Source organism: Phalangium opilio, unplaced genomic scaffold, assembly GCF_054372755.1.
Source record: "Phalangium opilio isolate 3A_F unplaced genomic scaffold, DU_Popi_V2 ptg000038l_1, whole genome shotgun sequence".
Taxonomy (NCBI): Eukaryota; Metazoa; Arthropoda; class Arachnida; order Opiliones; family Phalangiidae; genus Phalangium; species Phalangium opilio.
In genome coordinates, this window is record NW_028324161.1 from 4,068,234 (window position 1) to 4,140,322 (window position 72,089).

At 36.1% G+C, this 72,089-nt stretch overlaps 3 protein-coding genes and 2 long non-coding RNA genes across 5 annotated transcripts; 2 read left to right on the forward strand and 3 right to left on the reverse strand.

Moving 5' to 3' along the window:
* Positions 1-8,479: 8,479 nt before the first annotated feature.
* LOC149682711 (uncharacterized) lies at positions 8,480-10,338 on the reverse strand. The gene is made up of 3 exons (XR_016365517.1): positions 10,187-10,338; positions 9,319-9,408; positions 8,480-9,256 (listed from the first exon to the last, which is right to left on the reverse strand). It is a non-coding gene; the product is annotated as an uncharacterized LOC149682711 (long non-coding RNA).
* A 7,558-nt stretch (positions 10,339-17,896) lies between these two features.
* On the forward strand, positions 17,897-20,997 carry LOC149682712 (uncharacterized). The gene is made up of 3 exons (XM_089834367.1): positions 17,897-18,002; positions 19,872-20,214; positions 20,269-20,997. The coding sequence occupies exons 1-3, from the start codon at positions 17,897-17,899 to the stop codon at positions 20,468-20,470; spliced, it is 651 nt and encodes a 216-aa protein (XP_089690493.1). The 3' UTR covers positions 20,471-20,997.
* A 762-nt stretch (positions 20,998-21,759) lies between these two features.
* On the reverse strand, positions 21,760-24,246 carry LOC149682713 (uncharacterized). Its single transcript, XR_016365470.1, has 3 exons — positions 23,908-24,246; positions 23,694-23,843; positions 21,760-23,616 (listed from the first exon to the last, which is right to left on the reverse strand). It is a non-coding gene; the product is annotated as an uncharacterized LOC149682713 (long non-coding RNA).
* A 539-nt stretch (positions 24,247-24,785) lies between these two features.
* LOC149682714 (uncharacterized) lies at positions 24,786-31,298 on the reverse strand. Its single transcript, XM_089834368.1, has 5 exons — positions 31,275-31,298; positions 30,044-31,211; positions 29,410-29,566; positions 25,065-27,186; positions 24,786-24,967 (listed from the first exon to the last, which is right to left on the reverse strand). The coding sequence occupies exons 2-5, from the start codon at positions 31,038-31,040 to the stop codon at positions 24,935-24,937; spliced, it is 3,309 nt and encodes a 1,102-aa protein (XP_089690494.1). The 5' UTR covers positions 31,041-31,211; positions 31,275-31,298; the 3' UTR covers positions 24,786-24,934.
* A 25,811-nt stretch (positions 31,299-57,109) lies between these two features.
* LOC149682715 (uncharacterized) lies at positions 57,110-62,600 on the forward strand. The gene is made up of 2 exons (XM_089834421.1): positions 57,110-57,841; positions 62,528-62,600. Exons 1-2 carry the CDS (start codon positions 57,176-57,178, stop codon positions 62,540-62,542), a joined length of 681 nt encoding a protein of 226 aa, XP_089690547.1. The 5' UTR covers positions 57,110-57,175; the 3' UTR covers positions 62,543-62,600.
* Positions 62,601-72,089: the final 9,489 nt, after the last annotated feature.

Below are 72,089 nucleotides of genomic sequence, written 5' to 3' on the forward strand. Positions count from 1 at the left end.
GATCTGGGCGAATTGAAATATTATTTGGGCCTAGAGGTAGAACGCGACGTGAACGGTTTATTCTGTATTCATCAATCAAGCTATATTTCGAAAATCCTACAAAGATTTAAAATGCAAGACGCAAAGCCCGCAAAAACGCCCATGGAAACCGGATACATGAAGCAAAAATCACAAGAAACAAGTGGTGAACCCTTCAATACAGAAATCTACCATCAAGCAATTGGTTGTTTACTCTATGTTGCAACATGCACACGTCCAGACATCTCAGCGACAGTCTCTATTTTGAGTAGGAATATTTCTCACCCAACTCAACAGGATTGGACGGCTGTAAAACGCGTTTTTCGATATCTGAAAGGAAGCATCAATTTGAAGTTAAAATTGGGAACAGAAAAAGCGAAGAAAAATGTTTTGACCGGGTATGCCGATTCAGATTGGGCAGGAGATGTAGTAGACCGAAAATCAAACTCGGGTCTAGTGTTTCAATGGATGGGAGGTACAATAAGCTGGGCTAGTCGCAAGCAAACGCTGGTCACGCTTTCCTCAACAGAAGCCGAGTATGTGGCACTGGCAGAATCATGTCGTGAAGCGCTTTGGCTTCATGAGCTTCTGAAAGATTTACATCAAGACGTGATTGCAACGAGGATATATGAAGATAACCAAAGTTGCTTGAAAATGGTCAAAAATGAAGGTGTAACGCAGCGCACAAAACACATCGACACACGCCATCATTTTATCAAGGATCTAAAGGAGATGTTTGAGTTTACGTATTGCCCTACTGACGTAATGATAGCGGATTTGCTCACCAAACCTCTAGGAAGGTTGAAAACTAAAGAACTCACATCATCGTTAGGACTGTCATAATATGTTCCGTTTATCGCGGTAGACAAGTGTAACTAAGCCTTAAGGCCTGTAATATTACAGGGTGGAACCGATGTTCGAGAAGCAAGTTTTCAAGTATCAGGAACTAGCGTCAGATTACTCTATTGAACAGTTCATGTGGAAGAGACCATTGAAAAGCACTGAAGCCTTGGACCTGAGTAACGTCAGCGTTCCTTTCTATTTTCTTCTCATGCTGCTGTCAGGAACAGTAGCCGTTGTCATTACCGAAATAATCTTCTACTAGCTCCCAAAAACATGACTATTAGATTGTAACATGAAATGGAATTCTCTAAATAAGAAAAAACAATTTTTTTCCTCGAACTGTACTTAAAGGGTATGCGAATTTACAAATTCATGTCATATTTTAGCACGAAAGTGGTATTATATTACACTTTCAAGTCTCTACTTTCAAAATATCAAGTTTTTAATATACAGGGTGGCTTCGGTATTTGTGGCCAATAGCTTCTATGGGATAGTATTATTCCACTGAAAATAGTATGTTTCATACCATATTGTGTTGCAGGATTGATAACGTGAATAATAGATATGTAATGCAATAGACTGCTGTAATCGAAATAATGTTTAACGTATTGCCTACAGTTTAAAGGGAGGGTGAAGTAGAAAATCAAGTGATTTTTTATCGGTTTTCCTACTAATTATAAGACCAGTCTGCATAGTCAAACATCCAGGAAATACTTCCGAATGATTTTAAAATTCAAATTAGGTTCAGATTTTAAGGATAATTTTAAAGAAGGTCCTCCGACCAATCGCGTAATGCTTTGCCTTTTTATTAACAAATTTCTCGTGGCACGCCCCATGTCTCGCGCCATGATTATCACGTCGCGCGCGAATTTTATCAAATCTCGTCATAAATTTCATTTAACACGTAACATGCCACGAGAATTTTGTTAATAAAAAGGCAGGACGTTACGCGATTGACCGGAGGACCTTCTTTAAAATTATCCTTAAAATGTGAACCTAATTTGAATTTTAAAATCATTCGGAAGTATTTCCTGGATGTTTGACTATGCAGACTGGTCTTATAATTAGTAGGAAAACCGATAAAAAATCACTTGATTTTCTACTTCACCCTCCCTTTAAACTGTAGGCAATACGTTAAACATTATTTCGATTACAGCATTCTATTGCATTACATATCTATTATTCACGTTATCAATCCTGCAACACAATATGGTAGGAAACATACTATTGTCAGTGGAATAATACTATCCCATAGAAGCTATTGGCCACAAATACCGAAGCCACCCTGTATAATTGAACCAAAGTTTCCATTTTTAAAATCCATTGAAAAATCACGAAAACTCAATTTCTATATATCAATAGTTTTGTCTTGTTGAGCTTGTTCGCCCGTTTAATGACATCACTATGACGTGAGGAAAAAAGCGCGGGAATCCTATACGCGTGAGCTCGTCTTGAGCTACTCGTCAATCTTAACTCTGGGTCTGATAGCGGAGAGAGATCATTAGTAAATTTTTAGCAATAAATATGTCATGCACGTCTCCTCAATACCCTATGCTAAATATTCGAAGGAAGGACTCCCAAAAGGGGTTTTACATGGAAACGGCATGGGCAAGTACCAGGCCAGTCATATTAGTCGTGTATGTTAAATGAAACCGACTTTGACTACTACAATAGTGTTTGACACAAAAAACGCTGTTATGTTGTACTCAGAAACAAACCTTCATTATTGTATCTCATTTCGTGGTATTCTTTTGTTTTCAGCATGTTACTAATGGTAGATATAATGCTAATCTAGGCAGTATGCCATTCTAAGAAATAGAATCTGTTCCTTCAATATAGCCCGTTCAATTTATGTTTACTATCCATCATTTCTCGGTTAATTCTGAGATTTCTTGTAGACTTAAAATTTTAGAATGGATAAAATGGTTACAACTGTAATTTTGGTAACATTTTCCTGGCTCGTGAACTTGTACTAAGTTTGTCTTCAATTTGATTAAATGAAAAACCTGTATCTAAACAAAGGTTAAAGACACTCTCGCTTTATTGAACATTATATTTATTGTCTACTATAATTAATTTGACATTACTCCTTTATTGAACATGAAAATATATTGTGAACTATAACTATTTTGACACTACCACTTTATTGAACATGAAAATATATTGTGTACTATAACTATTTTGACACTACCCCTTTATTAAACATAAATATTTATTGTGAACTATAACTATTTGACACTAACCCTTTAATGAACATAAATATTCTTAATGTAATACAACGAAATTGTAAATCCACTTTTAAATTATAAAAAACCGTCTTGGTTTGGACCAAGGCCGAAAAAACAAACGATATGTTTGAGCTTTATCAATTGACTGAAGTTTCAGATATTGAAATTTTTTTCTAGTTATTTTTATCCACTCAATCCTTAATCAATATTTAATTCAGTCAACTGATTTTACTGTTAATCGATCTAGTCCCTCTAAATTAATTGAAAAAATTACATATCTACGCTTTTTCAAGAACAATTACATTTTCCGAAAACATTTTATCATGAAATTAATTATTTTGAAGGGAGTACGTGTTGAGGGATCAGTATTGAATATTTGAAATGTTCTACTGGATGTCTAAAAAGAGCAAGCGAACTTTGACATAACTCGAATGGAAAATGTAAATATTTAATTGATGCCAAACCAGGGTGTTGCGCGAATTTATACATTAAATTTCGTATATCGAAATGCTACATTTCTATTGTCGCCTCTATGAAGGTAAAGTTGCACTGGAACTTTATTTCCATACTTTAGAATTTCTTGGTCATAACTCAGTCTTCATTTGAAACGTCACCTCCCTACTTTACACCGGTTACGTATTACGCGTAATCATTTTAGCAAGCGTAAAGATCATTTCGGAAAACACAGGGGCGAGGCCACCATTGGGGTGTATTCTCCCTCGCACCAAGGGTCATCGCCAGACGGTGCCAAAGTTCACTACGGGCAGGAGGCTAGTCAACTAGCACTGCCTATAGCGGTGCTTCTAAGCGAGCGAGAAAATGAAAGAGAGAAAACACCCCAATGGCGGGATCACACCTGTGTTTTAGTTTCTCTGTATGTAATTTCCAAACTCACTTACAAATGTACTGTACACCGATTACACTGAGTGATCGGTCGTTCGGGCGCTAGCGAGTGTCAAGCCATAACCATAACCATTCATGTACACGAATGTTTTATAGTGTTAGGTTAATAAGGTTGGCGGGCAAGTCCGGAGTGTCATGTACCGTTTACTAATGTGAAAAGGTTTCGATCTATATGGTAATATAATATAGTGTGTTGCGACGGCCCTTTCAAAATAATTAATTTCATGATAAAATGTTTTCGGAAAATGTAATTGTTCTTGAAAAAGCGTAGATATGTAATTTTTTCAATTAATTTAGAGGGACTAGATCGATTAACAGTAAAATCAGTTGATTGAATTAAATATTGATTAAGGATTGAGTGGATAAAAATAACTAGAAAAAAATTTCAATATCTGAAACTTCAGTCAATTGATAAACCTCAAACATATCGTTTGTTTTTTCAGCCTTGGTCCAAACCAAGACGGTTTTTTATAATATCTGTCACTTCAGTCTTAATGTAATTAAATTTTGAATAATCATGTTTGCTTCACCGTCATACATTTGTACTCTAAAATATAACGGTGCATTCAAACACCATATATGCTGTTTTTTCCGGTGCCAAGAAAGACATCATTTAGGGTGTACTTTAACCCTATTTTTATGATCAATTAACGCCATTTGCTAATATTATTTGCAAGTATTAAGGAAATATTAGGCATTTATGCACCACTTACAGTGGTTTTTAACACCTTTGTTAGGCAATCTGTTGAACTTCTAATATTACTTAGTTTAATGGTGTTAAAAGTATGGAAAAAGTACGCTACCTCTGTCACATACGGTCACATTATTAAACCAAGTGAAGTGAAATAGTTGTTAAATATTTATTTTTTCCATATTTAGCATATGGTGTAAAACAAATCGGTCAATACACCATTTCAAGTCCCTGATTACCCATTTAAAGACCTGTTTACCCATTTAAAGACCCTATTTCCCCCGTTTTAAGGCCCTATTGACCCATTTCAAGTTAATTGTACTATGGTAATTAACTGCTTGCCTGCCTTACGACCGAATTCCAATTCGGCTGAAAACTACCGCAATTTGGCGGTTTTGGATTTGGTCTAATGGGACAAACATCTTGGCTTAAATTAAAATTCTATCTACGCCCGTTAACATCTGATTAACTTGAGTGGTTATGTAAAATGAGCAATAATCCCATCTATTTTGTAAAACATTAAGCAAAATTTATAGTTTAGAAGAATGAAATATTTTTAAATCGCAGAAATGCACCGTTATAAAGCGATTCGCTTATTTTAATTTTAAGTCAAATTACGTAACACTGTAACGAACTTAAACGAAGTTTGAACATAGAATAAGTTCCCAAAAATAATTTTCTAACGTAATATAGTGCCGATGAAAAACCACATATTATTAAAAGCAAATATTTTTATTTTTAAACGCTGTCAACGATAAAACGTTTGTTATTATTGAAACTTTTTTTATTAAATTTATAACATTTATAGGACAAATACGTCTACTATTAAGAGGTACAATGCTTGAAATTTGTGTCTCAATGACACGTAACCTAACTAACATATGCCTTACCTAACCCGACCTATAAAACAAGCAATATTTTCAACGTTTTTTGTTGAGGGACCTTGATAAATAAACGATTTTTTGGAAAAGGCCCGAGTTCATTAGTAATGACCTAATATTAATCTCGGTTTGTAAAATAAAAATAAAATTCTTATTCCATGAAATATTTTCCAATAAGCATGTATTTTTAAAAAATTGTGCATACAGACCTCAGAAAGGTTTTTAAATGATGTTTTAAAAAGTAAAACATGCTCATTATTAAAACCAATCTGACTCCATTACATTAGTTGTTGCCCAAAAGAGTTCATTTGGATAATTTTAACGGCATTAATATTTTTACTTAAAATCGTGTTCAGTCAGGATTGATATAATAAGAGAGTCTTCAACGTGTACAAACACAATAGGAAAGGTAGTGAAGTCAAACTGAACAAGACTATAAATATTCCTGTAAATCAGGCGCATGGTCCTGAAATTTGGTGAACAGGGGTTTGATATGAGATTAATAGGGGTTTTAAATTGGGACATGAAATGGGGTGAACAGGGGTTTGATATGAGATTAATAGGGGTTTTAAATTGGGACATGAAATGGGGGTAAATTGGGACATGAAATGGGTGTAAATTGGGACATGAAATGGGTGTAAATTGGGACATGAAATGGGTGTAAATTGGGACATGAAATGGGGGTAAATATGGACATGAAATGGGGGTAAATATGGACATGAAATGGGGGTAAACATGGACATGAAAGGGGGTAAATATGGACTTGAAATGGGGGTAAATATGGACTTGAAATGGGGGTAAATATGGACTTGAATTGGGGTAAATATGGACTTGAAATGGGGGAAATATGGACTTGGAATGGGGGTAAATATGGACTTGAAATGGGGTAAATATGGACTTGAAATGGGGGTAAATATGAACTTGAAATGGGTCTAAATATGGACTTGAAATGGGTCTAAATATGGACTTGAAATGGGTCTAAATATCGACTTGAAATGGGTCTAAATATCGACTTGAAATGGGGGTAAATATCGACTTGAAATGGGGGTAAATATCGACTTGAAATGGGGGTAAATATGGACATGAAATGGGGGTAAATATCGACTTGAAATGGGTCTAAATATCGACTTGAAATGGGTCTAAATATCGACTTGAAATGGGTCTAAATATCGACTTGAAATGGGTCTAAATATCGACTTGAAATGGGTCTAAATATCGACTTGAAATGGATCTAAATATCGACTTGAAATGGATCTAAATATCGACTTGAAATGGGTCTAAATATGGACTTGAAATGCGGTTAAATATGGACTTGAAATGCGGGTAAATATGGACTTGAAATGCGGGTAAATATGGACTTAAGTGCTCATTTAATTGTAAAGATTAAATAGGAAAATTGAGACTGGGTGAAAGATAAGTGTAGTGCTAATTTTAATTAAATAAGGTATCCATGAATTTAACCAAAAAAATCGTGTTTTGGGTTAATTTCACCTTAATTTTACTTACGTTTGAAGGCTTATCTCGATTAAGTTACGTTTAAAGGTTTATCTCCATAAAAATTTAGTTTAAAGGCTTATCTCGATTAAGTCTAATTTAAAGGCTTATCTCGATTAAGTCTAATTTAAAGGCTTATATCGATTAAGTCTAATTTAAAGGCTTATCTCGATTAAGTCTAATTTAAAGGCTTATATCGATTAAGTCTAATTTAAAGGCTTATATCGATTAAGTCTAATTTAAAGGCTTATCTCGATTAAGTCTAATTTAAAGGCTTATATCGATTAAGTCTAATTTAAAGGCTTATATCGATTAAGTCTAATTTAAAGGCTTATATCGATTAAGTCTAATTTAAAGGCTTATCTCGATTAAGTCTAATTTAAAGGCTTATCTCGATTAAGTCTAATTTAAAGGCTTATCTCGATTAAGTCTAATTTAAAGGCTTATCTCGATTAAGTCTAATTTAAAGGCTTATCTCGATTAAGTTTAGTTTAAAGGCTTATCTCGATTAAGTTTAGTTTAAAGGCGTATCTCGATTAAGTTTAGTTTAAAGGCTTATCTCGATTAAGTTTGGTTTAAAGGTTTATCTCGATTAAGTTTAGTTTAAAGGTTTATCTCGATTAAGTTTAGTTTAATGGTTTATCTCGATTAAGTTTAGTTTAAAGGTTTATATCGATTAAGTTTAATTTAAAGGTTTATCTCGATTAAGTTTAATTTAAAGGTTTATCTCGATTAAGTTTAATTTAAAGGTTTATCTCGATTAAGTTTAATTTAAAGGTTTATCTCAATTAAGTTTAATTAATGGTTTATCCGGATTAAGTTTAATTTAAAGGTTTATCCGGATTAAGTTTAATTTAAAGGTTTATCCGGATTAAGTTTAATTAAAGGTTTATCCGGATTTAGTTTAATTAAAGGTTTATCCGGATTAAGTTTAATTAAAGGTTTAACCGGATTAAGTTTAATTAAAGGTTTATCCGGATTAAGTTTAATTAAAGGTTTAACCGGATTAAGCTTAATTAAAGGTTTATCCGGATTAAGTTTAATTTAAAGGTTTATCCGGATTAAGTTTAATTAAAGGTTTATCCTAATTAAGTATAATTTAAAGGTTTATCCTGATTAAGTTTAATTTAAAGGTTTATCTTGATTAAGTGTGAAATAGAAATACGAGGCTTTATCAACAGCTATACAGTTTAAATATTAATCAAGTAGTCCATTTAAAATTTATTCGAGTTTTTATCCAAAATAGGTATATTTTGTAAGCCCTACAAAACTGGTAGGCTTACCCTAGAGTAATACAAGTACTTTTCTAATGAAACTTTATTTTCGACTCACCCAGCCATCTCTCAAAAATATTACAATGTAAAAACTTTTAAAGTAAAATAAACAAAAAGGTGCTCGGGCCTTCCTCCATCGTCGCTGGAGCCAAAAAGATATCTCTCGTCCCCTCGGTCCCTCCTTTTATAGACACAGGGTCTCGAGTCGGGTCTAAGGGTTCCTACCCCCTTTGATTTTTGGTCAAGGGGTTAAGTCTCTGTCGGGATTCCGACGAGGACAGTTGCGCGGTGCAATAGGACTTTCTTAGACCCCCCTGATAGTTTTACAAGCGTATGCTCGTTCCGCTGCTACCCAAGCTCGCTAATTTTAACGTTATGAGGAGCAACGGCCTACCAGGGGTAACGCCATTTCGCGTTTGCGATATGGCCGTTACAATTTTATGTTTAAATTCACCCTAATTATACTTAATTATGTTGAAATTAATGAAGGATTGTGGTTTGGCAGTATTGATTTAGCTTATAAATTGAGCTTCAAAAAATTATTAACCTTAATTTTAATGTTTAGATGAGTTTTTGATTAGTTCCAACACATTGCGTTCAATTTTTATCATGCCCCGTACTAAATTTGCGGTAACGTGAAGATTAACAATTAAATATGTTGTACCGGGGTACAAAGGTTACAATGTTAATGAATGATGTGATTCCATAGATTCGCTTAAATACCAGTAATTAAATCAAACACCTAAACAATTCATAGCAATTCTGACATATAAACAAACGGCAATAAGGACTGTGGAAATAGCGTACGTAAGACTCTGTTTCCCACGTGGTTACGTTGAAAAAATCTGCACATGGAATTTATTTGACTAATTACGTAAAGACAATGTTCTCCTGGATTAACCAGCACCACTGTTACTTATATTTCTAAATTAAACAATCAACTCTTGGTAACAAATAATTTATAAAACGTAATATCATATACGGACTGTTTCACCAGGAAAAAAATTGTTTTAACGAATCGTTTCCAACGTGGTTACGTTGAGAGAATCTGTGCTGGTGTAAACATGGAAATTCCTCTACATTGGTTCAGTTTAAGGAAATATATTACACACCTTCACAATACGCGCCGAGGATTGAGAGGTTAACTAACACGCAGCGCCTCTAGCGGACTGAATGGAAAACTCTTGGCGGGAATTTCGCCAATGGTAGATTGGCAGTTTAATAAATGGGGAGCGCTACAATTATAAAATACGTCGCGTTTTTTGCATAAAAAGGTTTACAAAATTATTTTAGGGATTCTACTCGTCAAAAAGTATAAAATCTATTAAAAACTAAACACATTTTCAACCAAACGAAGTTAATACCGTAGTCTCTGGAGAGTGTATCAGGGGAAACCTCTGTAACTAAGCAAATTTATGATATTACCATCTATGTAAGTGTTCGAATTAAATAAATATGTTTATATTGTAAGTTAATTAAATTAAATTGCAAGTGCTTCCAGACAGACACATTTTTGAGGTTAACTATACCTGTACATTTAATTTGGGTATTGGGATTAGATAAGATAAAGTCTAAAAACTTACTTTTTCTCTTTAAGCGCGTTAATTCATTCATTTCTTTAAATGCAATGAATTCTAGAACTTTGAAAACGGGTAAAATTTCACCCCTTCTGGCGAATTTCAGTAATAATTCCTACAAGTAACTACACAACAACCCTATGGCTTCATTTAAAGACGCGATCATTTTCCCGCCAATTTGTCCTTCTAAAATCCGCTAGATGGCGAACGCGGCGGCTCGCTCGGCGCGTATTAGTACCATTTTAGTGAGATTAACAAATAATGAAACCCTGTATACCTCATACGTAACCCTCCGTTTCCAACGTGGTTACGTTGAGAGAATCTGTGCAGATGTAAACATGGAAATTCCTCTACATTGGTTTAGTTTAAGGAAATATATCACACATCTTCACAATTAGTAGCATTTTAGTGAGATTAACAAATAGTGAAACCCTGTATACCTCCTATATTTGTTGGTAGCAGAAAACGAAGCAGACTGCGTATTTTTGAAATACAGAGCTGGAAATTAGCTTTTTTATCTTTAAAGGGGAAACCAGGCTTGGAAATAAGGTTTATTTCTGAACTAGTCCTCCGGACCAGTGACCCCTGATGTCTTAAATATGAAACTGGTCCCGGGGCCAGTGACCCTTCCCCTAATTATTTTTCTACTGGTCCCAGGACTTGTGGTCGTTCTCTATTCTAAAAAAATCTCTCTCGGCTTAGGGTTGTATACACAACTGGACTCATGGAGTCGAAATTTATGTTAAAATGAAATTAATTTAAGAGGTCCCCATATCAATTTTTAATAAAAGTAGGAATTAATAAACTAGTCATTGGGACCAGTGACCCTCACGTTTTGAATAAAAAAAGTGGTCCAAGCTATTAATAAACTGGTTTTTGACCTGTAAACCTGTCTTATTTCCTAGCCTGGGAAAGACACTATAAGTATAAAGACTATATTACATAGACAAACTAAAATACAACTTAAGCCTTGGCCGTAAAGAACGTTCAAAAACTTACTTTAAATGATATAAAAACCTCTGTTAACTGTAATTATTTACCTGAATTACTTTTCTAGACGAAAATTCGACCTGATAACGACGTATTTCTTATTAAGGGTGCTACAGTTAATTAGAAAATACATATAAAGGTGCTCAAGCTCGGATGAAATACCAAAGTAATTTGTCAGCGTCTACTGCTAGATAGTCTGACCCAAAAGTAATTTTTGACGTACTTTCAGAATTAACTAAAATTAACATACTTAGAGTTAATTTATTTAAATTAAACTAGCCGATAGCACACCTTGAATACTTAATTGTTAATTCAAGAGTATTCCGAAAAGTAACTTCGCTGTAGTTTTTCTGTTCGCGGTGGGGGTAAATCACGAAAAACGCCATGTTAATCTCCATAGGAAATTTAGTAAAAGCATGTGAATTTTGCTTTAACGTTACAAAAGGGTGTCAAGTCATATCTACAAGGGCCTACCGGCCCTGTAGAATATGTACACAAAGAGTCCTTAAAAATCGAAAATTTTACAAGCATTACTCTAATATTACTAGTAAAATTGAATGTAAACTTACCTTAACATTTTAGCTAAAAATAGGCCTTAAATATTCTAGTAATAATTAAGACTAAAAGTGGAGAAAATTAGCCTAAAAATTCAGAGTCAAATATAGAAAAATATAGTTTATAAAAACACAACCTCCAATTTTCTACACCGATGTAATCAATATTCAATAAAGCTCAAAACTTATCTTTGCGAGTTTGTATGAAATAAAGTTAGTTTGCTTTTACATATCTTTATAATCAAAACTTTCATCAATTATTCCAGTTATCTTTAAGGCTCAGTGTAAATTAAAGCCAAATTAACACGCCACAATTATTATTAAACTCAATTAAGTACCATTATTTTGTTTTAGTCCGGAACACAGATATTAACTTAACGCCCCGAGACAGCTTTCCACCAATTGAGCTGCTAGGACAATTACTTTCACGGTGCAATTTTTATTCATCGTGTTTATTCTCATTGTTACTCGCGTATCAGACCTTACCAAACGTTTTCATACCCGTTCGTAACCTAATTCGAAAATTCGAAAAATGAAATATTTTTGGTTGAATAATCGAAACGAAATTCGATTAATCATCTATTAAAACGATTAATCGATTAAAAAAACCTCTAGTAAATTATTGAGTTTGTCGACAGGGTAAAACTTATTATTACAAATGCTAAGAAAAACTCAAAAGCACAAAGTGGGAAAATAAGAATAAACAATTTAAGAATAGAAGAATAAGTTATTAAGAAATTTTAAGTTCATATAAAGCCATAAATATTTCCAGACTGAATTATATCATCTTGAATATTTACCCATTTGAAACTTGCTTGGCCTACTAGAAATATTTTTCGATTATTTGCTAACAATTTGGAATAGTTTTTAATTCAACCGTTTGGTAAGATTAGATTGCGGCAACCCTCAAGTTTTGGGTTAATTTGATGGACGACTCTATCAAGACGATTGATTAGAAAACGTATATAGGAGAAAATGTTTCTTTAGAATGACGAAAATAATTTTTTAGCCAGGTGTGGTAGGAACTTAATGTAACCCAACTGTTGGCCATCTCGAATATTATACCTTAAGTACCGAGTTAGGAAACATGAATACTACATTAGAACATACGAAACTAGCACGCCCTCCCCATCCCCAATCACACCTAGATACAACGGACATTATTTAAGTCGAATGTTTTAAATCATTTCATAATTCATTGCATTCATCCTGACTAGAGGGACGGTAGGGCCCGGGGTAGCTTTGATTTTTATCCGGTAATACTGAAAGCTCTAAATGTGCTTCCTTGGTTTTGGGCTGAAAGGCCCAGACGGAAAAATTTCAACAGTACATTTTCACCATTTTAAAAGAAAAGGTAGATTTAAATGAGAAGCGGCCAGAATGTTTCCTGGGACCTTAAATTGTAGCACGCAAACTAAAGCCTGGTTTTCACTGGCCCAAAACGCAGGAAAAACAGGGTTCCTCGCCGTTTTTTCAGAGGTAACTTTCCGCAAAATTTCGCGTTTTCTGGGCGGCAAGCACGGAATTGGTTTTCTATTTTTCCGCATTACGGAAAGGAAGGCGGTGGCCAATAGGAATCGACGAATGCGTGACCGCATAGGATTGTTTTTGGTCAGCTCGCGATGTTTTTCGACGCCATTTTTTTAATTGAAGGCGTTTGTGTTGTCGAGTTAAATTTCTAAAAATGTATAGTTAACGATTTGTTAAAGACGTTTGTCTTAATCGCTAGTTATATGATAAAAATGAACGTTTTTACGAAGACAAAAAAATCTAAGAAAATCGATTGGTTGCTATTGGTGCATTTTCAACATAACTGGTAAGCCTTGGTCTCCACGAGCTTGCACAGTCGCACTCTTTCTTTCATGATATTACAAGTTTTAGTGAAAACGATTTGCCCCCGTTTTTTTTAAGGAATTTTCCGCAAAATATTGCGGATTTTTTTACTGTTCCGTGAAATTTTGGGCAGTGAAAACCAGGCTTAAATAAGCTTTGGTTTCTGATATCGAATTTTCTTCGCAAAGTTTTGTAAGAAATGCTTATAAGATTATTAAATAAAGCGAGTCTATTATTCTGCATGCCATTTTAACTATTATTACGAGAACAATTACCTTAAGCTAAACAAACGTTTACTGAAAAACCAACCAAACGTAATGGTTCTTAAATGGTTTATAATATCAGGATAAGTATAGTAGAATTCAACCTCAGAAAGGGTAAGTATTCTCGTAGAAACCCGATTTTTTTCCATAGCGTGTCCAACTCTTTTAATGTTAGTTAGAAAAATTATTGATCAGACTCTACGGGTTTAAGTCGCTGCTAAATAATAGGTATAAAACTCCATTTTAATTTCTATAATTGCGTCAAGCTTCGTGATTTCTTTAAATTGCCCCATAATACTCTAAAATCCATTATAGTTTAAGAAAGTGGAGAGTGGTTAACAGAAAGCGCTGTTCACAGGATGCGTAAAGACGCGATGGCCAATGTCCGTATGGGGTAATTGCGCGTTAAATCCCGAGAAATACTCGAATAAAAAATGAAGTATTAAGGCCAGTATCAAATTTCCATATAAGTCGGTTCATTTTTTATCGCTTATGAATTTGAGAAACTCCCAAGTAACAGGCTGGTTTTTGGACTTAACCATAATGAATAGACCCTGAATATTTATAATATTCATATGCAACTTATCAATTGAAAGCTTTGATTGCTACCAATAATTGTAAACTAGATTAAACCCATGCCTTTAGAATGCTGACAGCTTGCTAGGAAATAAAAGCTTGCAAAAAAAAAATGTTTCCGTTTATGAAATCTTTTTGATCTTCCCAGATTTATCTTGCTTCAAAGCAAACTCTATTCTTCGACTGTTACTGAAGAACCATGAAATTACTCTCAACAACTCTTTGCAGGCTTTACCTTAACATTTTAGCTAAAAATAGGCCTTAAATATTCTAGTAATAATTAAGACTAAAAGTGGAGAAAATTAGCCTAAAAAAATTCAGAGTCAAATATAGAAAAATATAGTTTATAAAAACACAACCTCCAATTTTCTACACCGATGTAATCAATATTCAATAAAGCTCAAAACTTATCTTTGCGAGTTTTTATGAAATAAAGTTAGTTTGCTTTTACATATCTTTATAATCAAAACTTTCATCACTTATTCCAGTTATCTTTAAGGCTCAGTGTAAATTAAAGCCAAATTAACACGCCACAATTATTATTAAACTCAATTAAGTACCATTATTTTGTTTTAGTCCGGAACACAGATATTAACTTAACGCCCCGAGACAGCTTTCCACCAATTGAGCTGCTAGGACAATTACTTTCACGGTGCAATTTTTATTCATCGTGTTTATTCTCATTGTTACTCGCGTATCAGACCTTACCAAACGTTTTCATACCCGTTCGTAACCTAATTCGAAAATTCGAAAAATGAAATATTTTTGGTTGAATAATCGAAACGAAATTCGATTAATCATCTATTAAAACGATTAATCGATTAAAAAAACCTCTAGTAAATTATTGAGTTTGTCGACAGGGTAAAACTTATTATTACAAATGCTAAGAAAAACTCAAAAGCACAAAGTGGGAAAATAAGAATAAACAATTTAAGAATAGAAGAATAAGTTATTAAGAAATTTTAAGTTCATATTAAGCCATAAATATTTCCAGACTGAATTATATCATCTTGAATATTTACCCATTTGAAACTTGCTTGGCCTACTAGAAATATTTTTCGATTATTTGCTAACAATTTGGAATAGTTTTTAATTCAACCGTTTGGTAAGATTAGATTGCGGCAACCCTCAAGTTTTGGGTTAATTTGATGGACGACTCTATCAAGACGATTGATTAGAAAACGTATATAGGAGAAAATGTTTCTTTAGAATGACGAAAATAATTTTTTAGCCAGGTGTGGTAGGAACTTAATGTAACCCAACTGTTGGCCATCTCGAATATTATACCTTAAGTACCGAGTTAGGAAACATGAATACTACATTAGAACATACGAAACTAGCACGCCCTCCTCATCCCCAATCACACCTAGATACAACGGACATTATTTAAGTCGAATGTTTTAAATCATTTCATAATTCATTGCATTCATCCTGACTAGAGGGACGGTAGGGCCCGGGGTAGCTTTGATTTTTATCCGGTAATACTGAAAGCTCTAAATGTGCTTCCTTGGTTTTGGGCTGAAAGGCCCAGACGGAAAAATTTCAACAGTACATTTTCACCATTTTAAAAGAAAAGGTAGATTTAAATGAGAAGCGGCCAGAATGTTTCCTGGGACCTTAAATTGTAGCACGCAAACTAAAGCCTGGTTTTCACTGGCCCAAAACGCAGGAAAAACAGGGTTCCTCGCCGTTTTTTCAGAGGTAACTTTCCGCAAAATTTCGCGTTTTCTGGGCGGCAAGCACGGAATTGGTTTTCTATTTTTCCGCATTACGGAAAGGTAAGCGGTGGCCAATAGGAATCGACGAATGCGTGACCGCATAGGATTGTTTTTGGTCAGCTCGCGATGTTTTTCGACGCCATTTTTTTAATTGAAGGCGTTTGTGTTGTCGAGTTAAATTTCTAAAAATGTATAGTTAACGATTTGTTAAAGACGTTTGTCTTAATCGCTAGTTATATGATAAAAATGAACGTTTTTACGAAGACAAAAAAATCTAAGAAAATCGATTGGTTGCTATTGGTGCATTTTCAACATAACTGGTAAGCCTTGGTCTCCACGAGCTTGCACAGTCGCACTCTTTCTTTCATGATATTACAAGTTTTAGTGAAAACGATTTGCCCCCGTTTTTTTAAGGAATTTTCCGCAAAATATTGCGGATTTTTTTTACTGTTCCGTGAAATTTTGTGCAGTGAAAACCAGGCTTAAATAAGCTTTGGTTTCTGATATCGAATTTTCTTCGCAAAGTTTTGTAAGAAATGCTTATAAGATTATTAAATAAAGCGAGTCTATTATTCTGCATGCCATTTTAACTATTATTACGAGAACAATTACCTTAAGCTAAACAAACGTTTACTGAAAAACCAACCAAACGTAATGGTTCTTAAATGGTTTATAATATCAGGATAAGTATAGTAGAATTCAACCTCAGAAAAGGTAAGTATTCTCGTAGAAACCCGATTTTTTTCCATAGCGTGTCCAACTCTTTTAATGTTAGTTAGCAAAATTATTGATCAGACTCTACGGGTTTAAGTCGCTGCTAAATAATAGGTATAAAACTCCATTTTAATTTCTATAATTGCGTCAAGCTTCGTGATTTCTTTAAATTGCCCCATAATACTCTAAAATCCATTATAGTTTAAGAAAGTGGAGAGTGGTTAACAGAAAGCGCTGTTCACAGGATGCGTAAAGACGCGATGGCCAATGTCCGTATGGGGTAATTGCGCGTTAAATCCCGAGAAATACTCGAATAAAAAATGAAGTATTAAGGCCAGTATCAAATTTCCATATAAGTCGGTTCATTTTTTATCGCTTATGAATTTGAGAAACTCCCAAGTAACAGGCTGGTTTTTGGACTTAACCATAATGAATAGACCCTGAATATTTATAATATTCATATGCAACTTATCAATTGAAAGCTTTGATTGCTACCAATAATTGTAAACTAGATTAAACCCATGCCTTTAGAATGCTGACAGCTTGCTAGGAAATAAAAGCTTGCAAAAAAAAATGTTTCCGTTTATGAAATCTTTTTGATCTTCCCAGATTTATCTTGCTTCAAAGCAAACTCTATTCTTCGACTGTTACTGAAGAACCATGAAATTACTCTCAACAACTCTTTGCAGGCTTTGAAGTTTTTGGATTGTCCATTCTAGGCGTTAAGTGAACTACAAAATGTCATTGGACGAAATTGAATTTGTAGGAAATGATCGATATTTTAAATACAGGTAGAACTTCAATTATTAAGTCCGAAACAAATTGATTACATGATTAAATTATTATTAAAGGTACACGCAAGAGACAACTATTAATTGTTCGAAAGATAAGCTTTTTGAGGTGAGCTGGTGTTGTTGTTGTTGAAGCGAGTCTTCAGTGTCTCGAAATTAAGATTGCATTTTGACGACAATTAAACTTTCAATTTTTATCAGAATTCGTGGTATTTTTCGGAACACATGAAGTTCATGGCAGAATATTTAAGAGGATCCCTTAACATAAAGTAAATTTCACACTTGGAGTTCGATTCGACTTTTAATTAGACTTAATGCCCTATACCTCGCTGTCTCCTTTGAGCAAATAGGTTTGCAAAAATTTTGCTAGCTGTGGTTATGTAACCAGTCCTACCATTGCGATGGTGTGGGGTGCAGGGTGTGTGTGTGTGTGGCCCCGAACACAAGAAAAACAAGCGTGGATAGACACCGATTAAAGGAAGATACACTACCACCTTACAGCTCGTAATGTGAAAGAATTGCGAAAGGAACTACATTATTTCAATGGCATGAGTAAAAACAAGTTGTCAGGACCCTTGTTAAGAAAAGATCCTCTTCCGGCTCTTGGAAGTATTGGGAAAGAAATAAGATCGGCATCGTCAAAGAATTCATACGGTGAGATTGCAGGAACCCTCAAGTCTAGGTTTAATTTGATGGACGACTGTATCGAAGCCGATTTATTGGAAAGCGTTTGAAATTGAAATATTTTCTTTTTACTCCGGTTTTTGGGGTTAGCTAAAAAGGACATAAATGGGGTTGGGCTTACTTGTTCCCCCACACCATCGTAAGAGTAGCAGCTTAATTTAAGCCTTCTTATAAGTATATTTCTTCTTGGTATAAATGCAACGGACTGTTATAAACAAATGTTATCTTTATATTTCAATTAAATTTTCTCGACGTTATTTAGGCTGGATTTAGAAGGGGACGATATTGATTTTGATGGCCTTTATAAAACACAAGTTGCGCCAAATTTTTTCAAGGTATGCGATTTTACGGCTAATATTGAAATAATCTGATTATCGAAAAACAAATTAATTACCCCCTTCGCCGGTTTTAGAAATCTCATGTTATGGCGAATTGCGAGCGAAGCTCATTTTTCCGCAGTCGATTGGACCATTTCAATCCGTCTCCGCCCGTCGGAATAAGCAAGCTGATTATCGTGTCCAGCCCCAAAGTGACAGTCACATCGACTTCCTGGAGCTTCTTAAATATGCAAACCGAAGTAGATTTTTTTCTATAACAATGTAGTTAATACCAGGAGTTCATAATAACCCCCCTTCGGGGGGGAAGTATGAAACTGGCCATAGAGCTAATGGTAAAAATCGCGAACAACAAGATTCTGTCGTTGCGCATAGAAAGGATTAGCCAGTTTATGGACATACAACCTTACAGTATATCGTAGTGGTATCTATGCTCCTTGGTTTTCGTTCCAAAACTTCCGTTGGCTGGGATCTCCGTCGAAAAGAAAAATGGCGATATGGTGGTCGTAGAAACACGTTGCAATTCTTATATTAAAGATACTGCGAATAAATTTGTCCAAACCGTTTTAATTTAACCACGGAATTCTCACTCACACATATCAAAACAAAACATTATTGACGAACGTTTAAATGTTTTGTAGAAAACTAGAAACCCCGACTAAAAGCCAACTTCTTAGCCAAGGCTTAATTTACACCGTTCCGACAGAAGCAGACGTGAGCCATTTTCGCTCCCAAAATCACAAGATAAAAATAGTGCTAAACCGGAAGTGTGTAAGTTAATGCGCGTGGGCGCTAACAAATGTGGTAACTATTTCTTTGGGAGTTAAGCGGTGTATGAATCCGCTGAGCTTTACGGCGAAACTTTGTTGTTACGGGTTTTTTAACCAGTTTCGTACTTCGGGTTATTATGAACTCCTGTTAATACCTAAATAATTGAGTTTAACTTATTGGTTCATTCAGGTGGTGATTTCTATAGTGTTAACCTTGGTCCTTCTGTCAATTTTACTCGTCATTCACTCCATCGTAACCAACAAATACAAATCGGTACCCACCAAGAAAGTTGTCAAGAAAATGGTCCAAGAAACCCTGGAAAATGTCTGGGAAAACGCCTCACTTTTATGCGCCGAACGTAAGAAATTATGTCATCATTAACGTTTGAAAAGAATTCTACTTCGTAATGGAGGTACAATTAACCCCTTAATTATACGAAAGTAGGCCAGCGCTTTATTTAGACCTAAATCGAATAGAATAATTATGTTTTATAGCGATTCCTGCTGTTCTGCCGCACATTACTTGTCGTCTGCTCGCTTCTTCCTGGCTTATCGGAGTGACTTTCATTCTGTTCTTCTTGGGTTGTTACTTGCGCACGAACTTCTCAACGGAAAGCTACACCTGCATTGACACTCTCTCGGACTTGATCAAGTCGGGAATTGAGCCGGCATTTTTTTTCGACAAAGATCTCAAATACATTAAAGATTGGGTGAATATTGTTATTCCTGTTAAGTCCTCTATTCTTCTGACGTCATTGGTTTGTATCAGGCGGCCCGAGACCCAGTTGTTAAGGGATGGCTAGACGCATTCGATGAGGAAAAATTGCGCAAGTTCTTCAAAAATCCAGTGCTTGATAGTCTTGACATTATTTTATCGGGGGAAAAAGCTGTGATCACAAACACGTACTTTATTACTTCGATCTTGGGATCTTTCTGGGATTATCCCGAGATGAAAGATCTCATCGTCAGAAAAGGAGGTTTTTACTTTTCGCAACAAGTTCTTAAACTCAACTACTATCACTACATTTTCAACACCACTTGGATAAGAAGCATACCACAATTGAATGCCCAACTGATGTCAGTAACAATTTCATCATATGATTAACATCCTTAACTTCTATTTTATTGCAGGGTGGAACCGTTGTTCGGAAAGCAAGTTTTCAAGTATAAGTACCTAGAGTCAAATTACTTAATTGAACAGTTCATGTGGAAGAGACCATTGAAAAGCACTGAAGCCTTGGACCTCAGTAGCGTCAGCGTTCCTTTCTATTTTCTTCTCATGCTGTTGTCAGGAACAGTAGCCGTTTTCATTACCGAAATAATCTTCTACTAAATCCCTAAAACGCTGACTATTAGATTGGAACGTGAAATGGAATTCCCAAACACGAAAAAAAAAACATTTCTTCGAACTGTACTTAACAAATGAAATCACCGAGTGTTACGTCATTTAGAAACCACACTTTAACATATAGGTGATATTCGTGATAATTAAACAATTAAGATATGAATTTGATTAACATAACAAAACAGTCATATTAATATTTCGGTGAAATTATCAGTCGCAAAGCATGGATATTCAGGTAAAGTTTAAAATGTCTAGGAATATGCATACATAAAAAAAGAGTTTTGGTTTGCAACATCTGAACATGTTATAAAGTTAAACATTGGTGTGAGGTTATGTTTATTTCTTCAATTTTGATGTCTAATTACATCTCTGTTTGTCTAAGGATCCTTAAAATGTGTTCCAAATAGAAACACTTCTTATTTTATCACGTTTAAGAGGTAAACACAGAATAATCTTAGCACTAAGCTAAACATCAACGCTTTCCAGGTGTTTCTTAATGTAACATGTTTTTAATACGTTGGTATATGGTTTAAATTTTTTAAATCTTTATTTTTTTAAGAATTATAATATTTTAGAAAAACAATGAAAACGTGGAGGTATATTTTACCACAAGGTGAATAATCTAACACCTTGTGGCTATATTCATAATGTAAGCCGCAATGACTTTCATTTTATATTGAGAAAAGGACTTCCTTTACTCAAATTTTGAGCAAAATATATGTTTAAAGTCATGGTTTGACATGAAGAATAAATAAGCTTTCTTGGCTTTCATAATAGAACAACATTTCCAACAGGTCGGCTAGATTTGTTTAAATAGGAATATTCCCATTGCGCAGAATTCCATTAGACCGAATCCCGCCAAAGTTTCTAATGAATTTAGCCCAACCTCGCGTTTTGTATTTACAATTCAAACGACGCTATTTGTCGAATTAAGCGACCCCAAAAGTGCTAGCGTTTTCAATACATTCGTACTGTCTTGGAAGCGCGACTATTTGACGACTGTGCAAGAAGATGATAATAACAAGTTGGGAAAGCCAAAATATTACCTCTCCGAGTGGAGATGACTATCACTACCCCTTAAACAACCTAAATATATGCATCTATCGCTTTTTTTAATTCTTTGCAAGTGCAGGAATTGAATTTTAAAATAGTCACTTAATTACCCCTATATTATAAAACTTATCGACTTCATACTTGTATATTATCATCATTACTTGTCTTAAATTACATTCGACGGCCGAACGAGGTTCATCTTACATAATATAGGGACGATGTCATATATTTTAACGTTCACTTTATTTACTTTTCATTTAATTCAAGACCATAACATTCTGAAAGTACATTAGGCTCAGAAGACAGTATTTATAATATTACATTAGGCTCAGAAGACAGTATTTATAACACTTCAACAATACTTCAATATATACAAAGAAATAAATAACATAATACATTAAACTGTACAGTAAAAGTTAAATATAACCTAATTAAAACCATAAAACCCACAATACATATGGGAACAAAAGGTTCTTGAAAAACCATTAACAGAACAGTATTTATAATACTTCAACGTTTCTATCTATATACAACAATGAATAGTTATTTAACATTATATATTGGAACCTTCAGTATAATTTAACATTTAGCAAATTCGAACCATAAAAACCCACAGCGCATATGGGAAAAAAGGTTCTGGGAAAATCCATTTGGGAAAAAACCATAATCACAGTTGAATTATTAATATTGAAACACTTATTTTTAAATTATTGATTTTCCACTCTGACGTCTGAGCTATCCACGAATAAATTGATTAATAGCATTAACAAACGATGCAATGGATGTCAAATATTCATGTCATAATACAAGCTAATTCGAACCATAAAAACCCAGAGCGCATATGGGAAAAAAGGTTCTGGGAAAACCCATTTGGGAAAAAACCATAATCACAGTTGAATTATTAATATTAAAACACTTATTTTTAAATTATTGATTTTCCACTCTGACGTCTGAGCTATCCACGAATAAATTGATTAATAGCATTAACAAACGATGCAATGGATGTCAAATATTCATGTCATAATACAAGCTAATTCGAACCATAAAAACCCACAGCGCATATGGGAAAAAAGGTTCTGGGAAAACCCATTTGGGAAAAAACCATAATCACAGTTGAATTATTAATATTAAAACACTTATTTTTAAATTATTTATTTTCCACTCTGACTTCTGAGCTATCCACGAATAAATTGATTAATAGCATTAACAAACGATGCAATGGATGTCAAATATTCATGTCATAATACAAGCTAATTCGAACCATAAAAACCCACAGCGCATATGGGAAAAAAGGTTCTGGGAAAACCCATTTGGGAAAAAACCATAATCACAGTTGAATTATTAATATTAAAACACTTATTTTTAAATTATTGATTTTCCACTCTGACGTCTGAGCTATCCACGAATAAATTGATTAATAGCATTAACAAACGATGCAATGGATGTCAAATATTCATGTCATAATACAAGCTAATTCGAACCATAAAAACCCACAGCGCATGTGGGAAAAAAGGCTCTGGGAAAACCCATTTGGGAAAAAACCACAATCAAATTAGGACTATTAATATTAAAAACTTCTTCAGACTGTTTAAGGATGAATGTTTGGTGGATAGCGTCCGAAAGAAAGCAATAACCTAGTAGATGAGGCGTAGTTCATAAAGTTTCGTTTTTTCGAAACTATTACATAGGTGTATTGGCGCTGTACGTTTCAGATAACAAAGACCAAGACGACTCCAGTTCCACAAAATAGGAAAACTCTGCCTCTTGGCGTTAAGTTTTTCTCCTTTCTGTATTTCCACTGCTAGACCGCTATGCAGCCCGCCCTTGTATTGCTCTACTTGCTGCTCCCATAACATTGAACGTGCTAGAACTATAGTTCTAGTCGATCAATTGCGGCGAAGTCCAACTTCCGCTTTGAGCGTTGGCCAACTTTTGAGGACGCTGCAGTGTTACCAACGGCAGAAAACGCAGCCAGGAACATTTTCAAAATCACCTCGGCCGCGTTTTGCCGAAAAAAGGGGATTTTCGACTAGGACTATTGAATTGTCGCCGATTATTCAGCCATTTCCGCTTCGCCATACCTAAAACATTTTTAAAGTACGCTATACAAAATTGCTCCATTCTTCAACAAACCTATGAAACTTGGTGCAACACTTACACTTTGTTCAGTGGTTCGCCTTTACATGAACCCACAGTTGCCGCTCCAGATCTCAGTCATCTGACGCAACCATTTTAACGTTTTGAGAGTTGTATTTCACCTTTATTAAGCCTAAGGATAAGCCTTGAGATATATTTCCCGACGTATTTTCTGAAGAACCACAATAAATCACCTCAACGATTATCCCCATTAACTAATTATCACTATTACATACCTTGTTTACAATTTCGTTGGCCTTGTCCTCCATGGTTACCCATGAACTAAACCAATGCTGTAGGGTATTCATGAACTACGCATATCCTCTAGGGTATTCATGAACTACGCATAACCTCTAGGGTATTCATGAACTACGCATAACCTCTAGGTTATTCATGAACTACGCAAATCCTCTAGGCTACTCATGAACTACGCCAATCCTCCAGGTTACTCATAAAATATACCATATTTTTAAATGGATTAATACCAAACTTATATGACCGTCAATTCCAATAATGATACTTACCATTTTTTTTTCAAATCTTGAAGTCAGATGTGGGTTCTTTAGTCAAGGATCCCAAGCCTTGTGTGGGTCTCTTAGTCAAGGATCCCAAGCCTTAAGTGGGTCTCTTGGTACAGGATCCCAAGCCTAATTTTAGGTTTCTTAGTACAGGATCCCAAGCCTAATTTTAGGTTTCTTAGTACAGGATCCCAAGCCTAATTTTAGGTATCTTAGTACAGGATCCCAAGCCTAATTTTAGGTTTCTTAGTACAGGATCCCAAGCCATATGTGGGTTTCTTAGCCAAGGATCCCAAGCCTATTTCTCGTAGTTTAGACCCTTAAAGCAACATGCGGCTCCATTGGCGCCCCTACCATGATGCCTAACCTTGTATATACATAATAATTTTACCTTGCCGTAGGTAGGTAACAATGAAACTTAATGCATTAGGGAGGATCTGAAAATTATCCTAACAAGCTAAACCCAATGTACAATAGAAAGGTCGTCAATAAGGGGCGCACTGGAGCTCCACCTTGCTTTAAATAAATTTTTCCATTTCAAACTATGTTCTTTTAAAAATGCAAATACCCTTGTGGTAAGAATAATAAGACTCTCTATAACATGCATCGTATCGGTCTCGAAAAAGTTTGTTACCAAACGCCAAATCTAATTGACAATGATAGTCAGTCGAATACTTTTGTTCTAGACCCGGCAAAAGAGATATTCCATGTGAATCAAAGAACATTCTCAGTGCCGTTTGGCTCTTTAAAAAGTTAATATTGAAATCTCCAACCACAACTGTTGGAATAGACGAATCATATTTCATGTCAAACAAAGGGTTAAAGTCCTCAAACACAGTTCTCAAACTTCCTAAGGGAGATTTGTACAACAATACCACAGATATAAGTTCTCCTTCTATGTAAACATCTAACCAGCAACGTTCCACGTGAGAATTTCTAACAGGAATGTCGCTTCGTAAAACTCTAGTATCTATCTCTTTAACTTCGTTTTTAGGCGTGTCTCTTAAATATATGGACGAACCAAAAGCAACTCTGCGTGCCGTACTTGGCAAGTAAATACCACCTACTTCCTTAAAAGATGGCACTCTAAAATCGTCCGTCTCTTTTTTCCACGTTTCAACAAAACATAACATTTGACTTTTCATTATTACATTGTCTGCTAAAACATCTTCTAAATGAGCATTTAAAGACTGCACGTTATGTACATAAATGTAAAGGGGATCATGCAAGAAAGGTAGTTCGATGCTTTTTGTGTCTCGCAACCTCTTAAGTTCCAATTCTACTAGGTTGTTTTTGGGTGAATTAGGAACTTTAAATTTTCCATCAATATATAAACCGGAAGCGGTTTTCGCTCTACTACAAGCCACATATAAATGCGCTCTTTCAATTTTTTTTGTAGCCTTACAATGAACCACTACCGAGGAGTAAGTATCACCCTGACTTTTATGTATCGTAATGGCCTCAGAAACAACCAAAGGCAATTGTTTCCTAGAAACTGAGGCATTATTTTGTCTCCATTTTCTATTAAACGACTTGATGACCTTTTCAACAGGCGTCCACGAAGCGTTAATATCACTATTCAAATATAAACCATGACATTTTTGCCTCAACATTTTCCCAACTTTGGGATCGTCAAACTCCATCCATACCCTGAACGGGATTTTATCCCCGACCCTATTTGTGCCGTACTCTATCTTTCTTAACCAACCTGTCGCGCCATTAGTTAGTCCGTCAGAGGTGTCAACATTGTTGGTCATCATATATCTCGCGCCACACGCAAGAGTCAATTGTTTGGGCAGACCATACGTATCAGACGTTGCTAACTTTTCAACTTGGGAAAGTATGTTATTTTTAACTTCACTACTAAGATCACCATTGACAACATCTACTGAAACCGAAACAGCCTTTTCCGTATTCATGTTTAAAAGCTTATTTTGATTGAATTGGTTTACTTCCGCGTTAGTGGCGAAAAGATGTATCGCTTCTTTTGGGGGTACACGCTCAGGCGTTACCTCCAGACTACTAAAGAAATCAATATCATTTTGAGTCATACTTCCCACAGCCATTCTATTTAAAGCTTCAGCAAATATTTTATCATCCCTCTGTCTCATAATTTCCTCAAGTTCGGCAAATTCAAATTGCTCCCATATTGGGTTACCAATTAACGACGCGTAAGGATTATCTTTCTCACTTTGACCTTGAAATGCGAAATAATCGCAAACTGGTCTCAATTGGTTAAAGTCTCCAACTAGAACGACAGACACACCACCAAAATAATCAGGACAACCCATAATCTCTTGTAACCTAGCGTTTACCCGATTAAACACCTTCGCTCCAACCATTGAAATTTCGTCAATTATTACTAGTTTCACTTGACCATAGAGTAACCTGCATTTATGAAGTGTTTCACTTTCCAATCTCGATATATTTCCACCAAATTGGCTAACGGGTAAACTAAAAGTACTGTGCAAAGTTGCCCCACCTATGTTAAAGGCAGCCTTGCCAGTAGGTGCGCAACGGATTACTTTCGCTTCCGATGGATTACTCCCAGGTTGTTTGTTGTAAAACCTTGACACAGATTCAAATATAGCACTAATCAAAAGACTTTTCCCCACACCAGCGCCCCCTGTAACAAAGAGACGCAACGGAGTTTCTTTGCTTTTTACATGATACAAAACATGGTAATATATCTCTCTTTGTTTGGAATTCAATTTTCTAAGAAGGGCGTTGTACTCAGAGTCATTAATTAAGGTAATTGACGGAGCAACAGTATTTTCGGCATTGCCATCAATAATATCTCTATTAATATTTCCTACAGGTTCTTGAACCGTATTAATTAAAAAATCGGAATCATCCATAGCTAAAGATCTATCAACTTCATTTCTATGTTCTAATTCAGGCTGGATATTAGTAACATCCACTTGAATTTCTCCATTTTCAAAATCTGCTACAGCCTGTTCTACAGCTTCTTCGTCAATTTCATTGTGAAATTCTTTCCTAACTTCATTAATAGTTTCGCGACAAAGCTCATATTCTGATTTCATATCCTTTGTCAAAATATCATTACTTTCATCGCGCCAAGGCTTAAACAACATTAATTGTTCACGATAAAAGTTATCGGGATCTTTTTCTAAATTGAATCTTCTGTACCTAATAATTTTAGCACGGCCACGTTTCCTAATAAACCCTGATTCATCTTTAAGTTTCAGCCATTTACCACAAGTTTCAACTTCATTGCTCTCTCCCTCATCAACATGATCGTGGGCGGCTTTAGTCACTCTACGGGCTTTGGAATATTCGTACCAGGCACCAAATTGAGCTAACGTTATTGCCTCTAGTTCCTCTGGCCTTTGAACATAATGTTCTAGCATCCCAGAGGCAAAAACGTCATTACTGTCTGCTGGTAGTTCTTCAAGTTCAGATTGACTCTTAAGAATGTGTACACGATTTTCAGGGGCATTGGTGTTTATAAAAACACAGGCGCGACTGCACCTGGACACAGGAATTTGTAAACCACAGTAAGCCGCTTCCTGAGCGCTTACCTCGTGGGCATTCAAGAACTGATTAGCAATTAGTTTCAACTTCTGTTTTACTGAACATTTATCATTTTTTGCCTGTTTAGAAGCTTCGCGCAGAAGCAAAGACATCCCTCTTTGAGACTTTCCTATATATGATACAATATACATAACCAGTGCGTAAGCATCAAGAACGAATTGAATGTCCATATTCGCCTGCCAAAGACGCAAAGCGCACGGATTGTAAGGATTAACTCTAGTATCTTTGGGGTGTCTTTTCAACAAAACTGTTTTCCTTTTGAGGTCATAAGTAACGGCAGAAATATACTCGTCTTCAGTTATACGCAACTTAGCTAGCAACTCCTCAAAACTATCTACCCAAAACTCTTTTTCTTTCGATTGCAACATCTCATACAATTTCTTTGACCTTTCCTTAGATCTGAGTTCTTCCTGTACGCTACCAGGCTCTCTTAAACTAGGGTCGTAAATTATGGTTCTGGGCATAGGTGGAAACGGGATTCCAAAACGACAAACGGAATTATTATCGACCTTCTTTCTACAAGTCGTTGTGTGTTTGTGAATTTGTAATCGTGTTAACAAATCTAAATGTTCGTCATTGTGCTCAGCAGCACAAGAAATAACATTATCAATAAATTCCTCTACTTCCTTAACATTTGAGAGATCATTTTTAAGTTTTGGAGCATCTTTTATCCAAATCAAACCATGTTGGTGGGGCGAACCTCTTTGCTGTATTTCAACTCTAAAATAATAGTCTTCTATAACGCCAAGAGGACCTAATTTCTGTAAAGCCTTAAGCAAAGCCCGAAAACGGTGGTCAAAATATCTAGCGCAAGTAACAGGATCATCCTGAATCAGTTTTGCCCTTTCCGAAAAACTTAAATTATTAATATCATCGTTAGGTAAACTCTCCTGCCCAGAGGTTAGTCTCAAAATATTCAGTAGCTCAGGCCATTTACTTTCGGCAGCCGAAAACGTTATGAAAAAGGTAGCCGTACCAAGCTGTCTAATCATACCCATCAATTCCTTTTGTCTGTGTTGCCAATAAGAAGGCGAGCTCTGTAGTCTTTCTAAAACCCTAAAACCATCATCCTGCTTAATTAAAGCATCAAGAGAACCTGCAGAAGCTAAAAGTCCAGCAGTATAATTCGACCCATCTGTTCTTTTAGTTTTCCTCATGCAAACCTGTATAGATTGACTAACTTTCAAGGTTTCTAATTTGACAAAAGAGTAAAACAATTTCGAAGGATTTTTAGCACAGCGCCTATCAATATTACGAAGCTCCCATTTAAAAATATCACCAAAACTTCCCTTAACCTTAAGATTCATTTTTTGACCTACGTAAACGCTCGGGAATGACAATTCTTCCGCATCCTCGTCAAAGAGTAAAGACATTGGGGTTTGACCTTCACCGGGAGCAAACTTAACATGCATGGTATTACTTGGCAAGAAATTACTTAAAGAAACTAATAATGTGTCTTGATTCCCAACTGTTAACGAACTACTTTCGTTGGGTTCATTCCACATATCATCGCTATCATTCTCTGCGTTTATTGGCGCTACTGGATTATCTCCTGATACATCAACTTGATTTACCTGACGGTCATTTTCGTCCACAATAAATTCAAGTTCTTCAGGAATGGGGTCTAATATGTCACTCTTAACTGTAATTCCATGTTTAACATACAAAGGCGTTTTTACCAGAACGTTAAGGGCCTCTAAAATGACTTTGGGTCTCACAGTTTCGTACAAATAGGGTGTGTTATACTGCATTCTTCTCATAAACTCAATTTGAATAGTATCCGTGTCTCGAGGTAACCTGGGTAAAACCGAGGCGGTGGACTCTACATTTATAGGAACGTTAACCACATTTCCTTTAATACCACGTTGTTGGTCACACCCTAACCTTCGTATTTGCATGAATGGTATTCGTGGTGATATCATTCTTTCTTCTAAATTACTTATGTTACTTAATTGCGCAGGTATTTCAGGAAACACAAATCCATTTTCCCTTGAAAATTTTGGAATTTGCTTTCTCTTAACGCTTTTATTACAAGTACTACACAAAAATATTTCATCATTCAACTCTCTTTGTTCAATACCAGGGACTGACAAAAAATCTATGGACTTTACAATGGTGCCAGATGACTTAAAAAAAAGATTTGAACATCCTTCACACGGCCACGTTGGGCCATCTTTTATGCTATCAAAATAGGTCTGCTCTATAAGCGAGGGGTTTGCTCGCCTATCTGCGGCTGAAGATCTTTGTCTAGCACGTTCAACATCTCTATACTCGGGATCTTGGCGTTTAGCCGCCATACCAGTCTGGTTTCTAGCACGTTCAACATCTCTAAACTCGGGATCTTGGCGTTTAGCAGCCTTACAAGCCTGGTTTCTATCACGTTCCACATCTCTATACTCGGGATCTTGGCGTTTAGCCGCCTTACCCGTCTGGTTTCTAGCACGTTCAACATCTCTATACTCGGGATCTTGGCGTTTAGCCGCCATACCTGTCTGGTTTCTAGCACGTTCAACATCTCTAAACTCGGGATCTTGGCGTTTAGCCGCCTTACCCGTCTGGTTTCTAGCACGTTCAACATCTCTATACTCGGGATCTTGGCGTTTAGCCGCCATACCTGTCTGGTTTCTAGCACGTTCAACATCTCTAAACTCGGTATCTTGGCGTTTAGCCGACTTATACAATTGGTTTCTGACACGTTCTCTTTCCCTATAATTTGGATCTTGGCGTTCAGTAGCCTTACTTATCTGATTTCTTACACGTTCGCTTGCTTTATACCATTCATCAACCCTTTTTAATTTCTTGGTAAATATTCCACCCTGATTTTCAATTTCACAATTTGACTCATTCTCTCGCTTTTTCCCCTTACCTAGCGACTCCCTCTTACTGCATTCTTCATTTTGTCTCAAGATTCTTAATCTTTCTAAGGGATAGACATTACCATGGGACGTACAAGGTACTTGTTCATAGCCTTCGATTATTTCACTAATATTAGCATTATCATTTTGTACATTATTGGGTTCCTCATTAATAGATATGCCTACGCTTACGGTACTTTCAATAGAGCTTTTATTTAATGCGTCATCTTTCGCAGAATCATGGCCAACTGGCCTCGCGGTAGGACCAACATTGGGTGTGCTAGAACCTGTTCCCGAAACAGCCTTTTTTTCAGCTGCTAACACTCTTCTCCTTTCATTTTCTCGTTTCCTAAATTCAGGATCTAACCTTTTTGCCCTCATTCTTTCCCTTGCCTTTCGTTTTCTGATTTCCTCTTTACTTAAATTATTATCTTCCTCCATTTACTTATTAATCAGTTAAATACTCACAAACGTTGGCAAAATCAATCTCCTTAAATACTCACACAGGTTGGCAAAATCAATCTCCTTCAGTAATACGTAAGGCTTAATTATATTATTTGCCGAACAAAATTAATCGAGCAAATCTAACACTTAACTTCTGCCTTCGAAATTCTATCAAAGAATGAATCAACTGTTTAAAAAAAGGTTTTTTTCGCAAATAGGGCGCTATCATACCAACAGCAATTCCGTCATATTTAAAAAATATACATTGCCAACACTTTTTTCAAATAAAGAATGATAAAAGTACGTAAAAAAGGTCTTTCACAAATAGGCCTAGGGGGCGTATAAACTAAACAGCAACAACGCTCTACAGCTACACTAATCTTACACAAACAAGGAGTACTATAAACCCACTACTAGAAGCGGTATTTTTATTCAAACGTAAAACAATTTCGCTTAAGCTTAACATCTCTAGACATCGGTAAAAATGTCTCTATCACTCCTAGGTAACTGTATGCACAGGATTTTACGACATTATAACTCAAATTCATCTGATTATGTTTTAACAAGGTTAAATCTAACTGGGAGTAAGATGAAAGGAGTAGAAGCTTATCTGTCTTAGGAAATATGAAATTTTATCTTAACAGTTCGTTAAATCATAAGTTTATAACGAAAAAACGCGAAGGGGAAAACGAGCAGACAACAGCGATTTTTGGGGGTAGAAGGTTAAGAGCGCCATCTGTCGTCCGTGCCAAAGTTGAACTTCCACTCGAAACGCAATGAGAAAGTGGATAAAATAATGCCATCAGCTATTTAACTGCGTCGATATATTTAACGACTTGACCCATGACATGCCCATAACACTGGCTTCTATGAATCCTATATATTGTTGGATGCTAGGAAACTTGGTAGACGTAACAGTCTGTACCAAGTACCCAAGCATCCTTCAATAAACGCCTGGCAACATTGTGGTACGCATGGTACAACTAAAAAATAGGATGTGTATCTATCTTTCCAGTCACTCCAAGTCGTTAAGCCCTCATTACAGAGGATTTGAAACACTATCGTAATTCCAAGTGTCTCGAATCTCTACGTTCCTGTCCATTATGAACAGTGCTGAGAGAATGATACATCAGAAAGAGCCATTCAAATCGAATTGCCGAAAATATTATCCATATTTTCATTTCATATAACAAAGAAAATAAATTATTATGGATACAGGAGGCAATGTAGGAAATATAACGCAATGCACGGGCCTAAAAAGATATAAGAGACAATGTACGAAATATAACGCAATGCACGGGCCTTGATAGATATAGGAGGCAATGATTTAACGACTTCGGTACTTGGGTTTATCTTTAATATTTAAATAAATATAATTATTTTTAATTATTTTAATCGCCAGTAAATAACTTTAAAAATAGTTAAATCGTTTAAAATAAAGTTGTTCCTATTATCTTTCGAAACTTTGCTAATATTGACGTTTAAAGTGAAGGGTACCCCTCTTGCCCGCTTTTTTCAAATTTTGGGGTATATATACGTTTCGTTTCCATTATAATAATAGATAAAAACGCATTCGCGTGAACCTTTGGTGGAAGCCCTGCCATTGGGAGGCTAGACGTTTCTCGTAACCCTAGCCGATCGCCGCGTGTATCTTAAAACCAAATAATAGATAAAAACGCATTTGCGTGAACCGATGGTGGAAGCCCTGCCATTGGGAGGCTAGACGTTTCTCGTAACCCTAGCCGATCGCCGCGTATATCTTGGAACCAAACGATGACGGAGGAAAAGAAGCCAGAATGTACTGACTGGCGTCCATGTGGAATGGACAAAAGACCTGAAGATGGTGGTGCATTGAAGCTGGTGTCAATGTGGAATTGACGAAGAACAGAAGATGGTGGTGCATAGAACCTGGTGTCAATGTGGAATTGACGAAGAACAGAAGATGGTGGTGCATAGAAGCTGGTGTCAAGGTGAAATTGACGAAGAACAGAAGATGGTGGTGCTTGGAAGCTAGCAAGTACAGACTAGTGTCCATGTGGGATGGACAAAGACTAGCAGATTGTGGTTCTTAGAAGCCAGTTAGTAAAGACTTGTGTTGGTAGATGAATGGCCGAATTTCCGTGAACCGCGAACGCGTTCCGGAAATCGGGTATTTGTTTGCTCCAATACGCAAACTGCGAACGCGGTCACGTGGGGTCTGACAGACACACAGACAGACACACAGACACGGCCGGTGTAATACCTCTCCGTGACATACGTCACTCGGAGAGGTAAAAAAGGACCTCGGTAATTTTTCAACACCGTGTGATACACAAAAAGTGAAAATTGGACTTGGGTTAAGCATTAAACAAAAACACTTTCGTACAATAAAACGTTTTTGTTCAAAACCAGGTTAGGTTAGTAATATTTTATAAATAATTTAACATTGTTACACCTTTTCCAAAATATTGATGTTTATCTTCAATGACTTCTCAAACAAAAAGCCTTTTAAAAAATGTTACTATTCGGTTAGGTTTGGTTTGGTTTGGTTTGGTTAGAAGGACGTCTCTTCCTCTTTGGGGCAGTTATACACTTCAAGTACAGTAAATCGGCTGGCTTAAAGTATTTTCATAATGAATATAACATAAAAAATAAATCAATATTAGCAATTGATTTTATTATGTCATATATTGCTGATTTATTGTTATTTTGTTCTTATAATCCTTAGTTGTAAAATAATAATTTAGAAAATGTTTGGATCTAGTGTTCATTTTACGTAGGCCGTAAATTATTCTAAGTTAATTTAATTTACATTCCAATTGGGAAAAATCCGAAGTGCCATTTTTTCGGTGCATTGAAATTGTCCCATTGGACAGCATCGTAAATCCGCCAAAGTGAGGGTTTTTCGGTCAAATAGGGTTGGTTCGGTTGTATGGGATTTGGCGTAATGCAACTGGAGCATTTAAATAAAGCTAAGTTGATATTAGACGGATATTTTGTTTTCCCGCGAGAAGCGGCACGCGTTTTTCTAAAAACAATGTATCTTATTTAACAGGAATTATTTAAACCGACGCACGTCGTAACACCATTCAAATTATTTCAAGATAAACCTGCAAATATCTTTAAAACTAAGCTTATAAACCCTTAAACATTATAGGAAGCTAAGCTTATAAACCTTTAGTCATTTTCAAACCTAAACATATAAATCCTGAAAAAAGCCAAGCTTATAAACCTTTAGTCATGTTTCAAACCTAAACATATAATCCTGAAAACATGTTATACAACTAGGCATATAATCGTGTAAACACGTCTTGTTCCTAAGCATTATAATATAATAACATGACATATACCACCTTAAACATGTAAGCGATCAACACATTTTGAACCTAAACATAAGGTGTTGCAAACCTAAACACCATTCTTACTTAAACATGAGTGTTTTTAAACGTGATAAAATATCTGTTGCATTGTCGTGTTTAGGCAAGTGTTTAGTTTCTAAACACTTTTTTTTTTCTGTGTAGATAAAACAGTGGTTATAAATCATTGGCTATATGAAGAATGATGAGCACAAACATAATTCGACAATCTAGTACGACGAACACATGTAGATTAGTGTATTTTACAGTCCATGGCTATCAGAAACACGTACGAAGAACGAACGTTACAATTTCTAGGGTCACCGTCTCAACCCTGTAATCTTAGCTTTTCAATTTCGTTCTTATTATTGTCCACGTTACATTCAAGGTGAGGATGAACCGCTCATTCTGTTGTAACAATCTCTATATTGATACATTTCTGTTTTGGCTTGAGGTCGGGTTATCCACAGCATTTTCTGTTTTTTATTGCCTAGACTAGCCTAGGTCTTGCTACCTTTCCTTCTTTAGTCTGTGTTGCGTTTGATCTAACGATCATGAGTTAGGAGAAGTTACGTAGATCAAAAGTAACTGTTATGTTCGTGGGCCTTGAGAGATTGAGACTTATTCGACTAGTTCATTAAAATTGGTAACTTTATTAACAGTCTAAAATTAGTAAATATTACATCGTCAAGAGCGCGGGTCGGACTGCTTCCAGAGATAAGGAGTAATCGGCTTTTATACAATAATGTTGTTTTTTTACTAACACATGGCGATAGATTTTTTATAGCAAAAAATAGGCTTCGTAAAAACTAATGTCTATATACAACAGTAACATAATCACAATGAGTATAACATTTCAAAAATATCCAATTCTAAATGGAAACAGAATACGAAAGTTCCAGGAAACTCTAAGCTTTACTCTCCATGGCGCCTTAATAATGGTCGCTTCTACGACAGTGTTTGACAAAAAAAATAAACATTGCTTTGGCGGAAATGATGTTGCACTCAGAAACAGACCTTCTCATTTAGTGACATACTTTTTGTTGCGAAATGTTGCTTATGGTTAATTATCGGTTGATTCTGGCATATTCATGTGGACTAAAAATTGTACTATGCATAAAATTGTTACAATTGTAGTTTAGATAACATTTTCCCAGCTCGTGAATTTTATACTAACAATATTTTCAATTTGATTAAGTGTAAAACCTGTTACTAAACGTAAAGCTTTGTCCCATTTTTAAACATAATATTTATTGTATAACTATTTTGACACTACCCCTTTATTGAACATAAATATTTCTTGTGAACTATAACTATTTTGGCACTAACCCTTTAATGAACATAAATATTTATTTTGAACTATAACTATTTTGGCACTACCCCTTTAATGAACATAAATAGTTCTTGTCAACTATAAGTATTTTGACACTAACCATTTAATGAACATAAATATTTATAGTGTAATCAGATGGGAATAAGCGAGAAGGGACACATTTTATATCTCCATAATGCTTTACACTCGTAACAACAGTCTTTCTAACCTCAAATCAACTACCCTTCACTGATTGGCTATCTAACATCTGTCGTAGCTGTGACGTCAGATAAGAAGGTGACGTCTCGGTTGACTATAAAAAGTAGTTTTGTTTACAGTTACTTATGATAATATTAGTGCATGATGTGATTACGTCGGAATTCTTAATGAAGACCCTAGATTGATAGAACATACCAAAATCAGATAATTTGAAGGTAATAAATAGATGAAAACTAATTATTCTGAATTAATATTAAAAAATCAAAATTATTTTCAATAAAATACATACTTGAGGTTATAATTAAACATGAACGAAACATCGACAGCCCTAGCCTTTGGAGAATGAAAATCTAGCAGACAAATAGGCCGCCTGATACCGCGGTCATTGTCCGCGGAGAACTTAAAGAACTATATTTGCAGTAAATTGGTTAAAAGCTGTGTACTTGCGCATAGTTTTCGCGGTTTTCTTGAGGTTGGTCGGACTCCCGTTACCATAGCAAGCTCTAATGTCTCCCTTCTCTCTTATTCCCTTCTGGTGTAATATAAAAAAATTGTAAATCCACTTTTAAATATGTTCACAAAGCGTCCTTAAATTATAATATTTAACTAGAATCACTCTAATATTTCTAGTAAAATTAAATGTAACCTTACCTTAAAATTCTAGTTAAAAATAGGCCTCGAATATTCTTAAGCATAAATTTCGAGAAAAATATATTGTTCATAAAAACACACAATTAAACTTTAACCCAATAATTATTAAGAAAGGAAAAATATATACTATAATAACATATGTTTCTTAGGTATTAAGAGGGAGAGGCAGGCCCGAGACTAGCGCCATCGAGCGCCTTGCTTTCACAAATACCTAAGAAAGTCCATCGATGATTGGCCAAAATTAACTAAAAAATCGAGCGTGCCCCTCTTGAATTCAATATAAAAGATCACCTTTTCAATTTTGAAAACACAATCTCCAATTTTCTCCATCGATGTAATCAATATTCAATAAAGTTCAATACTTATCTGCGAGATTTTGTTAAATTATGTTAGTTTGCTTTTAAGGTTAAAGTAAAATCTGATTCAATTATTCCAGTTATCATGAAGGCTCAGTGTAAGTTAAAGCCAAATTAACACGCCACAATTAAACAGTTTTTGCAGGACCCGTCCGCGCACTTATTTGATCCCAATACCAAATTTAATGATGAAATCATAATCTTCAATTCAACATGATTAAACAATACCTGCGCAAGGTATATTCCTGTGGATGCAGGATGGACCTATCTTAAATGAACAGAAACCAAAACTTTAAAAAAGCAAGAAAAACCGGGAAAAACCAACTCTGAAGTATTCAAAAAACATCCAGTGAATACTATTTAAATGCCCTTGTGTAACTTTCTCTACTTGGCAGATGTCCATTATAATCATTTTACCAAGAACGGATTCATGCTGATAAGAACATAGGGCAATAGCTTTATCCTCTGCCATCCTCGCATACTTGGTTGAGAAGACTCGTCTGCTAATATTTAAGTCACGTGTCTAAAAGCATACATTTCTATAATTCTAGAGGGCCGGTTGGCCCTTCTAGATAAGAACCCACACCCTCCCGTAATGTTAAAGAAATAATTCACAGATTTTAGGCTTAGCGTCCCATAGAAAAAGCATGGGATTTTTGGTGGTCCACTCCTTCGAATACCTCAGAAACTACTGCGAAGTTAAGGTTCGGAACACTTTTGAATTATCAAGCAACTATTGAATGTTGAACGTCTGAAGTTTGATTAAGAACAATTAATTCTAAGTATTTTATTTTAATTAATTTATAAATCATGGTAAAACCGTTACATATATTACACTGTTATCATAGCATTTTGTTAGCCTCCATCGGGTTTGTGGCGCATAGGATAACGCGTCTGCCTATAGAGCTGAAGATTGCCGGTTCGAGTCCTGGCAAGCTCTGTGTTTATTTTTACAGATCTTTTATTCAACATAAATGAAATAATCCTATAAATACAATGTTTGGATAATTTTTTTGTTACGAAGTACGGGCTTGTGGCGTAATGGATAACGCGTTTGCATTCGAGGCAAAACATTGCAGGTTCGAGTCTTGGAAAGTTCGTTGTCTATTTTGATGAAGAATCTTAGTATATATTATATAAAAAAGACTTCGTTTGCCCAAGTCTTAAAAACAAAACGATAAGAGTTTTTCCAGTTGACTGAAGCGTGGATATTATTTTTTTTCTATTGAATTTTAAAGACAATCCGTATTTTACTTCTCTATAGAATTTAATTCAATCACCTGATTTTACTGCTAATGGATTAGTTTCCTATAAATTAATTGAAATGAAAAATCACTTATCTCAGATTTTTCAACAAAAATTCCATTTTCCTGAAATGTTCTCTTTTCAAGGGAGAACGTACTTTAATTTTCAAATAATACTCTCATTAATAATGTATTATATTCGGTCTTTTCGAATACAAAAGGGGGCTGTTATCACCTTTCTTATACAGTATTTAGTAAAGGGGTCCGTTTCTTTAAGCACAGTGACAATTATTGAACTGTTATATCAGTACTTGTGGGGAAGATTTTGGGAGTGTTGGTTGAGTTGCTGTTTAGTTGACAAAATTATGAAAACTTGATGTGTTTAAAACCTTTTGAAAGGAATATTCCCGGTATTTAAAAAATTAAGTGTCAATTTGATTAAATTTACACGATATCCCTCAAAATAATAGCTGCACGATAAAATGTTTCAGAAAAATGGAATTGTTGTTGAAAAATCTGAGATAAGTAATTTTTTATTTCAATTAATTTATAGGAAACTAATCCATTAGCAGTAAAACCAGGTGATTGAATTAAATTCTATAGAGAAGTAAAATACGGATTGTCTTTAAAATTCAATAGAAAAAAAATAATATCCACGCTTCAGTCAACTGGAAAAACTCTTATCGTTTTGTTTTTAAGACTTGGGCAAACGAAGTCTTTTTTATATAATATCTGTTCCTTCAGCCTTAATTTGTATTAAATACATTTTATTTTTCACGCTATGCTTTCCAGCACTGGTAGCCAGGTGGCGCTAGTATCTACTTGTCTACTTTTTAGTATAGGGAGTTGCACATAATATAGTGTGACGAAAGTTTTTCACGCGCATCCTTTATCAAGGGTCAAGCCATCAAAACTTCGGAAAAATTTATGGTCAACCGTCCGGTGACCCCTTTAGTTTTAAATAAAAATTATGGAATATTTTAAATATTTATTGGACAATGTCCAGTGTCCTGTGCTTATTTACGGCCCTGAGATAGTTTCACCTATCCTGACCTGGGCCGGAAATAAAAACAGCACACTGAACTTTGTCCAATAAAAATGACCCATGAATTAGAACATCACGTCAGGGATTTTCTATTTATTCTCAATCCTAACTCTTATTGTTAATCTTTACGGCGCTTAACATTACGACGTGAAAAGAATTTTCAGAGTTAGATCCAAGGTTTCGCAACCAAGGGGGTGCACTTTTTTCACAACAAAACTTTACAGCAATAGATTAGCAAAGGCACATCTCTCAGTGAAAAGTTTAGTTAACCATTTTGTATAGGTTTTAAAAAAAGTTATTTCTAAACCACGCGCCAGCACGCGCACATTTCATTGAAAGTTTGTTATTTAAGAATTTTCCCTTCTATATACTAAGAATCTTCATCAAACATTGACAACGAGCGTTCCAATACTCGAACCTGCAATGTTTTGCCTCGAATGCAAACGCGTTATCCATTACGCCACATGCCCGTGTTTGTAAGAACAAAAAAAAAATTATCCAAACATTGTATTTATAGGATTATTTCTTTTATTATGTATAAATGATCTGTAAAAATAAACGCCGAGCTTGCCAGGACTCGAACCTGCAATCTTCTGCTCCGTAGGCAGAAGCGTTATCTTATTCGCCACAAACCCGTTGGAGGCAGAATAAATGCTATGCAAACAGTGTAATATATATAACGGTTTTACCATGATTTATAAATTAATTAAAATAAAATACTTAGACTTAATTGATCTTAATCAAACTTCAGAAGTTCAACATTCCATAGTTGCTTGATAATTCAAAAGTGTTCCGAACCTTAACTTCGCAGTAGTTTCTGAGTTATTCGATGGAGTGGAACACCAAAAATCCCATGCTTTTTCTATGGGACGCTAAGCCTAAAATCTGTGAATTATTTCTTTAACATTACGGGAGGGTGTGGGTTCTTATCTAGAAGGGCCTACCGGCCCTCTAGAATAAAGGAAAATTCTTAAACAACAGAGAGTATAGACGCCAGTATACCGAACTAAGTTCGGTATACAGGCGTCAGCTATATGGTGGTACTGTGAGGAGGAGGGGGGTCATTTCTCCCCCCTTTTCGTTCTTCTCTCTAGTCGTGCCTGGGGGAGGGGGTTGCAAGGGGGAATTGATGACGTCACGTGATGTTGTTGGCGGGAAATTTGAATTTATAGGGGTTTTTTTATCGTATGACGTCACGTAATTTATTGGTGTTGAAGGCATTCAGTGTCCATAGTGTTATTAATTTGGTGTATCTTTAGGATATTGTGTACATTTAGGGGATGATTTATTGGTAATTCTATAGGTTCTGTAGACCCTTTCTATAACAACCCTGCCGGTAATGTTATTCTTTGTTTGTATGTATGCTTATGTTGTTCTTATATTAAAGAACTAGTTTTAATTGAGATATGGTTTACATTGCAAAAGGTACAAACTAAACTATGGTGATGTTCTAGGTGTACTCATGTTTTGTATTGTTATTATCTGGGTGTATCTTTAGGATATTGTGTACATTTAGGGTATGATTTATTGGTAATTCTATAGGTTCAGTAGACCCTTTCTAAACGCACCCCTCCCGTAATGTTATTATTATTAAGGTATCTCCATGTATGATTATGTTATATTAAAGAACTAGATTTAAGTGATAAAGGGTTTGCATTGCAAAAGATACCAATTAAGCTACGACGAAGGTCTAGTTGTACTCATGTTTTGTATTGTTATTATTAGGTTTATCTTTAGGATATTACGTTCATTTAGGGCATGATTTATATATGTTCAGTAGGCCCTTTCTACACCCGCCCTTCTAGTAGTGTTGTTCTTTGTACGATTTTGAGATCTCTCCATGTAGGCTTATGTTATACTAAAGAACCGGTTTTAAATGAGATATGGTTTACATTGAAAAAGGGTACAAATTACACGCTGATCGAAGTGTTCTCCTGTTTTGTGTATTGGTTATCAAGTTACTATGTTAAAACAATAGTACACTTTAGTATCATAAAGGGAAATTACGGCAGTTTTTGCACAGTTGGATAGTTGATTAGAAGTTAAAATGAAGCAGTACTGCTAAAAAACTCAGAACATAAGGATTACATTAGTTTTAATACGAATTTGGAGAATAAGTACAATTACTTGAGTTAAAATGCGAAATATTACTAAAAAAAACATCAGAAAATACGGGTTACATAGAATACATGGTAAATAAGCACAATACTAGTTATTAAATTAAAAATCCTCATAGGATTGACTGAAAAATATATATTTTCCTACGCGCTAAAATATTTATATACAGTTAAAATGCGCAATCATTACTAAAGAACTAGATTAAGTTTACGTAGTTTATTGAAAATTAAGCAGCGATTACGTTCTACAGTAAGGGTGTATGCTTTGTATTGTTATTATTTGGGTGTATCCTTAGGATAGTGTGTACATTTATGGTATGATTTAATGGTAATTCTATAGGTTCTGTAGGCCCTTTCTACACCTACCCTTCCCTTGCTATTATTCTTTATTCTATGAGAGCGGTAGCTCTCTTAGATAAGACTTCATACTGCTTTTAATGTATAAGGAGGGTTTTTTGTTTGGATGTAATTTTATTGGTATTGTATTAACTGTTTTGAAAAACTTCCACAGAACTACAATTCGTGCCCTAAATATATGTTTAAATTTTCAAAAAGATCCATCAATTAGTTTATTTTATAAAAAATAAAGTTGCTAAGGGTGGTTTTCATTTCCATAAAATTAATCACAGATTTTGACGAAAAACTGGAAATTTCCCATAGAAATAACATGGGAAATTTTCCAAAGTTACAAATTTTGTCCATACCATTACAAAAATAACTATACGTCAGATAGATTGGAAAACGGTCTTAATTGAAAGCCCCATAACCATAGTTGGCGCCTATTTTTTTTCATCAAGAAAAATTAAGTTTAAGTACTGTTTTTCATAGTTTTAATTACATGCTCCGACTTACGTGGTTTACCCTGAAACTATGGAACCTGCGACTTTTTAGCATGAGTTATGTAGTGTATGAAGCGAGTTAGGTCGTTTTACCGCGGTTATAGTCAAATTCTTAGAACAAAAATCCAGCTTAATGGACATTTTATCTTTTCTCTGCTTAGGTTAAAGCTATTTAAACTTGATTACCTTGTGGGTACTTGTAGGTACTTGTGGGTGCTTGTCGGTACTTGTAGGTGCTTGTTGGTGCTTGTGGGTACTTTTAGGTGCTTATGGGTACTTGTAGGTGCTTGTGGGTACTTGTAGGTGCTTGTGGGTACTTGTAGGTGCTTGTGGGTGCTTGTAGGTACTTGTGGGTACTTGTGGGTGCTTGTAGGTTCTTGTGGGTACTTGTGGGTGCTTGTAGGTACTTGTAGGTACTTGTGGGTACTTGTGGGTTCTTGTGGGTACTTGTGGGTGCTTGTAGGTACTTGTGGGTGCTTGTAGGTACTTGTGGGTGCTTGTAGGTACTTGTGGGTGCTTGTAGGTACTTGTGGGTGCTTGTAGGTACTTGTGGGTACTTGTGGGTGCTTGTAGGTACTTGTGGGTGCTTGCCCCGGGTACTTGTGGGTGCTTACCCCGGGTACTTGTGGGGGCTTTCCCCGGGTACTTGTGGGTGCTTGCCCCGAGTACTTGTAGGTACTTGTGGGTGTTTGTTGGTGCTTGTGGGTGTTTGTAGGTAATTGTGGGTGCTTGTAGGTACTTGTGGGTGCTTGTAGGTACTTGTGGGTGCTTGTAGGTACTTGTGGTTGTTTGTAGGTACTTGTAGGTACTTGTGGGTGTTTTTAAGTACTTGTAGGTACTTGTGGGTACCTGTGAGTGCTTGTAGGTACTTGTGGGTGCTTGCCCCGGGTACTTGTGGGTGCTTGTAGGTACTTGTGGTTGTTTGTAGGTACTTGTGGTTGTTTGTAGGTACTTGTAGGTACTTGTGGGTGTTTTTAAGTACTTGTAGGTACTTGTGGGTACTTGTGAGTGCTTGTAGGTACTTGTGGGTGCTTGTAGGTACTTGTGGGTGCTTGCCCCGGGTACTTGTGGGTGCTTGTAGGTACTTGTGGGTGCTTGCCCCGGGTACTTGTGGGTGCTTACCCCGGGTACTTGTGGGGGCTTTCCCCGGGTACTTGTGGGTGCTTGCCCCGAGTACTTGTAGGTACTTGTGGGTGTTTGTTGGTGCTTGTGGGTGTTTGTTGGTGCTTGTGGGTGTTTGTAGGTAATTGTGGGTGCTTGTAGGTACTTGTGGGTGCTTGTAGGTACTTGTGGGTGCTTGTAGGTACTTTTGGTTGTTTGTAGGTACTTGTGGGTGTTTTTAAGTACTTGTAGGTACTTGTGGGTACTTGTGAGTGCTTGTAGGTACTTGTGGGTGCTTGCCCCGGGTACTTGTGGGTGCTTGTAGGTACTTGTGGTTGTTTGTAGGTACTTGTAGGTACTTGTGGTTGTTTGTAGGTACTTGTGGTTGTTTGTAGGTACTTGTAGGTACTTGTGGGTGTTTTTAAGTACTTGTAGGTACTTGTGGGTACTTGTGAGTGCTTGTAGGTACTTGTGGGTGCTTGTAGGTACTTGTGGGTGCTTGCCCCGGGTACTTGTGGGTGCTTGCCCCGGGTACTTGTGGGTGCTTGTAGGTACTTGTGGGTGCTTGCCCCGGGTACTTGTGGGTGCTTGCCCCGGGTACTTGTGGGTGCTTACCCCGGGTACTTGTGGGGGCTTTCCCCGGGTACTTGTGGGTGCTTGCCCCGAGTACTTGTAGGTACTTGTGGGTGTTTGTTGGTGCTTGTGGGTGTTTGTAGGTAATTGTGGGTGCTTGTAGGTACTTGTGGGTGCTTGTAGGTACTTGTGGGTGCTTGTAGGTACTTGTGGTTGTTTGTAGGTACTTGTAGGTACTTGTGGGTGTTTTTAAGTACTTGTAGGTACTTGTGGGTACTTGTGAGTGCTTGTAGGTACTTGTGGGTGCTTGCCCCGGGTACTTGTGGGTGCTTGTTGGTACTTGTGGTTGTTTGTAGGTACTTGTAGGGACTTGTGGTTGCTTGTAGGTACTTGTAGGTACTTGTGGGTGTTTTTAAGTACTTGTAGGTACTTGTGGGTACTTGTGAGTGCTTGTAGGTACTTGTGGGTGCTTGTAGGTACTTGTGGGTGCTTGCCCCGGGTACTTGTGGGTGCTTGCCCCGGGTACTTGTGGGGGCTTGGCCCGGGTACTTGTGGGTTCTTGCCCCGGGTACTTGTGGGTGCTTGCCCCGGGTACTTGTGGGTGCTTGCCCCGGGTACTTGTGGGGGCTTGGCCCGGGTACTTGTGGGTTCTAGCCCCGGGTACTTGTGGGTGCTTGCCCCGGGTACTTGTGGGGGCTTGGCCCGGGTACTTGTGGGGCTTTTCCCGGGTACTTGTGGGTGCTTGCCCCGGGTACTTGTGGGTGCTTGCCCCGGGTACTTGTGGGTTCTTGCCCCGGGTACTTGTGGGTTCTTGCCCCGGGTACTTGTGGGTTCTTGCCCCGGGTACTTGTGGGTTCTTGCCCCGGGTACTTGTGGGGGCTTGCCCCGGGTACTTGTGGGGGCTTGGCCCGGGTACTTGTGGGGGCTTGCCCCGGGTACTTGTGGGTGCTTGCCCCGAGTACTTGTAGGTACTTGTGGGTGCTTGTAGGTACTTCTGGGTGCTTGTGGGTATTTTGGGTATTTGTAGGTACTTGTGGGTGCTTGTAGTACTTGTGGGTGCTTGTAGGTACTTGTGGGTGCTTGTAGATACTTGTGGGTGCTTGTAGGTACTTGTGGGTACTAGTAGGTACTTGTGGGTGCTTGTGGGTGCTTGTAGGTACTTGTGGGTGCTTGTAGGTACTTGTGGGTACTTTTGGGTAGGTGCATTGCCCGGGTGCTTGTAGGTGCTTGTGGGTAGGTGCTTTGCCCGGGTACTTGTAGGTGCTTGTGGGTGCTTGTTGGTGCTTGTGGGTACTTGTAGGTGCTTGTGGGAACTTGTGGGTGCTTGTAGGTACTTGTGGGTTCTTGTGGGTACTTGTGGGTGCTTGTAGGTACTTGTGGGTTCTTGTGGGTGCTTGTGGGTGTTTTCAGGTACTTGTGGGTGCTTGTAGGTACTTGTGGGTGCTTGTGGGTACTTGTGGGTGTTTAAAGGTACTTGTGGGTGCTTGTAGGTACTTGTAGGTACTTGCCCCGGGTACTTGTAGGTGCTTGTGAATGCTTGAAGGTACTAGCCCCGGGTACTTATAGATACTTTGCCTCTTCCGAAGGATTAACATTACACTAAATTTTGCAAGCTCGTAACTCCGGTTATATTAGAGATACGGGGATATCCTTTGACTATGTAATAGTCCAATTTGCTCCTTCCTTCCTTCGTTAACACACTGTTAAAAAAATGGAACTGTTTGACACCTTTAGAGGTGTTTCCTAATGCATCCCCAGTAGCACCTCTATTGGTGTTTAAAAGCACCATTCGAGAGGATGTCAATGCGCACCTTTCTAAACGGTGCGAAATAATACCTTCTCTGAAGGTGCTTTTTAAATCCTGTTAGGTGTTTTAATCACTTTGAATAGAGGTGTATATTAATACCAGAAAAAGTGTTTATAAACCCTTTAAAAAAAGGTCTTTCTTAGACTAATTTGGTGTTTTTAAATTCCATTGACGTTGGTGCTTTTTAATTCCTGTTAGGTTTAAAACAACACCCTTTATAGAGGTTTATAATTATACCAGAAAGGTGTCTATAGACTCTGTAAAAGGTGTTTTTTGAAATAATTGTTTTTCAAAACACATGAGTTACCATAGATTAGTCTTTCAAAATAGCTGCTCAAATCCAGTGGATCAAGGGTAAACGTTTTTTCTGCTGTAAGCCTTATTCAACCGTGTAAGAATTGATACGCGTGCGAAATGGTTACGTTTAACCTTTACTGTATATCCTCAACAGTTATATTGAAGGACCTGATTTATATCCTTCAAAAGTGTATTTAATTTTCGGCTCACTGTGAACCGTCAAGACCTCTTCAAAGACACACGAACTCATGGAACCAAACCGAACAACGCTTACTAAAATCTTTTAAAGTAGCATTCAGTGTAACTAGGAAAGTTTAATTTCACGTTTACACTGTATATAAATGTAGTAAAGCTGAATTAAAAAGTAAACAACAAATTTGAAATATTAATATAAAAGATGTTCTTGGAATATTGAAATGAAACAGAGCTTTTTAGCTACAAAACTACAAAAAGAATCGTAATGCCGAAACATACTAAATATTTTCATTTAATATTCTACAATAAGAAAATGTTATGGTTTTGTAAGAGATAATTTCATTTTACTCGCTTTATATTAACTTTGATATGCGCATAGTTTTTCGATTCAGATGCAATCTTCATTTCTCGTTCTATATAAACTTTCACTTGTGTCGTTCCCAAGAAAGAAGATTATCTTAAATAATTAAATAAATATAAATGATATTAATTTTTTTTAATCGTCAGTATTTTACCTTAATTCTAGTTAAGTGATTTAAAAAACATTATTCTTAAAATGATTTTAAATATAGCTATTGTTGACGTTTGACTTCTAGCGTAAACCGTTTTCACAAATTTTGGAAATTTAGGGTATATAAGGCGATTGATTGGCAAATGGTAGGAATAAGCGCTGTTGCGTGAACGTTTGGTCGAGGCCCTGCCATTGGGAGGCTAGTCGTTTCTCGTAACTTAAGCCGATCGCGCGTACATCTTAATCCAAGGTCTGTATATGCGCAAAAAATTGCACTATTAGGTTGGCTCGTACAGACCCAAAAAATCTCGGTTTTTCGGAGCTAGGCGCGAGAGGTAGAAATATCTCAAAACATACGAAACAAGGCGACGCGTACCGCTTGAGGATTGAGAGGGCGAAGTGTCACGTGTGATGAAAGTGGGGAGAGAGAAATCTTTCGCTAAACGGTTAACGGTTCCTGGCCGATACTTTTGGGGTTTGGGCGCGAAACGGCAAATATCCTCCGCGAGATCTAGAGTCCGAGGCTCCGACAACATACTTCGGGAGTCGGGCGAGTGAGTCGGTATACGGACTAAATACCCCCAAGACAAAAGACCCCCGGTCATAATCCCCCCATTTTTAAAAACGTACAAAATCCCCCCTCTCTCAAGACAAAATCCCCCGGTCATTTTCCCCAATCCAAGTTAAGAGTACAAAATACCCCCACTATCAAGACAAAATACCCCCACTATCAAGACAAAATCCCCCCACTCTGTAGACAAAATCCCTTTACGCTCTAGGCAAAATTCCCCGGTCATAATCCCCGGTTATGTTAGGTTAGGTTGGGTTGGGCTGGGTTGGGTTGGGTTAGGTTAGGTTGGGTTAGGTTGGGTTAGGTTCGGTTCGTAATATTTTGGAAATATTGTAACAATGGTACGCCTTTTCCAAAATATTATTTTTTACATTTATTTTCTTCCGAAGAACATAGTTTGGGGGGAATTTGTCCCGGGGCTGGGGGGAATTTGTCCTGGGGCTGGGGGGAATTTGTCCTGGGGCTGGGGGTATTTTGTCTTCGGCATCCATTCGGGGGGAAATTGTCCGGGGGATTTTGTCTCCTACCTGAGGGGATTATGTCCTTTTTTTCTCAAATGGGGGTATTATGTCCGGGGGATTATGTCCAGGGGGTATTATGTCCTACATTCGAGTGAGTCACGGGCTCACGGCCCTGGTCGGTAAAAGCTGTTCCGGGTAAATATACACGAAAATCTCAAGATAAATTAAATAGTTATTTAAGACTACCATTAATATTATTTTTGGCTTTGAAGCTAACGGCCAGTGATTTTGTTTTGACTATAATTTGTCACGTATTAAAATATCCGGTAAGCCTCGGTTTCGGCTTGGGGCTTGGGCACCGGTCGATTCAGCTTGTCATGTTTCACGAGATAGAATAATTATAATATTAATAATAATCAATTATAATTATTATATTCAATAGTTTGCACTAATTAATATACTAGAATAGTTATTGTTATTTTGTACCATGTGCAGGCACCTGAAATAAAACTTTATTCCAACTTCCAAAGTAATTAAACAGTCTGTGAAATAAATGGATTTTATGAAATTTACTGTGCCTATATTTATATTTATTTTTACTCTTATAAACACATTAACCGATCAACTAAAATTCATAATTAAAAAATACTCGCACAAAAATTATTTGTACAACATTTGCACTATAACGCTGTTTCTGAAAAGACTGGATGGCTGACAGACATACGTAAGATATTTTATAAGCCCCTCCGTGCTAGCATTGTAAACCAACGCGCTGGTTGTCTGGAAAATCGAAAACTCGACGCGCGAAAAGCGCGTATGGGCCCCCCTTGATCTTAATCTCAACGATGATAATGGAGTAGAAGCCAATGTTTCAGATTGGCGTGTATGTGGTAAACACAGAAGACTATATGATGGTGTTGTTTGAAGCCAAAATGTACAGATAAACGTGTATGTCGTATATACCATTAGAAAAACAAGTGTGGAGATTGCGTAATGAAGTAGAATTTTTACCTCTCCGAGTGACGATGACGTCACGGAGAGGTATTGCACTGGATATATCTGTGTGTCTGTCTGTCACCGTGTTCGCAGTTGGCAAATCGAAGCAAACGCGTTCGCAATTTCCGGACCGCGTTTGCAGTATACAGAAATTCGAAAAATGTTACTTCGTTGCTATATCCAACTTATTTAAGGTCAATCATTAATTATCCGTTACACCTTCATCTACTGTCTAACCACTAATTGTTTCACCCAATGCCAACCGGTATTTAATGGCTTCTAACAACAACACCATGCGATAGTCTTCCGTGTACACCACATACGCCATACGCGGCGAGCGGCTAGGGTTACGAGAAACGTATAGCCTCCCAATGGCAGAGCTTCCACCAAAGGTTCACGCAATTGCGCATTTTCTTACCTCTTAGTGTGAATCATTCACCTTTTATACCCATAATTTACAAAAGTTCTGATATAGGTGTTCCCTAGAAGTATAACGTTAAAGATAGCTATGTTTAAAATTATTTTAGGAATTAAGTTTCTTAAACCAACTTAACTATAATTAACGTAAAATTCTGACTATTAAAATAATTAATATCACTTATATTTATTTAATTATTTAAGATCAACTTTTTTCTTTGGAGTGACAAAAGTGAGAGTTTATATAGAACGAGTAATGAAGATTGCATCTGAATCAAAACGCTACACATAGCAGAGTTAATATAAAGCGAGTAGGATGAGAAGATATCTTACAAAACGATAACATTTTTTTTGCAGAATATTAAATGGAAATATTTTAAATATTTTTCGGCATTACGATTCTTTTAGTAGTTCTGTAGCTATAAAGTTCTGTTTCATCTCAGACACACAGATACGTCCAGTGTAATACCTTTCCGTGACGTCATCGTCACTCGGAGAGATAAAAACCTGTGTCAAGAGGAAATTAAAGTATTTTTTATGAATTACTCTAATTCCAAGGCATTCCAGCATATTGAACTCTTCGAGAATTATTTTCCAATGATTGAAAAATCAAAATAAGTATGAATTCCTTCAAATATTTGGTATAAGGTAGTCCAAAGCAATTTTTTAAACCTTTGGGATATTTTTAGGATGATTCACTATGCAGGTAGAATTAATAGGTGATTTCCCTCTAAAGTCATATCAAAAACCTTTCACTTAAAAAGCACCATATCAGCTAAAAAGTGTTAAGTAAAGCCCAAAGGTGTTTATTCGCACCATTCCAACAGATTTATATTAAAAACACTATTTCCGTTTTTAAAAAAAAATTGATTAGGGTCAATTAACACCTAAAGGTGTTTATGCGTACCAGTGAATCACCATTTCCTTAAAAAATACCTAAAAAGAGTCAACTAGCACCTTTTTACGGAGAAAACACCATCTCAGTTAAAAAACACTCTAAAAAGAGTATATAAACACCTCAAGGTATTTTCGAACACCCATGAAACACCTTTTTTTCTAACAGTGCATTTGTTCCATAGGATACCCCATATACGGGAAAAACCTGGAAAACTCAGGGAAGTATATGGGGAAAAGCCTGGAAATCTGAGGGAAATTTGTTTTCCAAAAGTTGTATGAACCTTGTTATGGAACATATCTTATAAACTTATGGTTTTAGTTATATAAAGCTTTACCAAGAAGCGATATCTAGTTTACTAGGGAGAAGGTATAAGATGCCTAAGTATTCGCGCGCCATAGTCCCAGTCCCACTTTCAAAATACAAGGGGGGACGTAAAAAAAGGCTAAGCTATTTCGCCTCTCCTCAGTCGGAAAATACGTAGTTTTTGTCATTCGCGTCGCGTTTACGTGAGTTTTCTGGACCGTGACCAAATAAGGATTTTTTAAACTGGAGATTAGGCCAGCGATTTTCCTGACTTGGAATAAATAAACTGGTCCATGACCATTGACCAGAGCACGTCGTCTGCTAAACTAAACAAGTGGAGAATTAAAATATTAGAATTTTAATGTGTGGGGTCTGGTTACCCTTGAACTTTGTTAGTAGTCTCGTGGACCACTAACCCCCTCTCCGATTTAATTTTTGAACTGGACCAGACAATTTTTAAACTGGTCATTTGCCCTGTGTCACCGCCTTATTTCCCACGCTGGCGCGAGTTGCTTTGCGTTGTCGAGTGCGTGGAGTCGGCTATGCCTGGAGTCCCAACCTTGAAGGAGAGAGGAATGGAGTGGAAACCCCCATACCTATAGCGTTGCCTGTGTACCCCCACCTACGGCACCATAGTCCTCTCAGCATCCTCAGCGTACTGGACGAAATTGTAAAGGGCTCTCCCTCTATCTTAAAAATAGAAGCTAGTTCTCATACAAATAAAATGGGGCTACACGGCAGCACTTAGCAATCGCCTACCGAAGAGTAGGGGCGTGCGCGAGGTACATTGGGAGAGATACGGTGCCGCAGGTCGCCCATCATATCATTTCCAATCCATCTCAACTCCCTTATCCCTGTCCCAACCCCCGCGACTTCCAACCACTAGCATAGCCCACTCGATCACGCTCTCTTTTCCCCAGCTACATATTTTGAAGATGGCACTTTTTAGGCGCATTAACAATCTTGGATCATCTTTGTGAACTTTTAGGGTAGCCCTGACTATATTTTGTTTAAGATTTTAAGCTTAAAATCAAAAAGACGCTAGTTTATGCTACAAAAAAGTTTGAAATTGACAATCTCGGATCGTCTTTGTGAAGTTTTAAGGATATCCGAATTTCATTTTAGACTTATGACAATTTTGAGCTAAATGTTAAACGGACATAAATCAGCATTTTTAAAAATTTTCTAAAATTGTCAATTTGGTCCTATTTCTGAAATTTTTTAAGGGGGCGCCTCGCGTTTCAATAAATGATTGCAAAAAATGTATTATTCTAATTACAATAAGAATACAAACTTTTAATGATTTACGTTTTATTTTTGAAGTATCATTATAAATAAATATCTGATTGAGCTAAAGTTATGGTCCCCTTTATATATGTTTCTGCTTAGTGCAGATTTTGAAAATGTAAAACCGTTTCTTAACATTCTTAATTAAAATGAAGACTGAAGGAACAGATATTAATCAAAAATGTCTTGATTAGAATCAAGACCTAAAAAGTATCGATAAGACTGAGGTTATCACTTGTCTGAATGATCAGATATTAATTTTTCTTTTTAATTGAAACTTAAATGCATGCTTAAGAAAAAACAGCGTTCCATTACCGTTTTCCGTTGAAATAAATTATTTTTCTGGTAATCAATTTCAAAAATTTACTTATCTCGGCTTTTCGACCACAATTCCATTCCCCGAAAATATTTTATCATTACATTAATTAGTTTTGAGAGATAACGTGCCAAAATTGTCTATTAAAGAATAAAAAACTGTAATAGCGGTCTGTTTAGCCATGATAACAACCTTTTAAAAGTTGCAAGCACTATATAACCCTTTCGAGACTAACTTGACCTGAGCAAACTATAGCTTAACCTGCGACTAGTACGACCAGATAGAATTGATGTAATCTGGAGTTGAAATTTCATCATGTGCGACCTGCGGCCCTGAAACTCTCCCATAGTCCCAATGTGTGTAGAACATAATTTTTTCGCTGTTATCTGCCAAAATCAATCTTTCTAGGTAGTGCCGCCTCCTCACTTGAATTTTTCATGATATAATAAGGTTTGAATGAACAAAATTCAAGATTACTATTTTCACTACTATGTCCCTCTGCTAACTTGAAGCAACCTTTCCACCCTTTCTGCTGCTCATTACCGGTGCCATTCCCTACTACTATCATGAGTTTATTTATTTCAAACCAAAATATAAAAAAATGGATTCTTTTTCCTTTTGTGCTACTCAGAATTTTAAAATGTATGTAATGTTGTGCCGTGCCATATCAAAATAGTCTCTAACCATTGTTAGAAACTAGAGAGAGAGAAATTGGGCAGTAACACTGATCATGCCCTGAGCTATGAGAAAGAACAATGCGACGGTTTACTAAAGTACACTTGATATTACATCATTTTGCAAAACTGCGAGTAAAAATCTTACTGTCCCTATTGGATTTGGCGCCATTGGTTTTAGAATAATTAAAATGTTCCACTGCGAAGCGTGCCGGTCACGAATGGGGATGTAACGTCTTTAGGAACCTTTTAAAACGCAAACCCATACACGTACTCTCCCAAATGTAATTAATGTAATGATAAAATGTTTTCGGGGAATGGAATTGTGGTCGAAAAGCCGAGATAAGTAAATTTTTGAAATTGATTACCAGTAAAATAATTTATTTCAACGGAAATGGTAATGGAACGTTGCTTTTTCTTAAGCATGCATTTAAGTTTCAATTAAAAAGAAAAATTAATATCTGATCATTCAGACAAGTGATAACCTCAGTCTTATCGATACTTTTTAGGTCTTGATTCTAATCAAGACATTTTTGATTAATATGGTTTAGAGGTCTCTCCATGTATGCTTATGTTATACCAAAGAACCAATTTTAATTGAGATAAGGTTTACATTGCAAAAGGTACCAATTAAGCTACGATGCGGTTCTAGGTCTACGCAAATATTGTATTGGTTAGTAAACGAGACACTGGGTTAAAACAATAGTACATTTTAGTATCAAAAAAGAAGAAATAAGGTAGTTTTTACACAACTTGGTAGCTGGTAATTAGTTAAAATGAACAAATGTTACTATAAAATATCATAAAATCCTGATCCTAACATTTAATATTTCCGAGTAAAGTATACTCGAATATAGCTTGACTGTTTCACATATTTTCTAATTAGCACACATTTTAACCAAAAAGGAATTACATATACCGTAACACATGATTTCTTACTAGCCTTGTCACCAACCTTTCTCTCCAGAGCTGTTTTTATTTATACGTAAACACGTTCAAACGTATCTAAAGGGCTTTGGGGGGGGGTGGCAGTGCCATTAGATTCCTTGCATTGCTATCAATGTAATTTATTTTTCTTTAATTGGACCACCCACCATGTTTTATGATATTAAAAGGTAGTGAACCTTTATCCTCATCTATTTTTTATTTATACGTAACCACGCTAAGCCGCGATGGCTTTGGGGGGGGGGGGGGTCGAACCATTTGTATTGAATCAATGGAATTTATATTTAGAGTGATTTATAACACACACAAATGTGCTATGTCCCAGTTTATGTCATTGAGGGGGGGAGCGGTGACACATCCTACAATGGGGTTCAAACATTTAATTGATTCCAGGTGTTTGCCCTGAGGGCATTATCAGGACAAGTCTCAACAAGTTATGTTTTTATAGCGTTAACAGAAAGGCAATATATCTTTAAACCGAAGCATTAACCTATTACGTACTATATTTATCAAAATTATCGGCAACGTAATCAAAAATTTGTGGAAAACATAAAACGGTAACGAAAGAAGCATAATTCACAACGCATTTCGTGTTAGAAGTAAAAAACAATCGAAACGTTTTTGATCAACTACGTTACATTTTTTCGAAACGAATTTGATCATTTAAAATTCCTAAAATCCCATAGGAATACATAGGAAAATGAACAAACCATCGAAACAAAATCATTCATGTACGTGGCAATTTAGCAACACGAAACGAGTCATTTGAAAAACATTTTAAATGATTAAAAACGTTTCGATAAATTTTAGCTAAATTTATCAAAACTACTCTGTTTCACCAAAAACAATTTTGATTTAGCAAAATTTCACCAATTTTTTTCTATTTAAATAAAAATTTATTACCTCTTGACCCCCCCTCTTTGCAGAAACTAGTATAACAATCTTTTACTATAACAAAGACTAAGCTAATTAACCAAAATATTTCTAGGGAAACGTCAATCAATTCGAGCACGAGAATTAAAAATAAGTATATGTTTACAATGCCGAACCATTTACATAGTTTCACACTAGAATTTCACTGCTATTTACACTGTTCTAGGGAAAAACACAGATTCTAGCTAACACCTTTAGAAAAGACATACATCCCTATATACTAAAACAGAATATACGACCAGCGAAAAGGTCAAAGTACAACACAGAGTGTCATTTAGCTAATGTCAGTGCATGAATCGTGGATTTCTAGCAATAGAAGGAAATATTGTACGCAACATGTTTCTAACATATAAAAATGCTTATTTGGGTTTCCTAAATTCCCCAAAGAATTGCATACAAAATTTAAAAAGTACTGACTTCAGTTAATCCAACTCACTTTGTTTCTTTAGTTGCCTTAAAATGACGAAACGAGTCATTTGAAAAACAGTTCATATGACTAAAAACGTTGCGATGATTTTCGCAATATTTATCAAAATGATTCGATGAAAAGCATATTTTCATTTATTTCAGAATCATTAATTTCAATACGTAACTAGATGGTGTTGCAGACTTAAGGGATTTAATTTTCTATACCTCAAAACTAGCTTTACTCTTATCGTTGCAATTTATTTATTTATTTAATAAGGCTCGAGGGAAAGGGCCGTGAAGCCGCCAGGACTTGGGTACGACCCCCCCCCCTCCATGGCACAAGAGTCTAGATACAATACGAGAGTATATACAAACGGGGAATATTACAAACAGAAACGTACAAATGAACTAACAAAGCTATCCTAAATATCCGCCATTTTACCTTTAATCTGGCAGCTAAATCAAAAACTTTCAGTGTTTACAAGTAAACGCTGTATCAATCTAGGATTAATCAAAACATTTGTTAAAAAACAGTACGTTTTTTAACCTTTTATCGCAAACCATACAATATATTGTGATTTTCCCGCTCGATGAAGTCTCTTAAGCCGATATTAAATAGTTGGGGGTTAGATATTTACGCCTATACAGAACTTTCATGAGATTGAGATTGATTTTGCAGAAAAATCGTGCTCAAATCCTTTTGTTTCTCACAAAGTCTTTATACTTTTTAGTGGGATTAACAGGTGTATTCAATTAGGGATTACAAATAAACATTAGAAGAAGAAACGTTGTTCTGTGCTGTTTTTATCACAGAATGATAAACTATACGTCCACATGATACGAGTTAATATGCGCTAATATTTTGAAAAATTCGGTGCTTCAAAGTCTTAATCCCTTTTCAGACAGATCCATATTTTCATTTTGGAGCACTAGAATTCTTTGTCCATATAGGACCAAATTGCTCTGGGTTTAGCTTTCTTTATTTACAAACCTTTCACAATCAATTGTGTCCCTTTTAAAGGTACTACAGTCTATCACTACACTAGCCAGTAGCTAAAATTATCTTTGTACTCTGAAATCATCCCAATCAATCTCAATTATTATACACATTTACGCCTTTTGTTATGCAGTATATACACATCGGTGGAGAAAGGTCTTTTGTTCTAATCCTACGAAAGACGCATAATGTTAGCTAATCGACTTGTTTTGAGAATTTCATTCCGTTGATAAACCTTTGCATAACGAATACTAGCTCAGTTGGCACTGTCTCTTCTTTAAAAGTTTCGAAATTTGCCCTCTTAAGGAGTTAATTATGTTATATTTAAATGCCTAGTTGCTGTCGGGTTGATTAAAAATATTTTATTACCTATTACGTTCAGGCAAGGTCTTGGGTGGGTGGTCGAAGCATTTGTTATCATTGGAATTTATTTTGTGATTCATTGCTTTACGTAGGCCTACTTCTCTTCTACACAATCATAGTGTAATTCATGACCGTGAGAAACTATCTGGTCATAGGTTAGCTTAAGGTAGAGTTGAAAGTAACATTTTGAAAAGTGTACAATGTGAAGATATCAAAGGATATTTTGACAATTGAGAATCTCTAGAAACGCTTTACGCACCCTGTTTTTTAATAGTTTACCTATTTTATACCAAAATTCTATTTATAGGCCACTCTTTTGTTGACAATTTTTTTGACATAAAAAAATCCATCGTTATTTTGTTATAAAATAGGTAAACTATTAACAGGCATGGGTCCGAAATGCATTGTGTGAAAACATCTGGTGACTGATAGGATCAGGTAATAAATCAGGCTATTGTTAAACGATTGAGGAATATGGGCGTGTCTATTAAGAAATTTCGTTAGCTCAAGGTAGCATTTTTTTGAAAAATGTACAATGGTTTTTATGACCTATTAGAGAAATTAGGAACAAAAGATACTTTTAACAGACTTTAAGATATCTAAGGATATTGTCACAATCGAGAATCTCTAGAAACGTTTTACACACCATGTTTTTCATTTATTACCCCAATAAAATTGTCCCTTATTTGCGGTGTTTATAACAAAATTCTATTTATAGGCCACTCTTTTGTTGACAATTTATTTGACATAAGGCAAATCCAACGTTCTTTTGATCTAAACTATTAACAGGCGTGTGTCAGAAATGCATTGTGAGAAAACATTTGGTGACTGAGGAGGCAATAAATCAGGCTATTGTTAAATTATTGAGGAATGTGGGCGTGTCTATTAAGAAATTTAGTATAAAAGCGGCTTAGGAAATGATCAAAATACACAGTCGATCTTCAAACATCGAAAGATAAACATGGATCCTGAAACTCTCCGTACAACTTTGAACGAACTGACTATAAATAGACCTTGGCCGTTACGGTCAATATACGAGTTTTATTTCTTCCTGTGCGCCTATCTGCGAATAGATCCGTTGTACGGACCTCAGACTCTACCGCCAATCGTAGTACAAGGTGGCTTAAATGCTATTCGAGCTTGCCTCGACTTACTCGATTATATGAAAACAGTTGCACGAGTACCAGAGGACTGTAATACCCTAGAAGAATTGGAAAACCTAAGGAATCTAATTCCTAGTCCCTTAAGAACGGAATACGTAGATCGCCTAGCGAAACGATTTGAAGAAATTGAGCGTGGTATACGGGAAGAGGATGCTCAAATCGTCGACTTCAACAACTCACAATATGACAAAGAGATAGCCGCATTTTTAGACGGAAAAGATCAAGGACAACCCGCAGAGAAGACACTATTGAACGAAACCTTACCGAGGGAGCACGGATCTGAAGAGACTATTTTTGACGGTGAAATTGGTGTACAATGGGGAGGAGGAGAAACGGACCCGTCCACACCTATTGAAAACGTACCTTCTTGCGAGATACTAGGTCAAAGTGAGAGATTTTACGAACATTTTAACATGTATGGTCGAGAGGTAGTTCTTAGAGTTACTGAGGATCCCGTCGCTAGTGTATGTACCGTAACGAAATGCGTCCTTAGTAAGTACAGGCCTACAGATTACATCCAAATTACTTTAAAGAGTGCCGGAAATATTTGCAGATCCGAACTAGAATTATCCTTTAGAAGAGCAGATCAAGTCGACCCTAATATTCTTTTTGACCAGCTTAGTGTTATGCTTTATGATGACGAAATGGAATCATTTTTCCTAGGTCCTGTTAAAATTATATTTAGCATTGTACGAATGCCTGAGGGCCAAGGGCGTTCTGTAGCCCGAGGGATTAAACCTTTTAATCTATATATAAAAAAGACTTGGTGTGCCCAAGCCTTAAAAACAAAACGATAAGAGTTTTTCCAGTTGTCTGAAGCGCGGATATTATTTTTTTTCTATTGAATTTTAAAGACAATCCGTATTTTACTACTCTTTAGAATTTAATTCAATCACCTGATTTTACTGCTAATGGATTAGTTTCCTATAAATTAATTGAAATAAAAAATTACTTATCTCAGATTTTTCAACAAGAATTTAATTTGATGAAACATTTTATCATGAATTTTTTCTTTTCAATGAAGAACGTACTTTAATTTTCAAATAATACTCTCATTAATAATGTATTATTATATGCGGTCTTTTCGAATACAAAAGGGGGCTGTTATCACCTTTCTTATATTTGATAAAGGGGTTCGTTTCCTCTTTAAGCACAGTCACAATTATTGAACTGTGTATATCAGTACTTGTGGGGAAGATTTTAGAAGTGTTGGTTGTGTTGCTATTTAGTTGACAACATTATGAAAACTTGATGTGTTTAAAACCTTTTGGAAGGAAAATTCTCGGAAATTAAAAAAGAAAGTCAATTTGATTAAATTTACACGATATCCCTCAAAATAATAAAGGCATGATAAAATGTTTCAGGAAAATGGAAATGTTGTTGAAAAATCTGAGATAAGTAATTTTTTATTTCAATTAATTTATAGGAAACTAATCCATTAGCAGTAAAATCAGGTGATTGAATTAAATTCTAAAGAGTAGTAAAATACGGATTGTCTTTAAAATTCAATAGAAAAAAAATAATATCCGCGCTTCAGACAACTGGAAAAACTCTTATCGTTTTGTTTTTAAGGCTTGGGCACACCAAGTCTTTTTTATATAATATCTGTTCCTTCAGCCTTAATTTGTATTAATCTATTATAAAAATAATAATATGCTTGTCAAACGTCATTAATTCGATGTTCCAGTAAGATGTTCGTGAGCATATTGGCTCACTCCAAGTGTCTCTCATTATTATTTTATGGGAAAGATTAAAATTTTAAATTATTTGGCAGGGGAGTGGTAAATTAATTTACAATTGGTAGGCGGGTGATAAATTAATTCACCATAGATTGGCGGTTGGTGAATCAATTAAGTTTAGTTGACCTTTTTGTATAGATTTAAAAAAAGTTATTTCTAAACCACGCTCCAGCACGCCCACATTTCATTGAAAGTTTGATATATAAGAATTTTCCCTTATATATACTAAGATTCTTCATCAAAAATAGACGAGCTTTCCAAGACTCGAACCTGCAATGTTTTGCTTCGAATGGAAACGCGTTATCCATTACGAAACAAGCCCGTACTTCGTAACAATAAAATTATCCAAGCATTGTATTTATAGGATTATTTCATTTATGTTGAATAAAAGATCTGTAAAAACAAACACCGATCTTGCCAGGACTCGAACCTGCAATCTTCTGCTCCATAGGCAGACGCGTTATCCCATGCGCCACAAACCCGATAAGGGCTGAACAAAATGCTATGCAAACAGTGTAATATATGTAACGGTTTTACCATGATTTATAAATTAATTAAAATAAAATACTTAGACTTAATTGTTCTTAATCAAACTTCAGAAGTTCAACATTCAATAGTTGCTTAATAATTCAAAAGTGTTCCGAACCTTAACTTCGCAGTAGTTTCTGAGTTATTCGATGGAGTGGACCACCAAAAATCCCATGCTTTTTCTATGGGACGCTAAGCCTAAAATCTGTGAATTATTTCTTTAACATTACGGGAGGGTGTGGGTTCTTATCTAGAAGGGCCTACCGGCCCTCTAGAATTCTGTAAAGATAGGCGAGGTATTGTACGTATAGTCAATTCAGATAACCTGTGTTTAGCCAGATGCATTTGCGTTGCTATATCGCATCGAGCTTACGCCGACGATACATCGGGTGACACGACGCTAAAAACGCGATATGCAACTATATCTAAAATAGATCCAAAGGGCACACTACAAAGAAATGAGGCTTTAGAACTATGTCTTAAGGCAGTAGTAAGGGTTAGTGAGTGTGGGACGGCTGAGTCTTTTCAAAAGTTCAAAATTTATTTAAATCAATATTCGATTTTCGTGTACAAATTCGAAAATAGCATCCCTGTTTTGATTTTAGGCGAAAACGATCCCTATGATACTAGGCCTCGCCTCTTTTTATTGAATGAAAATAACCATTATAACGTTATTACAAATTTAAAACCCCTCTTCAACCACGACCGATTCTGTGAAAAATGTCTCGTACCCTATTGGCGAATACAATCGCATAAATGTAATGACTTTTGTTTTAGTTGCATGAGACCCACTATATGCCAAGGTCCCAAGATAGCTTGTGGGTTTTGTTTACGAAAATTCTTAGGCGATGACTGCTATCAAAGCCACTTAGCATCTTCCAGCAGTAAAAAACCGCTATGTGAACGTCTTTTTCACTGTAAAGACTGTTTAAATATTATTGATTTTTCTCGAAGAACCGAAATGCATAAGTGTGATGAGATTTATTGTCAGGTCTGTAAGAAATATCAGCCGAGCAAACACGTGTGTTATATCCAGGTTATCACAGACAAACCGCTGAAAGTTCCCTCCGTTAAGAAACTTAGACCTAATCAGCCTAACCTCATGTACATTTTCTTTGACGTAGAATGTATACAAACTAAGGTGTGTCAGGAAAAGTCGGGTGCTTACGAACACCAGGCTATCCTGTTAGTCAGTATAACCGTCAGTGAGCATTGTATAGATGAAACGTCCCTAAATTTTAACTGTATTATGTGTAGTCAGTTTGGTAAGCGTAAACAACAATTTTCAGGCGGAAATCCAATAGCTTTATTTTTAGATTATTTAATGAAATTGCATGCCGTTAGGAACGTCGTCATACTGTCACATTTTGGTAGTAATTATGATAATCAGTTACTAATTCGAGAAATCATTAATAGAGATGAAAAATTCGTTCCGTCTTTGAAAATTAACGGAACTCGAATTTTAGAAATGAAATTGTTTAATTTGCTATTTCTGGATTCTTATAATTTCATCCCTGTAGCTTTAGCAAAGTTTCCCGCTACTTTTGGTATACCCGACGCAGCCAAAGGGTATTTTCCACATTTTTTATTCAATGTAATAGAGCATAATTTTGATGTAAATAGACAGAATGAAACCAACTATGTTATAGAAACTAATCTGCCCCCTATCGAAGCTTATGGTTGTCAATATTTTACAAGGAAAAATTTAGATGCCTTCTTAAAATGGCATAGCTCTGAAGATAGTAAAGGTAAAGGTTTCGACTTTGTGAAGGAACTCAATTATTATTGTGAGAACGACACAATTTTACTATTCCTAGGATGTATAACGTTTCGTACACTACTGCTAAAAGCAACAGACGTTGATCCATTTAATTGCGGCGCAATTACTCTTCCTGGCGTGTGCTCTCACGTGTTTCGCCGAAATTATCTTAAACCCGATACTATAGGTATCATACCGGCAAATTATTGTAGACTTAGTGAAAATCAGTCAATAGGGGCTATAGAGTGGCTTGAGTGGACCGCGCACAAACGAAATATATCTATCGAATCCTCCTTTAGAGGGAAAGAAACCAGAATCCAAAAACTTAGAGTAGACGGATTTTGTGAAATCAACAAGGAAATATTCGAGTATTGGGGGTGTTTCTATCATGGGTGTAAAATACACTTTCCCTTAAACAGAAACAAGCCTTTGCATGGAGACCCTGCGCAAACTTTGAATTCTAGATATATTAGTAGCATGAACGTGTTGACCAAGCTAGAATCACTCAACTATAAAGTAAATGTCAAATGGGAGTGTGAATGGTAGAAGGAAAAAGTAAATAAACCAGAAATAATAGAGTTTTTAAAATATAATGATATTAAGCCTAAAATAGTAAAAAGATTAGACCCCCGTGATGCATTCTTCGGTGGAAGATGTTGCGCAACAAAACTATATCATAAAACAACAGGATCAGAGCGAATTCATTACGTTGATTTCACAAGTTTATACCCTTTCATTAACAAAACCTCCAAGATACCTATAGGACATCCTGAAATCATATTAGACAACTTTCCAGACATATTTTCGTTCGATGGTCTTCTAAAATGCGACGTATTACCGGCCCAAAACCTAGTTCATCCCGTTCTGCCCGCTCGTATTAATGGAAAATTAACATTTCCATTATGCTACACCTGTTGTAAAACCCCGTTTCAAGGTGATTGTGAACATACTCCTGAAAAAAAGAGAATTGAGAGGTACATGGGTAGTCGACGAGTTACGTCATGCAGTAGAGAATGGTTACACAATCACACGAATGTACGAGGCTTGGTCATACAAAGTGACTCAATACGACCCCAAAACAAAACAGGGAGGACTGTTTAAAGATTATGTTAATACCTTTTTAGAGTATAAAACCCTAGCTAGCGGCTTTCCAGCAGATTGCCAGACTCAAGAAGATAAGGAGAACTATGTCAAAAGTTTCAAGGACGAAGAGGGTGTAGAACTGGATAGCACTAAAGTAGAGAAAAATGAAGGTCTCAGATGTCTTAGCAAACTTATGCTCAACTCTTTTTGGGGCAAATTTGGCCAGAAAACAAGGCACACCTCTACCGAAATAATCAAAGATGTCAACAAATTGTATGGATTAATATTAAATCCCGACTTGGAGGTGAAAAGTTTACTAACAATCAACGAAAACACCATACTAGTAAAGTACGAACACATTCTAGAAAACGAGATTGTGCACAAACACACAAACGTAGTTATCGCTTGTTACACAACAGCTATGGCGCGATTACATTTACTAAAACATCTTGAAAAGGTCGGTGACCTTTGTTTTTATTATGACACGGATAGTTTAGTGTACCTTTCGCCAGACGGCGCTCATTTGCTACCCACAGGCGATTATTTAGGGGAGCTCAAAAATGAATTAGAATCCTATGGACCAGATGCCTATATTTGTGAATGGGGGAGTGCTGGACCAAAGAACTATTCTATGGACATTCTCGACCCTAAAACAGGCACTAAAACTAACATTATCAAAGTTAAAGGATTTTATTTAAATGCCTCTACTGAAAAATATATAAATTTTGAAACAATGAAGAACATACTAGGCGTAAACAATGAAGGTGAACCTATACAGAACTCGGTTCAAGTCCCTATTGGCCCTCAAATCAGACGTCTACAAGATCACACTCTGATCACGATCAACCAGACCAAAACATATCAGGTCGTATAAAGTTAGAATGATATCTGACTATAAAACTACCCCATACGGTTATATTAACTAGAATCCTTGACATTTTCCACATAAGTTACTCGTATTTATTTTAGATACCCAGTATCAGTATTTTAATTAGTATCTCAAGCATTATTTATAGTAATATTAACGTATTTCAACTAGCAACATGTAACAATATTTTAACGAATACGGAGCTTTTTTTGGTAATATTTTTTGCATTTAGTGAGCTTTTTTTAATTAGTATATATTAACACTTTAGTTTAAAAACTAGTATTGAATTTGTATAAGTGTAATTTTTGTTTTTTGATGATAATTATAGTAACGTTTTTAGCGTGTATAACGCGTCAGAAAAAATATATTTTTTCGTCAATCCTGTGAACATTTTAGTTTAATAATTAGCCTAATATTTGTTCTAAAATCGTATAATAACCATTGTAGACTTTAAATCATATTAAAAAGTAGTATTGCTATATTTTCTATGAAGGTACTTAATAATCTCGCATGCAGTAATATTGCTGTACTTTCGATGATGGCATATGCTTATGCAACTATATGTGATTCATCATGCTGTACTACCATTTTTTTTGAAGTAGTATTAATTTTGCATTTTAGTGAATTTGTTTGATATCAAAACCATTGTAATTCGTATTTTCTAATGATGTTTTTTAGCAATGATTACGTGTATAAATATTTTAGCGCGTAGGAAAATATATATTTTTCAGTCAATCCTATGAGGATTTTTAATTTAATAACTAGTATTGTGCTTATTTACCATGTATTCTATGTAATCCTTATGTTCTGAGATTTTTAGTAATATTTCGCATTTTAACTCCAGTAATTGTACTTATTGTCCAAATTCGTATTAAAACTAATGTAATCCTTATGTTCTGAGTTTTTTAGCAGTACTGCTTCATTTTAACTTCTAATCAACTACCAAACGGTGCAAAAACTGCCGTAATTTCCCTTTATGATACTAAAGTGTACTATTGTTTTAACATAGTAACTTGATAACCAATACACAAAACAGGAGAACACTTAGATCCGCGTGTACTTTGTACCCTTTTTCAATGTAAACCATATCTCATTTAAAACCGGTTCTTTAGTATAACATAAGCCTACATGGAGAGATCTCAAAATCGTACAAAGAACAACACTACTAGAAGGGCGGGTGTAGAAAGGGCCTACTGAACATATATAAATCATGCCCTAAATGAACGTAATATCCTAAAGATAAACCTAATAATAACAATACAAAACATGAGTACACCTAGACCTTCGTCGTAGCTTAATTGGTATCTTTTGCAATGCAAACCCTATATCACTTAAATCTATAGTTCTTTAATATAACATAATCATACATGGAGATACCTTAATAATAATAACTTTACGGGAGGGGTGCGTTTAGAAAGGGTCTACTGAACCTATAGAATTACCAATAAATCATACCCTAAATGTACACAATATCCTAAAGATACACCCAGATAATAACAATACAAAACATGAGTACACCTAGAACATCACCATAGTTTAGTTTGTACCTTTTGCAATGTAAACCATATCTCAATTAAAACTAGTTCTTTAATATAAGAATAACATAAGCATACATACAAACAAAGAATAACATTACCGGCAGGGTTGGTATAGAAAGGGTCTACAGAACCTATAGAATTACCAATAAATCATCCCCTAAATGTACACAATATCCTAAAGATACACCAAATTAATAACACTATGGACACTGAATGCCTTCAACACCAATAAATTACGTGACGTCATACCAATACACGATAAAAAAAACCCTATAAATTCAAATTTCCCGCCAACAACATCACGTGACGTCATCAATTCCCCCTTGCAACCCCCCCAGGCACGACTAGAGAGAAGAACGAAAAGGGGGGAGAAATGACCCCCCTCCTCCTCACAGTACCACCATATAGCTGACGCCTGTATACCGAACTTAGTTCGGTATACTGGCGTCTATACTCTCTAACAACAAACTTTCAATGAAATGTGCCCGTGCTGGCGCGTAGTTTAGAAATAACTTTTTTTCTAAATCTATACAAAAAGGTCAACTAAACTTAATTGAGTCACCAACCGCCTTTTATATGAAATAAGTTACCACCCGCCTATCTATGGTGAATTAATTAATATTATATAAAAAAGTCTTGGTTTGCCCAAGCCTTAAAAACAAAACGATAAGGGTTTTTCCAGTTGTATGAAGCGCGGATATTTTTTTCCTATTGAATTTTAAAGACAATCCGTTTTTTACTACTCTTTAGAATTTAATTCAATCTCACCAAAAACATCTCTGTAAAAATATGCCAAGTTGTTTGGCCGTAAAAAGAAGTGAGATCTAAAATACGGCCAAGTTATTATCTCCAGGTGAACCAACATTTTATTCGACTTAAGTTAAAACTTCTCAAGAATGTTTTTCTGACTTGGCCATTTGCATATCAAGGATTCGTTTAATTCCAGATATGCATCGAAATTAAAATATTAAATCAAATTGGTTAAATATTCTTGATAAGCCTTTGTGGTTAAACTTGTAATTTCCGTTATTAACCTTCACGGGTGCAAAGAAGAAGGATGCAAGTTTGGAATGCTAATGGCCAAGTCAGAAAAATATTCTTGAGAAGTTTTAACTTAAGTCGAATAAAATGTTGGTTCACCTGGAGATAATAACTTGGCCGTATTTTAGATCTCACTTCTTTTTACGGCCAAACAACTTGGCATATTTTTACAGAGATGTTTTTGGTGAGATTTCACTCCTTTTTGTACGTGCATGTTCTTGTAGATTTATAGAAGTAGGGTTATGAAGTGAAATAAAAATTTGTACTTTTAGATTTTAATTTGTTCTTTCCAAGAGTTTTACTTGGCTTTGCCTTTTTCAACTTTTTTGCATTCAACTTTCTTTTTTTTTCTCAGGCTGTGATAATTGTTAACCGTATTTCTATTCGAAGAACACAATATTGTGGCAAGTAACACTTTTAATCAACAGAATAGATTTAAGAAAAACTAAATGAATCAAAAAACGCTTAGAACCATTTCAGACGAAATGAAAAGGAAATGAGTAAAAAATTTAATTACTAAAACATTATGCAAAAAATATAAATTTTGCAATAATACGAAAGAATCATATTAGTAAAAAATATTAATATTAAGAGACGAAAAAATTAAATTATAATGTCCTATTACGAGGGGATATAAATTATAAAACCCCCATTTCAGGGGCTAACAGGGGAAAATTCCCGCTTTTGGGACTTTTTCCTTTCTTTGTATGCTAAGTCCTACTTGTATGCCAAATTTTATCATTCCCGCAACACCGGAAGTGCCCTAGAGGTTTAGATGATGACTCTAATTTTAAACCCCCATTTCAGGGGCTAAAAGGCGGAAACTCCCGCTTTTGGGACTTTTCCCTTTGCTTGTATGCTTAGTGGTACAAGTATGCCAAATTTCATCATTCTAGCACCACCGGAAATGCCCTGGAGGTTTAGATGATGACTCTAATTTCAAACCCCCATTTCAGGGGCTAAAAGGGGGAAACTCCCGCTTTTGGGACTTTTCCCTTTGCTTGTATGCTTAGTGGTACAAGTATGCCAAATTTCATCATTCTAGCACCACCGAAAATGCCCTAGAGGTTTAGATGATGACTCTAATTTTAAACCCCCATTTCAGGGGCTAAAAGGGGGAAACTCCCGCTTTTGGGACTTTTCCCTTTGCTTGTATGCTTAGTGGTATAAGTATGCCAAATTTCATCATTCTAGCACCACCGGAAATGCCCTAGAGGTTTTGATGATGTGTCAGTCAGTCAGTCAGTCAGTCAGTCAGTCAGTCTCATAATGTGTCATTTTCACATAGGATTATCACAGAAACGAAATGAGTTAGAAAGCTGGAAGTTGGAGGACTTCCTAGGATTAACACTGTGCCCTTGAGGTGCAAATATGAGTGGTGTACTATTCCCCAGTACCGAGTTAAGAGGGGGTCAAAATGAGGCTGAAATGTTTCGGGTAAAGGATTGCTGGTAGTGCACGACAACTTGGCGGGTGCACTGCCGTGCACCCAGATCACCTGATTTTACTGCTAATGGGTTAGTTTCCTATAAATTAATTGAAATGAAAAATTACTTATCTCAGATTTTTCAACAACAATTCCATTTTCCTGAAACATTTTATCATGCATTTATTATTTTGAGGGATATCGTGTAAATTTAATCAAATTAGCTGTTTCTATTTTAATTTCCGAGAATTTTCCTTTCAAAAGGTTTTAAACACATCAAGTTTTCATAATGTTGTCAACTAAATAGCAACTAAACCAATACTTCTAAAATTTTCCCCACAAGTACTGATATGCACGGTTCAATAATTGTGATTGTGCTTAAAGAAGAAACGAACACCTTTATCAAATATAAGAAAGGTGATAACAGCCCCCTTTTGTATTCGAAAAGACCGCATATAATACATTATTAATGAGAGTATTATTTGAAAGTTAAAGTACGTTCTCCATTGAAAACAAAAGATTTCATGATAAAATGTTTCAGGAAAATGGAATTGTTCTTGAAAAATCTGAGATAAGTAATTTTTTATTTCAATTAATTTATAGGAAACTAATCCATTAGCAGTAAAATCAGGTGATTGAATTAAATTCTAAAGAGTAGTAAAATACGGATTGTCTTTAAAATTCAATAGGAAAAAAAATATCCGCGCTTCAGACAACTGGAAAAACCCTTATCGTTTTGTTTTTAAGGCTTGGGCAAACCAAGTCTTTTTTATATAATCTATATAGTTGCGGCAGACCGTCATAGATGGCGGAATAAAGTGACGCGAACCTACACCAAGTATGCTAGGACGGGGACAGAATATCTCGTGCCCTATGTTCTTATGAGCATGAATCCGTTCTTGATTTTACCCGATCGATATTTCTTCTAACTTAATACTCTACTTGTATCCGACAACCCGGAAACAGTTTGGGCACACCCCTACCCTCGGATACCCGACAAGCAATATTTGTTTACTCGAACCCAATTCAAAATCCAATAATATTATAAAGAAATATTTGAAATTTTGAGAATAACTTAGATAATTTGAATCATTTCATAAATCCTTGCAGTCACATAGTGTTCATGGATAAGGACGGTAGGTGCCTACGAGGATTTTAATGTGACATTAATGGAAGCTAAAATGAGCGTCTAACGTCTTTGGTTTTGGGCAGACAGAAAAATTATGTCGGTATTTTTAATTTTTGATTTATATAGTAAAAGTAGATATAAATAAGCAACGGCCAATAAGTTTCATAAAACCATAAATTGAAGCACACAAACGATAATAAGTTTTGTCTTCTGATATCGAGTTTTCTTCGCAAAGTTTTGTAAGAATTATTCTGCACGCCATTTTAACTTTATAATTACGTGAACAAATTGCCTTAAGCTAAACAAACTTTTACCGAAAAACCAACCAAACATAACGATCTTTATATGCTTTGTAATATGAGGTTAACTATAGTAAAGAATTCAACCTCAGAAAGGGTAAACATTCTCGTAGAAAACCGATTTTTTCCCTGGTCAAACTTTCTAGTGACTAACTCTTTTAATGTTGGGTAGCAAAATTATTGATCTGGTTCTCCGGGTTTAATTTGCCGCTCAAGAATAAATATGTAACTCTCTTTAGGTTATATAATTAAGTCAATCTTTCTTATTTGTTTATATTGCAACATTATACATAATTTATGAAAGTGGAGAGTGGTTAACAGAAAGCGCAGATCACGGGATGCGTTAGTCGCGTTATACCAGAAGTAGTATAGTCTCATACCACTTCTGGTTATACGCATAACTGCGACTTACAACTAAAGAAAATCTGGATTAAATAATTGGAATGAAAGGCCAGCACCCAATTTTCTTATATAATTCTGCTCAATGATTATAGCTTATGGATTAGAGAAGAGGCTAAAACCGGTAATCTACCTGGTAAATTACCTATAAATTGCTGATGAACTACCCGATAAATTTCCTGTAAGTTACCGTTGAATTACCTGGTAAATTCTAGATTAAAATTGTGGGAAATATAATATTACCGAGGATTTGGACGATTTGGAAAAAGTGTACGGTATTTCGAAATCCAATTTGATTACTGTGGATTTCGTTGGATTTTATTTGATTTCGACGGACTTTGATCTCAGAATTCGAGAAAATCCAATGGATTTGGTCAATTTTGAGATTTTTCAACGGATTTTGCGATATTTCAATTTATTTCGTTGAATTTTAAGGTATTTCTCGTGATTTCCTCGGATTTTGCGATTTTTCTGGTTTTTTATTTCGTGAATTTTATAATGGATTTCGTGATTGCTTCACTGATTTGTGATTTTTTACTGATTTTGTGATTTTTTTTACTGATTTTTTGATTTTTTTGACTGATTTCGGATTTTTTATGGGATTTTGAAATCAGCAAAAATACGTTTGATTTCTTTCCTGATTTCGGATTCTGTTATTGATTTCGGATTTCTTAAGTTGGATTTTGCGGGTAGCGTTGGGGATATCATGAATGGCCACCCCTCAAATGATACCGTTCTGTCGGTAACTTATGGTAATTTATTTTCTGTATACATAGTGTGCGCCCCTACGTCATCGATGACGTTTCGACAAGGATAGATAGAGCTAACAAGTATTAATATATAGTATTGCGAGAATAGAAAATAGAGGCCGCCGTTAGTGTGGCCAAAATCCTTCTGCATTTCTGGCAGACTGGCACGGCTTAACTGCGTCGCTCTTGCAACTTGTATATTTAATTAGCTAAAAGGTTAATTCTAAGTTTAAATATGGTTAACTGCCTGGTAGAAAAGTGGGAGAGAAAATATCTTTTTACGCGATACCAAAGGTAATTACAAACCAGTGTCAAAGAACCAAGGCCCTGTCTCAGCAGCGTAGATCGGCGTGGTTAAAAATTTTCACTCATAGAAAGGGATCAGCACCAAGGCCTAGCGCAACAAACTTTTCTAACTTACTTTGATAAGTTAATTTGTCTTCGCTTGTTAATTTGCCGATATAACCCGGGTTAAAAATTTTATCGGGGCTTTTCTTACGGCCCATTATCGATTAATTAATAAAATTTAGCCTTTAAATTTTAATTATGGCGTAAACGTACCAACTATAAAGGTAAACAAAGCTATACTTGACCAAAAATATGGCGACCTCTTTCGTTGCTACGCGGTAAACAGTTTGAATTTACGACCCCCCCGTTAAAATAGGGGGTCACCCTAAGCTCCGCCCAGGCGTGCACGCTATGTATAGCCTATATAGTCTATTAAACCAGGCACTACCAACGAGATGTACAAGGCCCATGCACGCTCACTTCGAAAGGGGGTCCCTTAATCATATATATATATATATTTGACTTGTGTGGTTGATAGATGGCGTTTCTTAGTCTCTTTAATACACTTACTGATGCACATGAAATCCCGCCTCGCGCTCCCTCGCTCGAGGCTCGAAACTTAGAGCAGACAGATCGCCACGTGAGGTTTACGTAATTTTTTTAGACTTAAACGTGCCTCTAGCGGAGAAGAGTGGCGATTTAAAAGGTCCGGAAAAAAATAAAAAAATTGGCGCCCGCATGGGCCTTGTATATCTCGTTGGTAGTGAACCAGGTTAAATTGCTAGTACTTAATACCTTGTTCAGGTGCTTCTAATGGGAAATTGGGGAAAAACTGGACTCCGAAGTAAATTACTTTGCTAAAATATTTTTGACTGTGGGCGCGAAAATTTGGAAAAATTTTTCTAATTTACAAACGATAAATTTCATATTCACATAATTGGGAAGGAAATTTCTTCAAAACATTTTTTAAGAAACGCTTATTAAACAAAAGCAGGTCCCTTAAGCAAGTAGTCCACTAAGCCTTGCGAAACCGTATCGTTAACGTAACGTCGCGTATCCAAATAGGGCCGTATTTTCATCGTTTGAAAAATCGTGCGTCCATTTAATTTTCCTCGCGTCTCCCGATCGTCTGCTATCTCAAAAATAAAAAACAAAAATTGGCCTTCACATTGAAAAATCCAGTGTCCTTGCTTCAAGCGTTTATTTTGGTATTTTGGGTGATTCGAATCATATAAAAATGGAAATTGTTTAACTAATTCGATCAAAGCTTCATTGAAAAGTTAATTTCTATCCTCCACCACTGCTAAGCCTTGTCCATGACAAGTACGTTCACAACTGGTTTAAATCAAATTGTTCGGCACATATTAAAGTATTTATACTAGTGTTGCCGCGAATATTGATTTTGCCGAATACCGAATACCGAATATTCGGCCATGCTCTCGGCCGAAGCACCGAATATTCGGCCACCGAATATTCGGGCGTGAGATATGTGCAATTCGCGCGAAACCGGTTATGAGCTGTAACCCGTTCCGCGAAATACGTACATCCCCGCACGGACCGCAATGGGACAGGTCTCATCATGGAAGAAGAAGGGTATGGAATGGCGAGGTGAATAGGCAGACGGCTACGCGAAATGTAGGGTCACGTGGGAAAACTCTCCTCTCGGCACTAGCTGTAACGCGATTACTGGTCTGCGCAATATTGGCGCGCAAGCAGAGAGAGGGATACACTGTTTAGATCCGCTCTCTACCGCCTCTGCTACAGCGCGCCTGCGCGGAAGTTTTCAACGTTGGTGATAAACTAGGGAAGGAGGGAATGAAAAGGGGGAAGTTACGATTTTTCAACGCGCTCTCTTTAACACTATAG

What these genes read in the sequence shown, in the direction of transcription:
- LOC149682714 (XM_089834368.1), bottom strand. Translation starts at nt 31,040, where the DNA reads ATGGAGGAAGATAATAATTTAAGTAAAGAGGAAATCAGAAAACGAAAG. An exon ending in ACGTGCTAGAAACCAGACTG is followed by an intron (nt 29,567 to 30,043) that starts GTATGGCGGCTA and finishes CTATAAATGTAG; the next exon opens with AGTCCACCGCCTCGGTTTTA. An exon ending in GTTCTGGTAAAAACGCCTTT is followed by an intron (nt 27,187 to 29,409) that starts GTATGTTAAACA and finishes TAATGAAGTTAG; the next exon opens with GAAAGAATTTCACAATGAAA.
- LOC149682712 (XM_089834367.1), top strand. Translation starts at nt 17,897, where the DNA reads ATGAGTAAAAACAAGTTGTCAGGACCCTTGTTAAGAAAAGATCCTCTT. An exon ending in ATCGTCAAAGAATTCATACG is followed by an intron (nt 18,003 to 19,871) that starts GTGAGATTGCAG and finishes ATTCCTGTTAAG; the next exon opens with TCCTCTATTCTTCTGACGTC. An exon ending in CAATTGAATGCCCAACTGAT is followed by an intron (nt 20,215 to 20,268) that starts GTCAGTAACAAT and finishes ATTTTATTGCAG; the next exon opens with GGTGGAACCGTTGTTCGGAA.
- LOC149682715 (XM_089834421.1), top strand. Translation starts at nt 57,176, where the DNA reads ATGGATCCTGAAACTCTCCGTACAACTTTGAACGAACTGACTATAAAT.